Here is a 72,089-nt window from a genome sequence, read left to right as displayed (position 1 = left end):
ATATGAGATGAGTAATGCAAGATACAGTTGAAGTTGGAAGTTTCTATACACTTAGGTTGGAGTCATTAAAACTATTTTTTTAACCACTCCACAAATTTCTTGTTCACAAACTATAGTTTTGGTAAGTTGGTTAGGACATCTACTTTGTGCATGACACAAGTCATTTTTTTCAACAATTGTTTAAAGACAGATTATTTCACTTATAATTTACTATATCACAATTCCAGTGGGTCAGAAGTTTACATACACTAAGTTGACTATGCATTTAAACAGCTTGGAAAATTCCAGAAAATAATGTAATTGCTTTAGAAGCTTCTGATAGGCTAATTGACATAATTTGAGTCAATTGGAGGTGTACCTGTGGATGTATTTCAAGGCCTACCTTCAAACTCAGTGCCTATCGCTTGCCATCATGGGAAAATCGAAAGAAATCAGCCAAGACCTCAGAAAAAAATTGTAGACCTCCACAAGTCTGGTTTATCCTTGGAAGCAATTTCCAAACGCCTGAAGATACCACGGTCATCTGTACAAACAATAGTACGCAAGTATAAACACCATGGGACCACGCAGCCATCATACCGCTCAGGAAAGAGACGTGTTCTGTCTCCTAGAGATGAACGTACTTTGGTGCGAAAGGTGCAAATCAATCCCAGAACAACAGCAAAGGACCTTGTGAAGATGCTAGAGGAAGCAGGTACAAAAGTATCTATAGCCACAGTAAAACAAGTCCTATATCGACATAATCTGATAAGCCGCTCAGCAAGGAAGAAGCCACTGCTCCAAAACCACCATAAAAAAGCCAGACTGTGGTTTGCAACTGCACATGGGGATAGAGATTGTACTTTTGGAGAAATGTCCTCTGGTCTGATGAAACAGTAATAGAACTGTTTGGCCATAATGACCATCATTATGTGTGGGGAAAAAGGGGGAGGCTTGCAAGCCGAAGAACACCATCCCAACCGTAAAGCGCGGGGTGGCAGCATCATGTTGTGGGGTGCTTTGCTGCAGGAGGGACTGGGCACTTCACAAAATAGATGGCTTCACGAGGAAGGAAAATTAGGTGGCTATATTGAAGCAACATCTCAAGACATCAGAAGTTAAAGCTTAGTCGCAAATGGGTCTTCCGAATGGACAATGACCCCAAGCATACTTCCAAAGTTGTGGCAAATGGCTTAAGGACAACAAAGTCAAGTTATTGGAGTGGCCATCACAAAGCCCTGACCTCAATCCTATAGACAATATGTGGGCAGAACTGAAAAAGCGTGTGCGGGCAAGGAGGCCTACAAACCTGACTCAGTTACACCAGCTCTGTCAGGAGGAATGGGCCAAAATTCACCCAACTTATTGTGGGAAGCTTGTGAAAGGCTATCCGAAACGTTTGACCCATGTTAAACAATTTAAAGGCAATGCTAACAAATACAATCAATTAGTATGTAAACTTATGACCCACTGGGAATGTGATGAAAGAAATCAAATCTGAAATGAATCATTCTCGCTACTATTATTCTGACATTTCACATTCTTACAATAAAGTGGCGATCCTAACTGACCTAAGCCAAGGAATATTTACTAGGATTAAATGTCAGGATTTGTGAAAAACAGTTTAAATGTACTTGGCTAAGGTGTATGTAAACTTCCGACTTCAACTGTATGTAAACATTATTAAAGTGGCATTGTTTAAAGTGACTAGTGATCCATTTATTAAAATGGCCAATGATTTCAAGTCTGTATGTAGACAGCAGCGTTTCTGTGTTAGTGACGACTATTTAACTGTTTGATGGCCTTCAGATAGAAGCTGTTATTCAGTCTCGCTGTCCCAGCTTTGATGCACCTGTATTGACCTCGCCTTCTAGATGATAGCAGGGATGAACAGGCAGTGGCTCGGGTGGTTGTTGTTCTTGATGATCTTTTTGGCCTTCCTGTGACATCGGGTGCTGTAAATGTTCTAGAGGACAAGTACTGTGCCCCCGGTGTTGTGTTGTGCAGACCGCACCACCCTCTGGAGAGCCCTGCGGTTGTGGGCGGTGCAGTTGCCATACCAGGCAATGATACAGCCCGACAGGATGCTCTCAATTGTGCATCTGTAAAAGTTCGTGAGCGTTTTAGATGACAAGACACATTTCTTCAGCCTCCTGAGGTTGAAGAGGCGCTGTTGTGCCTTCTTCTCCACTCTGTCTGCGTGGGTGGACCCTTTCAGTTTGTCCGTGATGTGTACGCCGAGGAACTTAAAACTTTCCACCTTCTCCACTGCTGTCCCGTCGATATGGATGGGGGGGGTGCTCCCTCTGCTGTTTCCTGAAGTTCACGATAATCTCCTTTCTTTTGTTGACGTTGAGTGGGGAGGTTGTTTTGCTGACACAACACTCCGAGTGCCCTCGCCTCCTCCTCCTCTTGACGTTGTTGGTAATCAAGCCCACTTGTGGGGCCCCAGTGTTGAGGATCATCGAAGTGGAGATGTTGTTTCCTACCTTCACCACCTGGGGGTGGCCCGTCAGGAAGTCCAGGACCCAATTGCACAGGGCAGGGTTGAGACCCAGGGCCTCTAGCTTAATGATGAGCTTGTGTGAGTGTACTATGGTGTTGAAGGCTGAGCTGTAGTCAAAGAACAGCATTCTTACATAGGTATTCCTCTTGTCCAGATGGGATAGGGCAGTGTGATTGCGATTTATCGTCTGTGGACCTATTGAGGCGGTATTGAAATTGAAGTGGGTCTAGGGTGACAGGTAAGGGGGAGGTGATATGATCCTTGACTAGTCTCTCAAAGCACTTCATGATGACAGAAGTGAGTGCTACTAGTCAATTAGCTCAGTTACCTTTGCCTTCTTAGGTACAGGAACAATGGTGGCCATCTTGAAGCATGTGGGGACAGCAGACTGGGATAGGGAGAGATTGAATATGTCCATAAACAGACCAGCCAGCTGGTTTGCTCAGGCTCTGAAGACGCGGCTTGGGATGCCGTCTGGACCGGCAGCCTTGCGAGGGTTAACATGTTTAAATGTCTTACTGACGTGGCCACGAAGAAGGAGAGCTCACAGTTCTTGGAAGTGGGCCACGTCAGTGGCACTGTATTATCCTCAAAGTGGGCAAAGAAGGTGTTCAGTTTGTCTGGAAGCAGGACGTCGGTGTCCGTGACGTGGCTGGTTTTCTTTTTGTTGTCCGTGATTGTCTATAGACCCTTTCACATATGTCTCGTGTCTGTGCCTTTGAATTGCGACTCCACTTTGTCTCTATACTGACATTTCACTTGTTTGATTGCCTTGCCGAGGGAATAACTACACTGTTTGTATTCAGCCATAATCCCAGTCACCTTTCCATGGTTAAATGCAGTGGTTCGCACTTTCAGTTTTGCCCTGAATGCCGCCATCTATTCACGGTTTCTGGTTAGGGTAGGTTTTAATAGTCACAGTGGATACAACATCTCCTATACACTTCCTTATAAATTCACTCCTCGAGTCAGCGTATAGGTCGATGTTGTTCTCTGAGGCTGTCCGGAACATTTTCCAGTCCGTGTGATCAAAACAATCTTGAAGCGTGGCTTTCGATTGGTCAGACCAGCATTGAATAGTCCTTTACCATGGAAGTGATTGCACCACTCTACAAGGCAGCAATTGTGAGTGTACCCATGAGTTTACCAATTGCATGAGTTAGAGGTTCCAAGCCCATTCTATTAATTGTTTTCTACAACGCCTTGCTTGTTTCAACAAGGAGCAACAAAGTTGAATCACTTTGTTGAGTCCATGTTATCGCAGAAACAGACTCAACCATACGAATGACCGCCCGTCCCATCTTCAGTCAGCTGTTCGTTCCCAAAATAGTTATGATGGTTATTTTATTTCCATGTACTTCTCAACACTGGTACATCCTGTTTGATTTTCTGCCTATAGGAAGGGAGGAGCAAAATGGAGTCGTGGTCAGATTTGCCAATAGGACGGCGGGGGAGGGCCTTGTATGCATCGTGTAAGTTAGAGTAGCAGTGATCCTAATTCAATTGATTGGACATGATATGGAAGGGCGTTGGTCAGGGAGATGACCAAGAATGCGATGGTCACTCTGACAGAGCTCCAGAGTTCCTCTGTGCAGATGGGAGAACCGTCCAAAAGGACAACCATCTCTGCAGCTCCACCAATCAGGCTTTTATGGTAGAGTGGCCAGACGTAAGCCACTCCTCAGTAAAATGCACGACAGCCCGAAGTGAGTTTGCCAAAAGGCACCTAAAGACTCTCAGACCATGAAAAACAAGATTATCACTGTTATCATTTCTCTGAATATCTATGATAGTAAATAGCTATTCTATTAATAAGATGTGTAATAGGATTTTCCAGGTGAAAAAAAATGAAAGCATTTGCAAATATCTGTTTTTATTACAATTTGTAACAGAGAGATTCTACATAGAAGCAGAGAAATGTCTAGCTGTCCTCTTGGAGACATGCCCTTAATATCCTAATCAGACAGCACCAAGTGTTCCGTAAACACCAGTCTGAGAATCTTGCAGGATGTCTAAACCAAAAGGCAGTGACTTTGTCAGCTGCTACAGAATCACACAGTGTTCAACATAATGTCATCAATACAATACAACAGTGAATAATCAGCATGTCCTCAGTCCTTGTACCTCCAGTCTGGTGTCAATCACTATCAACAGATATGAGAACAATCCATAACATTCAAATCAAATGTATTTATATAGCCCTTCTTACATCAGCTGATATATCAAAGTGCTGTACAGAAACCCAGCCTAAAACCCCAAACAGCAAGCAATGTAGGTGTAGAAGCACGGTGGCTAGGAAAAACTCCCTAGAAAGGCCAAAACCTAGGATAAAACCTAGAGAGGGACCAGCCAGTCCTCTTCTGGCTGCCGGGTGGAGATTATAACAGAACATGGCCAAGATGTTCAAATGTTCATAAATGACCAGCATGGTCAAATAACAGTAATCACAGTGAACAGGTCAGGGTTCCATAGCCGCAGGCAGAACAGTTTAAACTGGAGCTGCAGCACGGCCAGGTGGACTGGGGACAGCAAGGAGTCATCATGTCAGGTAGTCCTGAGGCGTGGTCCTAGGGCGCAGGTCCTCCGAGAGAAAGAATGAAAGAGAGAAAGAGAGAATTAGAGAGAGCATACTTAAATTCACACAGGACACCGGATAAGACAGGAGAAATACTCCAGATATAACAGACTCACCCTAGCCCCCCGAGACACAAACTACTGCAGCATAAATACTGGAGGCTGAGACAGGAGAAATACTCCAGATATAACAGACTGACCCTAGCCCCCCGAGACACAAACTACTGCAGCATAAATACTGGAGGCTGAGACAGGAGAAATACTCCAGATATAACAGACTGACCCTAGCCCCCCGACACAAACTACTGCAGCATAAATACTGGAGGCTGAGACAGGAGAAATACTCCAGATATAACAGACTGACCCTAGCCCCCCGACACAAACTACTGCAGCATAAATACTGGAGGCTGAGACAGGAGAAATACTCCAGATATAACAGACTGACCCTAGCCCCCCGACACAAACTACTGCAGCTACTGCAACTATAAATCTAGTGACCATCAACCCCAGAACATGTATTACAGACACTCCAAATAAGCTAAACATTGTGTTGCTTATAAACGTAATGTTCCCACTGCTGTAAGTGATCCATATCCACTGTTTGGCATTCATAGAAATGTTCTAATCTCTTTCTCTGGGTCAGATGAACATGTGGCACATTTCCTTAGTTTTGCATATGGCTCCTTTAACCTAACTCCTCTCAGGCAGAACAAGGACATTGTCAACTTGCACAAACTACAGAGTGAAAGAATAGTTGTGCTTTGGTTTTTGAGGTGCCACACAGAGAACACCTTGGGCTTGTTTCTGCTTTTATGCCAATGGAACTGTTTTGGTCCCACACCCTCCTGAATGGTTATTTTGTCTCCGTACATGGCATCGCTCTGAGTAAATGTCATCCCACTCAAACTGGCCTTTCTCTTCCCCACCATCTGCATTTTTTTGATCTAAGGTTTGAGTATTGATTTCAAACCGAATCAAAGTTTATTTGTCACGTGCACCGAATACAACAGGTGTAGACCTTACAGTGAAATGCTTCCTTACAGGCTCTAACCAACAGGGCAAAAAAGGCATCAGGTGAACAATAGGTAGATAAAGAAATAAAACAACAGTAAAAAGACAGGCTATATACAGTAGAGAGGCTATATACAGTACAGAGGCTATATACAGTAGAGAGGCTATATACAGTAGGGAGGCTATATACAGTAGAGAGGCTATATACAGTAGAGAGGCTATATACAGTAGGGAGGCTATATACAGTAGGGAGGCTATATACAGTAGGGAGGCTATATACAGTAGAAAGGCTATATACAGTAGGGAGGCTATATACAGTAGAGAGGCTATATACAGTAGAGAGGCTATATACAGTACAGAGGCTATATACAGTAGAGAGGCTATATACAGTAGGGAGGCTATATACAGTAGGGAGGCTATATACAGTAGGGAGGCTATATACAGTAGGGAGGCTATATACAGTAGAGGCTATATACAGTAGAGGCTATATACAGTAGAGAGGCTATATACAGTAGAGAGGCTATATACAGTAGGGAGGCTATATACAGTAGGGAGGCTATATACAGTAGAAAGGCTATATACAGTAGGGAGGCTATATACAGTAGAGGCTATATACAGTAGAAAGGCTATATACAGTAGAGAGGCTATATACAGTAGAGGCTATATACAGTAGAGAGGTTATATACAGTAGAGAGGCTATATACAGTAGGGAGGCTATATACAGTAGAAAGGCTATATACAGTAGGGAGGCTATATACAGTAGGGAGGCTATATACAGTAGAGGCTATATACAGTAGAGAGGCTATATACAGTAGAGAGGCTATATACAGTAGAGAGGCTATATACAGTAGAGAGGCTACATACAGTAGAGAGGCTATATACAGTAGAGAGGCTATATACAGTAGAGAGGCTACATACAGACACTGGTTAGTCAGGTTGATTGACGTAGTATGTACATGTAGATATGGTTAAGGTGACTATGCATATATGATGAACAGAGAGTAGCAGTAGTGTAAAAGAGGGGGTTGGTTTCTGAGGGATGTTAGTGTGAAGTTGTGCATTCAATGCAAATGTTTGTTCATGAATGCAAATGGTTTGTAAAAGTTGTGTAGGTCTAGTATAAATGTAGATACTCCTGCAAGTAGAAGAATGTATTCTCAGCAAAAAAAGAAACGTCCCTTTTTCAGAACCCTGTCTTTCAAAGATAATTCATAAAAATCCAAATAACTTCACAGATCTTCATTGTAAAGGGTTTAAACACTGTTTCCCATGCTTGTTCAATGAACCATAAACAATTAATGAACATGCACCTGTGGAACGGTCGTTAAGACACTAACAGCTTACAGACGGTAGGCAATTAAGGTCACAGTTATGAAAACTTAGGACACTAAAGAGGCTTTTCTACTGACTCTGAAAAACACAAAAATAAAGATGCCCTGCTCATCTGCGTGAACGTGCCTTAGGCATGCTGCACGGAGGCATGAGGACTGCAGATGTGGCCAGGGCAATAAATTGCAATGTCCGTACTGTGAGACTCATAAAACAGCGCTACAGGGAGACAGGACGGACAGCTGATCGTCCTCGCAGTGGCAGACCACGTGTAACACCTGCACAGGATCGGTACATCCGAACACCACACCTGCGGGACAGGTATAGAATGGCAACAACAACTGCCCGAGTTACACCAGGAACGCACAATCCCTCCATCAGTGCTCAGACTGTCCGTAATAGGCTGAGAGAGGCTGGACTGAGGGCTTGTAGGCCTGTTGTAGGCAGGTCCTCGCAAGACACCAGACAGGAACATTAGTGTTCTACCATGGCCAGCGAAGAGCCCGGATCGCAATCCCATTGAGCACGTCTGGGACCTGTTGGATCGGAGGGTGAGGGCTAGGGCCATTCCCCCCCAGAAATGTCTGGGAACTTGCAGGTGCCTTGGTGGAAGAGTGGGGTAACATCTCACAGCAAGAACTGGCAAATCTGGTGCAGTCTATGAGGAGGAGATGCACTGCAGTACTTAATGCAGCTGGTGGCCACACCAGATACCGACTGTTACTTTTGATTTTGACCCCCCCTTTGTTCAGGGACACATTATTCCATTTCTGTTAGTCACATGTCTGTGGAACTTGTTCAGTGTATGTCTCCGTTGTTGAATCTTGTTATGTTCATACAAATATTTACACATGTTAAGTTTGCTGAAAATAAACGCAGTTGACAGTGAGGATGTTTCTTTTTCTTTTTTTTCTCTTAGTTTAGATACTCCTGCTAGTAGATTCATGTAGATACTCCTGCTAGTAGATTCATGTAGATACTCCTGCTAGTAGATTCATGTAGACCTCCACAAGTCTGGTTCATCCTTGGAAGCAATTTCCAAACGACTGCTATGCCCGGTCTCATATCCCTTAGTCTTGGCCTCCAGGCTTCACATCCCTGTACACACATTCCTGTTCTAGGAACCATGGGCTGTGGTGGGTGAGGAAGTTAATCTGTGTTAGCGTGAGGTCTGTGTTTCATATGATCATTAACTGGGTATTTTTCGCTTTTCTTCCTGTGGTTAAAATGGTGTGTTAGACCAACTTGATTTAGACAGTGCTTGATTTAGACAGTGCTGATACTGCAGTTTGGATAATGCCCAACATACACATGCATGCCTCATCTTTCTCAGGGACATGTGAGACACAAACAACAACACAGTTACACATGGGTTAAACTAACGAATAGTCAATTACATGGGATAAAAAAAACATAGTCAATTACACAATAGAAAAATCTATATAGGGTGTGTGCAAATGTAGTAAGATTAGGGAGGTAAGGCAATAAATAGGCCGTGGAGGCAAAGTAATTACAATTTAGGATTAACACTGGAGTGATAGATGTGCAAGTAGAAATACTGGTGTGCAAATGAGCAAAAAAAATACAAAATAACCATATGGGGATGAGGTAGTTGGGTTGGCTATTTACAGATTGGCTGTGTACAGGTCCAGTGATCGGTAAGCTGCTCTGACAGCTGATGCTTATAGTTAGTGAGGGAGATATAAGTCTCCAGTTTCAGTGATTTTTGCATTTCGTTCCAGTCATTGGCAGCAGAGAACTGGAAGGAAAGGTGGCCAAATAGGTGTTGGCTTTGGGGATGACCAGTGAAATATACCTGATGGAGCGTGTGCTACGGGTGGGTGTTGGTATGGTGACCTGAGATAAAGCGAGGCTTCACCTAGCGAAGACTTATAGATGACCTGGAGCCAGTGGGTTTGGCGATGAATATGTAGCGAGCGCCAGCCAACGAGAGCATACAGGTCGCAGTGTTGGGTAGTATATGGGGATTTGGTGACAAAACGGATGGCGCTGTGATAGACTACATCCAGTTTGCTGAGTAGAGTGTTGTAGGCTATTTTGTAAATGGCATCGGCAAAGTCAAGGATCGGTAGGATAGTCAGTTTTACGAGGGTATGTTTGGCAGCATGAGTGAAGGATGCTTTGTTGTGAAATAGGAAGCCAATTCTAGATTTAATTTTGGATTGGAGATGCTTAATGTGAATCTGGAAGGAGAGTTTACAGTCTAACCAAACACCTAGGTATTTGTAGTTGTCCACATATTCTAAGTCAGAACCGCCCAGAGTAGTGATGGGTGGGCGGGTGCAGGCAGCAAACGGTTGAAAAGCATGTATTTGGTTTTACTAGCATTTAAAAGCAGTTGGAGGCCACAGAAGGAGTGTTGTATGGCGTTGATGCTCGTTTGGAGGTTAGTTAACACAGTGTCCAAAGAAGGGCCAGATGTATACAGAACGGTGTCATCTGCGTAGAGCTGGATCAGAGAATCACCAGCAGCAAGAGCGACATCATTGATATACAGATAAAATAGTCTGCCCGAGAATTTAACCCTGTGGCACACACATAGAGACTGCCAGAGGCCTGGACAACAGGCCACCAGATTTGACACACTGAACTCTATCTGAGAAGTAGTTGGTGAACCAGGCAAGGCAGTCATTTGAGAAACCATGGCTATTGAGTCTGCCGATAAGAATGTGGTGATTGACAGAGTCGAATGCCTTGGCCCGGTCAATGAATACGGCTGCACAGTACTGTCTTTAATCGATGGCGGTTTTGATATTGTTTAGGACCTTGCGCGTGGTTGAGGTGCACCCATGACCAGCTCTGAAACCAGATTGCATAGTGGAGAAGGTACGGTGGGATTCAAAATGGTCGGTGATCTGTTTAACTTGGCTTTTGAAGATTTTAGAAAGGCAGGGCAGGATGGATAGACAGTTGAAGTCGAAAGTTTACATACACCTAGGCCAAATACATTTAAACTCAGTTCTTCACAATTCCTGACATTTAATCCTAGTAAAAATTCCCTGTTTTAGGCCAGTTAGGATCACCACTTTATTTTAAGAATGTGAAATGTCAGAATAATAGTAGAGAGAATGATTTATTTCAGCTTTTATTTCTTTCATCACATTCCCAGTGGGTCATAAGTTTACATACACTCAATTAATATTTGTTAGCATTGCCTTTAAATTGTTTAACTTGGGTCAAACGTTTCAGGTAGCCTTCCACAAGCTTCCCACAATAAGTTAGGTGAATTTTGACCCATTCCTCCTGACAGAGCTGGTGTAACTGAGTCAGGTTTGTAGGCCTCCTTGCTCACACACACTTTTTCAGTTTTGCCCACAATTTGTCTATGAGATTGAGGTCAGGGCTTTGTGATGACCACTCCAATACCTTGACTTTGTTGTCCTTAAGCCATTTTGCCACAACTTTGGAAGTATGCTTGGGGTCATTGTCCATTTGGAAGACCCATTTGCGACCAAGCTTTAACTTCCTGACTGATGTCTTGAGATCACCTAATTTTCCTTCATCATGACGCCATCTATTTTGTGAAGTGCACCAGTCCCTCCTGCAGAAAAGCACCCCACAGCATGATGCTGCCACCCCCATACTTCACGGTTAGGATGGGGTTCTTCAGCTTGCAAGCATCCCCCTTTTCCTCCAAACATAACGATGGTCATTATGGCCAAACAGTCATATTTTTGTTTCATCAGACCAGAGGACATTTCTCCAGAAAGTACGATCTTTGTCCCCATGTGCAGTTGCAAACCATAGTCTGGCTTTTTTATGTCGGTTTTGAGGCAGTGGCTTCTTCCTTGCTGGGCGGCAGGTTATGACGATATAGGACTAGTTTTACTGTGAATATAGATACTTTGTACCTGTTTCCTCCAGCATCTTCACAGGGTCCTTTGCTGTTGTTCTGGGATTTTTTATTTAACCGTTATTTAACCAGGCTCATTGAGATTAAAATCTCTTTTTCAAGAGCGCCCTGGCAAAGATAGGCAGCACTAAGTCATTACAAAAAAATTACAGACAGACAACATGAAAAACTAAAAGTAATATAGTAAAAACCATTGAATTCACAAGAGTATAAAACAAATTAAAAACATTGACAGGTCAGGGAATCAGCCTCAAAATCCTTCATCGGTGATTTAAAAACACCAATCGGGACAAATTCTTCCAGTTTAAAAGTATTTTGTAAGGTGTTCCAAGACGATGGCACAGAGGACATAAAAGCCCTTTTACCAAATTCAGTTGGGACATTTGAAACAGTTAGCAGGATAAAGTCCAGCGAATGAAGAGAGTACCCAACACATTTCTGAACAATAAAAATGCTCAAATAAAAAGTTAGTAAACCCAAAATGGCTTTATTGATAAAAGTATAGCAGTGCCTGAGCCTACGAGTGAGAAGGCCAGACAACCCTGGTATATAAAGTGCAGTGGTGAGTAAGGGTTTTGCAGTTTAAAATACATCTCAATGCTCCATGGTAAAGGGTGTCAATTGATCTCAAACACTGAGCGGAAGCATTCATACAGTATATAAAATATCCCCATAGTCTAGTAAAGGCATAAATGTAGCTGGTACTAGCCTCCTTCTGGCTTCAAAAGAAAAACAGGCCTTATTCCTAAAATAAAATCCCAATTTCAGCTCCAATTTTTTTTTTTGTAAATTGTTGAATATGCAATTTAAAAGAGAGACCGTCATCAATTAAAATTCCAAGTTATTTATATGAGGTTACAGTCTCAATCTCAATGCCCTGACAGGTAGTAACAGGTGAAAGGTTCAGAGGTCTATTTCTTGCATTAGAAAACACCATTAGTTTAGTTTTGTCAGCATTGAGGATAAGCTTCAATTGACACAAGGCATGTTGAACAGTATAAAAAGCAGTTTGCAAGTTCTGGAAAGCTTTTGTAAGAGACGAGGCACAACAGTAAATAACAGTATCAGCATAAAAATGAATTGTGATACAGTGAATTATAAGTTAAATAATCTGTCTGTAAACAATTATTGTAAAAATTACGTGTGTCATGCACAAAGTAGATGTCCTAACCGGCCAAAAATATGGTTGAAAAACCCGTTTTAATGACTCCAACCTGAGTGTATGTAAATGTACGACTTCAGCTGTAGGTCTATAATAGTTTGGGTCTAGATTGTCTCGCCATTTGAAGAGGGGGATGACCACGGCAGCTTTCCAATCTTTGGAGATCTCAGACGATACGAAGAGAGGTTGAACTGGCTAGTAATAGGGGTTGCAACAATTTCGGGTAGCCAGGTGGAAAGCATGGGCAGCCGTAGAAAAATGCTTATTGAAATTATCTATTATCGTAGATTTATCGGTGGTGATTGTTTCCTAGCCTCAGTGCAGTGGGCAGCTGGGAGGAGGTGCTCTTATTCTGGGACTTTAGTGTCCTAAAACCTTTTGGAACTAGTGCTACAGGATGCACATTTCTGTTTGAAAAAGCTGTCCTTAGCTTTCCTAACTGACTGTGTATTGGTTCCTGACTTCCCTGCAAAGTTGCATATCGCCGGGGCTATTCGATTCTAATGCAGTATGCCACAGGATGTTTTTGTGCTGGTCAAGGGCAGTCAAGTCTGGAGTTAACCCAGGGCTATATCTGTTCTTAGTTCTACATTTTTTGAATGGGGCATGCTTATTTAGGATGGTGAGGAAAGCACTTTTAAAGAGCTACCAGGCGTCCTCTACTGACGGGATGAGGTCTATATCCTTCCAGGATACCTGGGCCAGGTCAATTAGAAAGACCTGCTCGCAGAAGTGTCGGGAGTGTTTGACAGTGATGAGGGGTGGTCGTTTGACCGCGGACCCATTACGGACGTAGGCAATGAAACAGTGATCGCTGAGATCCTGGTTGAAGACAGCAGAGGTGTATTTAGAGGGCAAGTTGGTCAGGATGATATCTATGAGGGTGCCCATGGTTTTAGGGTTGTACCTGGTAGGTTCCTTGATAATTTGTGTGAGATTGAGGGCATCTAGCTTAGATTGTAGGATGGCCGGGGTGTTAAGCATATCCCAGTTTAGGTCACCTAACAGTACGAACTCTGAGGATAGATGGGGGGCAATCAGTTCACATTTGGTGTCCAGGGCACAGCTGGGGGCTGAGGGGGGTCTATAACAAGCGGCAACAGTGAGAATTATTTCTGGAAAGGTGGATATTTAAAAGTAGAAGCACAAATTGTTTGTGCACAGACTTGGAATGTATGACAGAACTCTGCAGGCTATCTCTGCAGTTCTATCTTGTCGGTTTTGGTGGCCTTCCTAAGGCTCGGCTAGGACATCAGAGTTGGCCGAGTGTGCTAAAGCAATGAATAAAACAAACTTAGGGAGGAGGCTTCTGATGTTAACATGCTTGAAACCAAGGCTTATACGGTTACGGAAGTCAACAAATGAGAGCGCCTGGGTAATAGGTGTAGTACTGGGGGCTACAGGGCCTGGGTTAACCTCTACATCACCAGAGGAACAGAGGAGGAGTAGAATACGGGTACGGCTAAAGGATATAAGAACTGGTTGTCTAGTGCGTTGGGGACAGAGAATAAAAGGAGCAGATTTCTGGGCGTGGTAGAATAGATTCAAGGCATAATGTACAGACAAGGGTATGGTAGGATGTGAGTACAGTGGAGGTAAACCTAGGCATTGAATGACGATGAGAGAGGTTGCGTCTCTGGAGGCACCAGATATGCCAGGTGAGGGCCGGGGCCAGCAGATGGGTCTTTTGTGATGTCGCAACGGGAAAAAGCCTGTTGAAACCACCTCGGACGATTACGTCGGCAGACCAGTCGTGATGGATCGGTGGGGCTCCGTGTCGGCAATAAAGGGTCCAGGCCAATTGGCAAAAGAGGTATTGTAGCCCAAGAATTAGCGAGCTGCGATGATCCGGTATAATGATCCAGAGCTTGCGGTAGGAATCCAGAGATGTGGTAGAGAAAAAGCTGTCCGATATGCTCCAGGTTGATATCGCGCTGTGCAGACTGGCAGGTATTAACCGAGCTGAGGCTGGTTGGTGTCCGAGTTAACGGTGAAGACCGCTAGCGGTGGCTAACTGACTACTAGCTAGTAGCTAGTTAGCTGGCTAGCTTCTGATGGGGGTTCCGGATCTAGTATAAAAAATATCAGATCCATACCACATTGGGTGAGGCGAGTTGCAGGAGAGTATATTCAGTCCGTAGATGGAAAGTGAGATTAAAATATATACGGAAAAAAACTAGGAAAACGATTATTTTCACGGGACAAGACAAAACACACGTCCGACTGCTACGCCATCTTGGATAATAGGATACGAGTTAGGGTTAGACTTTGATATCATTACAGTCCAAGGGAACAAAGGCATTGTAATATCATAATGATACATTATGATAACATTGTAATAGCATTGTAATAACATTGTAATAGCAGAATTGTAATCATATTGTGATAACATTGTAATAACATAGTAACTATGCTAACATTGATAACCTAATAATAACATTGTGATATTATAATAGCATTTAATAACCTCATAGTAACATTGTGATAACATTAAAATAACATTGTGATACCCTTATAATAATATTGTAATAATATGATAACGTTGTGATTACCTTATAATAACATTGCAATAACATAATAACATTGAATATAACCTTATAATAACCTTGTCATAACCTTAGCTGTCTTGTCAAGGAGTAGGGTAAAGTTGCCCCTAGATGCTGATCTTGAGTCAGTTTAGCATTTTCTCAACTAATGGTTAAAGGTGCAATATACAAGATTTTTGCATTGTAATTTCAGAAAAAGTCTAAGACACTGCATCTCAGTGCTAGAGGCGTCACTACAGACCCTGGTTCAGCGGTCTAAGGCACTGCATCTCAGTGCTAGAGGCGTCACTACAGACCCTGGTTCAGCGGTCTAAGGTACTGCATCTCAGTGCTAGAGGCGTCACTACAGACCCTGGTTCAGCGGTCTAAGACACTGCATCTCAGTGTTAGAGGCGTCTCTACAGACCCTGGTTCAGAGGTCTAAGACATCTCAGTGCTAGAGGCGTCGCTACAGACCCTGGTTCAGAGGTCTAAGACACTGCATCTCAGTGTTAGAGGCGTCTCAACAGACCCTGGTTCAGAGGTCTAAGACATCTCAGTGCTAGAGGCGTCACTACAGACCCTGGTTCAGAGGTCTAAGACACTGCACCTCAGTGTTAGAGGGGTCACTACAGACCCTGGTTCAGAGGTCTAAGACATCTCAGTGCTAGAGGCGTCTCTACAGACCCTGGTTCAGAGGTCTAAGACATCTCAGTGCTAGAGGCGTCACTACTGACCCTGGTTCAGAGGTCTAAGACACTGCATCTCAGTGCTAGAGGCGTCACTACAGACCCTGGTTCAGCGGTCTAAGGCACTGCATCTCAGTGCTAGAGGTGTCACTACAGACCCTGGTTCAGCGGTCTAAGGCACAGCATCTCGTGCTAGAGGCGTCACTACAGACCCTGGTTCAGAGGTCTAAGACACTGCATCTCAGTGCTAGAGGCGTCACTACAGACCCTGGTTCAGCGGTCTAAGGCACTGCATCTCAGTGCTAGAGGCGTCACTACAGACCCTGGTTCAGAGGTCTAAGACACTGCATCTCAGTGCTAGAGGCGTCGCTACAGACCCTGGTTCAGAGGTCTAAGACACTGCATCTCAGTGCTAGAGGCGTCACTACAGACCCTGGTTCAGAGGTCTAAGACACTGCATCTCAGTGCTAGAGGCGTCACTACAGACCCTGGTTCAGCGGTCTAAGGCACTGCATCTCAGTGCTAGAGGCGTCACTACAGACCCTGGTTCAGAGGTCTTAGACACTGCATCTCAGTGCTAGAGGCGTCACTACAGACCCTGGTTCAGAGGTCTAAGACACTGCATCTCAGTGCTAGAGGCGTCACTACTGACCCTGGTTCAGAGGTCTAAGACACTGCATCTCAGTGCTAGAGGCGTCACTACAGACCCTGGTTCAGAGGTCTAAGACACTGCATCTCAGTGCTAGAGGCGTCACTACAGACCCTGGTTCAGCGGTCTAAGGCACTGCATCTCAGTGCTAGAGGTGTCACTACAGACCCTGGTTCAGCGGTCTAAGGCACAGCATCTCGTGCTAGAGGCGTCACTACAGACCCTGGTTCAGAGGTCTAAGACACTGCATCTCAGTGCTAGAGGCGTCACTACAGACCCTGGTTCAGCGGTCTAAGGCACTGCATCTCAGTGCTAGAGGCGTCACTACAGACCCTGGTTCAGAGGTCTAAGACACTGCATCTCAGTGCTAGAGGCGTCGCTACAGACCCTGGTTCAGAGGTCTAAGACACTGCATCTCAGTGCTAGAGGCGTCACTACAGACCCTGGTTCAGAGGTCTAAGACACTGCATCTCAGTGCTAGAGGCGTCACTACAGACCCTGGTTCAGCGGTCTAAGGCACTGCATCTCAGTGCTAGAGGCGTCACTACAGACCCTGGTTCAGAGGTCTAAGACACTGCATCTCAGTGCTAGAGGCGTCACTACAGACCCTGGTTCAGCGGTCTAAGGCACTGCATCTCGGTGCTTGAGGCATCACTACAGACCCTGGTTCAGCGGTCTAAGGCACTGCATCTCGGTGCTAGAGGCGTCACTACTAGACCCCTGGTTCAGCGGTGTAAGACACTGCATCTCAGTGCTAGAGGCGTCACTACAGACCCTGGTTCAGCGGTCTAAGGCACTGTATCTCAGTGCTAGAAGCATCACTACAGACACCCTGGTTCAAATCCAGGCTGTGTCACAACCGGCCGTGACCAGGAGTCCCAGAGCACAATTAGCCCAGTGTCGTCCGGTGTAGGCCGTCATTGTAAATATAAATGTTTCTTAACCGACTTGCCTAATTTTTTATTTATCTGTTATCTGAGAACACGTTCTCATTTACAGCAACAACCTGGGGAATAGTTACAGGGATGAATGAGCCAATTGTAAACTGGGGATTAATAGGTGACCTTGATGGTTTGAGGGCTGGATTGGGAATTTAGCCAGGACACCAGGGTTAACACCCCTACTCTTACAATAAGTGCCATGGGATCTTTAATGACCTCAGAGAGTCAGGACACCCGTTTAACGTCCCATCCGAAAGATGGCACCCTACACAGGGCAGTGTCCCTAATCTCTGCCCTGGGGCATTGGGATATTTTTTTAGACCAGAGGAAAGAGTGCCTACTACTGGCCCTCCAACACCACTTCCTGCAGCATCTGGTCTCCCTTCCAGGGACTGACCAGGACCAACCCTGCTTAGCTTCAGAAGCAAGCCAGCAGTGGTATGCAGGGTGGTATGCAGGGTGGTATGCTGGGTGGTATGCTGGGTGGTATGCTGGGTGGTATGCTGGGTGGTATGCAGGGTGGTATGCTGGGTGGTATGCTGGGTGGTATGCAGGGTGGTATGCAGGGTGGTATGCAGGGTGGTATGCAGGGTGGTATGCAGGGTGGTATGCTGCTGGCCTAATTAAATAAAGGTTAAATAGAAAAAATTGCATGTCAATATCAGACAAGGTAGAATTTAAGTTTGAGGTCTCCCGCTATCTGCATAATATCTCATTGATATGTTAATTCAACCAACCAATAGGAATACATGAACATGAAATACATATTTTTACAGTGTCAAGTGGAAACATAACCAACCGTGTTACACTAGCTGGGCTGTTGACTGAGAAAGAGCTGTGATTGTTTGGTGTTGCTATGAGGTGAAGCATTGTTTGCCAGTTTCACGGCTACTTAATCATGACCTGAAGCCATGTCCTAGTCATCACGTTATAGACACCATTCAGACCCTATGACACTGTTCTAACACTGCTGGTTGCTATATAATTATATAATTGCCTACTTCTCACAGTAAGGTAGAGGGGAGTGACCGTTATTGTCTATTGTTGTAACCGTTGAGCTTGTCTATCAAACATTGAATATTTCAATTGATGTAGATTACTGTAAAGTACTTTGTGGTGGCAGGGTAGCCTAGGGGTTAAGGCGTTGGACTAGGAACCGTAGCTAGGAATCCCCCAGCTGACAAAGTACAAATCTGTCTTTCTGCCCCTGAACAAAGCAGTTAACATGCTGTTCCTAGGCCGTCATTGAAATTAAGAATTTGTCCTGAATTGACATGCCTAGTTAAATAAAGGTAAAATGTAAAAACTTTGTGTTCTTGTTGAGGGCTACATAAATCACATTTTATTGATAAAAGTATTGCTTGATTGACCAATCCTTGAGCTCCCAGCATGTGGCTGATGTTCTGTGTTCCACTGCCAGGGGCGGCTAATGAGAACGGTAAGGTTGCGGAGGACAGTGAGACCATCCCAGATCACACAGTGACCGTAGCAGCCACAGGAGGGGAGGCCCAGTCTGCTCCGGCTGCAGCCCAAGCCGAGGCTCCTGCAGACACCACAGACCCAGCCCCTGCAGCGGAGACCCCGGCCCAGAGTGAGACCCAGCCTGCAGCCGATGCTCCTGCAGCAGCCACTTCCCCCGAGCAGCCAGCCAGCTCTCCAGAGCCTCCCCCTGCAGCCCAGGACCCAGGTGCGTACTGTAGGCACAGACAGACAGTCAGAGGCTGTGTTTACACAGGCAGCCCAATTGTCATATTTTTCCACTAATTGGTATTTTGATCAACCTGATCAGCTCTTTTGCCAATAATTGGGCAAAATATCAGAATTGGACTGCTTCTGTAAACGCAGCCAAAGTGGCCTGTTCAAAACCAACATGATCATGTTCCTCTATCTCCAATGCAAATCACACCTTTCTGCTGGCCTCATATCTGCTCACGGCACACAGGAGGCCTGTTTCAGGATGGACATGGATCAGTTGTGAATGCGTGACAGTTTTGATAAGGATGTAATACCTGTTTGTTCAAGCAGCTGTAAAAACACATTAGGATAGTTTCACCAGACACAGATAAAGCCTAGTCCTTTACAACAAAAAAACACATGATCTCAGTTGAAATAGCTTTTTAGTCAGAGACTTTAGGCTTTAACCTGTCTGACTGGAAATACGTCCCTTACAGTATTAATCCAACAACAAGGTGTAATGACCCTCTCTATTGTCCCATTGACAAGACCAAGTACACAATGTTAATGTACTGCCAATGATCAACAGTAACCTGATAAGTGTTCCACTTAGCCTACTGTAATCCTCAGTGACCCCCTGAACACAGCTAGCTAGGAGCCCAGGTGAATATTCATCTATGTAGACTTTCCCCTGTTCGGCTGTCTCATTACCCTGACTGTTACCAGGGTTATGGATAGGTCTGTTACCAGGGTTATGGATAGGTCTGTTACCAGGGGTATGGATAGGTCTGTTACCAGGGTTATGGATAGATCTGTTACCAGGGTTAGGGATAGGTCTGTTACCAGGGTTAGGGATAGGTCTGTTACCAGGGTTATGGATAGGTCTGTTACCAGGGTTAAGGAATAGGTCTTTAGGGACGGCAGGGTAGCCTAGTGGTTAGAGCGTTGGACTAGTAACCAGAAGGTTGCAACCCCGAGCTGACAAATCTGTCGTTCTGCCCCCTGAACAAGGCAGTTAACCCACTGTTCCTAGGCCGTCATTGAAAATAAGAATTTGTTCTTAACTGACTTGCCTAGTTAAATAAAGGTAAAAAATAAAATAAAATATGTCTGTCACCTGGATGTTCCATGGTGATGGAAGTCATTACTAACATGATCCCTCACTGACCCTGGATGTTCCATGGTGATGGAAGTCATTACTAACATGATCCCTCACTGACCCTAGAGGTTCCATGGTGATGGAAGTCATTACTAACATGATCCCTCACTGACCCTGGATGGTGATGGAAGTCATTACTAATCTTGTCAATTTACTTAGTGAGTCCCAATGCAAATGACTGACAAGTCACATGTACTGCGCATTTCGATAGTGTATTTGTCTAATGCAAAGTACCAATAATATGACCGATAAAGGAAAAGTTGGATAGAACCAGTGGGTCTGTATATAGTTGAATAGAACCAGTGGGCCAGTATATAGTTGAATAGAACCAGTGGGTCTGTATATAGTTGAATAGAACCAGTGGGCCAGTATATAGTTGAATAGAACCAGTGGGCCTGTATATAGTTGAATAGAACCAGTGGGCCAGTATATAGTTGAATAGAACCAGTGGGCCAGTATATAGTTGAATAGAACCAGTGGGCCAGTATATAGTTGAATAGAACCAGTGGGCCAGTATATAGTTGAATAGAACCAGTGGGTCTGTATATAGTTGAATAGAACCAGTGGGCCAGTATATAGTTGAATAGAACCAGTGGGTCTGTATATAGTTGAATAGAACCAGTGGGCCAGTATATAGTTGAATAGAACCAGTGGGCCAGTATATAGTTGAATAGAACCAGTGGGCCTGTATATAGTTGAATAGAACCAGTGGGCCAGTATATAGTTGAATAGAACCAGTGGGCCAGTATATAGTTGAATAGAACCAGTGGGCCAGTATATAGTTGAATAGAACCAGTGGGCCAGTATGTAGTTGAATATAACCAGTGGGCCAGCAGACCTTATATAGTTGAATAGAACTCGTGGTTTTTCTTTATTTTGACTATTTTCTACATTGTAGAATAATAGTGAAGACATCAAAACTATTAACCTTTCTGATCTCCCCATCCCGGATCCGGGTTCCTGAATACAGACTCAAGCTCATTACCATAACGCAACGTTAACTATTCATGAAAATCGCAAATGAAATGAAATAAATATGCTAGCTCTCAAGCTTAGCCTTTTGTTAACAACACTGTCATCTCAGATTTTCAAAATATGCTTCTCAACCATTGCAAAACAAGCATTTGTGTAACAGTATTGATGGCTAACGTAGCATTTAGCATTAGCATTCAGCTGGCAACATTTACACAAAAAAACAGAAAAGCATTCAAAAAAATAATTTACCTTTGAAGAACTTCAGATGTTTTCAATGAGGAGACTCTCAGATAGCAAATGTTCAGTTTTTCCTGAAAGATTATTTGTTTAGGACAAATCGCTCCGTTTTCTGCGTCACGTTTAGCTATGAAAAAAACCCTGTATCCAGGATTGTGTAAATCTATCAGCAAGCTCATTAGCATAACACAACGTTAACTATTTATGAAAATCGCAAATGAAATGAAATAAATATGCCATCTCTCAAGCTTAGCCTTTTGTAAACAACACTGTCATCTCAGATTTTCAAAATATGCTTCTCAACCATAGGAAAACAATAATTTGTGTAAAAGTAGCTAGCTAGAGTTAGCATTTCGCGTTAGCATTTAGCGTTAGCATTAGCGTTAGCATCCAGCACGCAACATTAACAAAAACATAAAAGCCTTCAAATAAAATAATTTACCTTTGAAGAACTTCTGATGTTTTCAATGAGGATACTCTCAGTTAGATAGCAGATGCTCAGTTTTTCCAAAAAGATTCCTTGTGTATTAGAAATAGCTCCGTTTTATACATCACATTTGGCTACCAAAAAAAATCCATAAATTCAGTCCTCAAAACGCAAACTTTTTTCCAAATTAACTCCATAATATCGGCTGAAAACATGGCAAACGTTGTTTAGAATCAATCATCAAGGTGTTTTTCACATATCTCTTCATTGATACATCGTTCTTGGACACATGCTTTCTCCCCTGAATCAAATGGTAAAGTAGAAGCAGCTGGCAATTGCGCACCGAATTCGACGCAGGACACCAGGCGGACACTTGGAAAATGTAGTCTCTTATGGTCAATCTTCCAATGATATGCCTACAAATACGTCACAATGCTGCTAAGACCTTGGGCGAACGACAGAATATGCATAGTCGAGCATCTTTTCGTGACAAAATATCGCGCTTAAAACGGGAACGTTTTTTATCCAAAAATGAAATAGCGCCCCTAGAGCTCTAACTGGTTTTAAATAACACATATGGAATCATGTAGTAACCAAAAAGGTGTTAAACAAATCAAAATATATTTTAAATTTGAGATTCTTCAAAGTAGCCACCCTATGCCTTGATGACAGCATTTCACACTCTTGGCATTCTCTCAACCAGCTTCACCTGGAATGTTTTTCCAACAGTCTTGAAAGTGTTCCCACATATGCTGAGCACTTGTTGGCTGCTTTCTTTCACTCTGCAGTCCAACCCATCCCAAACCATCTCAATTGGAAATAAAATCCACAAATTAACTTTTATCAAAGCACACCCGTTAATTGAAATGCATTCCAGGTGACTACCTCGTGAAGTTTGTTTATCCCATGTGTAACTCTTTATCCCATGTGTTGTTTTTGTCGCACTGCTTTGCTTTATCTTGGCCAGGTCGCAGTTGTAAATGAGAACTTGTTCTCAACTGGCCTACCTGGTTAAATAAGGTGAAATTTAAAAAAAAAGCTGGTTGAGAAAATGCCAAGAGTGTGCAAAGCTGTCATCAAGGCAAAGGGTGGCTACTTTGAAGAATCTCAAATATAAAATATGTTTTGATTTGTTTAACACCTTTTTGGTTGCTACATGTTTCCATATGTGTTATTTCATAGTTTTGATGTCTTCACTGTTATTCTACAATGTAGAAAATAGTACAAATAAAGAAAAACCCTTGAATCAGTAGGTCAATCAATCAATCAATCAAATTTATTTTATATAGCCCTGATATATAGCTGATATCTCAAAGTGCTGTACAGAAACCCAGCCTAAAACCCCAAACAGCAAGCAATGCAGGTGAAGAAGCACGGTGGCTAGGAAAAACTCCCTAGAAAGGCCAAAACCTAGGAAGAAACCTAGAGAGGAACCAGGCTATGTGGGGTGGCCAGTCCTCTTCTGGCTGTGCCGGGTGGAGATTATAACAAAACATGGTCAAGATGTTCAAATGTTCATAAATGACCAGCATGGTCGAATAATAATAAGGCAGAATAGTTGAAACTGGAGCAGCAACCTAGGTGTGTCCAAATTATGTATATAGTTCAATTGAACCAGTGGTTCAGTATAGAATCACAGAAAGACACAGAGAGGGACACACAGAGAGGGACACACAGAGACACACAGGGACACAGAGAGACACACAGGGACACACAGGGACACAGAGAGAGAGACACAGAGAGGGACACACAGAGACACACAGGGACACAAGAGAGAGACACAGAGAGGGACACACAGACACACAGGGACACAGAGAGACGCACAGGGACACACACAGACACACAGAGAGACACAGAGAGACACACAGAGACACAGAGAGAGAGACACAGAGAGGGACACAGAGAGACACACAGGGACACAGAGAGAGACACAGAGAGAGAGAGAGACACAGAGAGAGACACAGAGAGGGATACACAGATATACACAGAGAGCGACACACAGAGAAACAGAGACACAGAAAGCAGGGCAGCCTCTCTGAGGTGCAGAATGATTCACGGCCTGCCAAACCAAACCTAGGGAGCCCTGGTCAGAAGTAGTGCCATACCAAACCTAGGGAGCCCTGGTCAGAAGTAGTGCCATACCAAACCTAGGAAGCCCTGGTCAGAAGTAGTGCCAAACCAAACCTAGGAAGCCCTGGTCAGAAGTAGTGCCAAACCAAACCTAGGGAGCCCTGGTCAGAAGTAGTGCCAAACCAAACCTAGGAAGCCCTGGTCAGAAGTAGTGCCATACCAAACCTAGGGAGCCCTGGTCAGAAGTAGTGCCAAACCAAACCTAGGAAGCCCTGGTCAGAAGTAGTGCCATACCAAACCTAGGAAGCCCTGGTCAGAAGTAGTGCCATACCAAACCTAGGGGGCCCTGGTCAGAAGTAGTGCCAAACTAAACCTAGGGAGCCCTGGTCAGAAGTAGTGCCATACCAAACCTAGGAAGCCCTGGTCAGAAGTAGTGCCAAACCAAACCTAGGAAGCCCTGGTCAGAAGTAGTGCCAAACCAAACCTAGGAAGCCCTGGTCAGAAGTAGTGCCATACCAAACCTAGGAAGCCCTGGTCAGAAGTAGTGCCAAACCAAACCTAGGAAGCCCTGGTCAGAAGTAGTGCCATACCAAACCTAGGGAGCCCTGGTCAGAAGTAGTGCCAAACCAAACCTAGGAAGCCCTGGTCAGAAGTAGTGCCAAACCAAACCTAGGAAGCCCTGGTCAGAAGTAGTGCCAAACCAAACCTAGGGAGCCCTGGTCAGAAGTAGTGCCAAACCAAACCTAGGAAGCCCTGGTCAGAAGTAGTGCCAAACCAAACCTAGGAAGCCCTGGTCAGAAGTAGTGCCAAACCAAACCTAGGGAGCCCTGGTCAGAAGTAGTGCCAAACTAAACCTAGGGAGCCCTGGTCAGAAGTAGTGCCATACCAAACCTAGGGAGCCCTGGTCAGAAGTAGTGCCATACCAAACCTAGGAAGCCCTGGTCAGAAGTAGTGCCAAACTAAACCTAGGGAGCCCTGGTCAGAAGTAGTGCCATACCAAACCTAGGGAGCCCTGGTCAGAAGTAGTGCCATACCAAACCTAGGAAGCCCTGGTCAGAAGTAGTGCACTACAAATAAGGTGCCCTACACTGACTTCAAACAGCAGAAAAGGGACATTGCAGCTTTTGTAGTTCAGGATGTATTTCAGGATTACCCTTCCAGGTCTCTTAACACTTTTTTCACAATACATAACGATTAGTGAATGTAGGTTGATGACTGTTTTGTGTTTGTTCTTGCTCCTGAAAAGCAGCTGAGGTCACAGCAGAGGCCGATACAACTGCAACGAGGTGAGAAGGGTTATTTACATGAAATGCAAAGTGAACTTGTTGCTTCATATTTCTTGAATGTCCACCCATTCTAATATGATTTCCCTCGCTTGCATTTTAGCCCCTAGTCAGGGAAAAGAAGCCGGTCTTCCCATTGTTGTGGATGGAGAATCTGCATGAATGTCCTAATTTGAAAGCGAGAGAGGATGACAATATATACACACCACTTGCCTGTTGCCAAGCTGCAGACCAGCTGATCTCTGTGACCAGGATCAATCGGTCATCACTGTGCCTTTTTCCTCTGTAAATACTCTACTTCCTGTGTATTTAGTTGTATTATTAGCATTGTTTATAAAACATTCATTAGATAATTGCTTCAAAGTAACTTATAAATGCTTATTAATATTTGCTTGAATCTAAAATCTACATTTCTGGTGACTAGAGTTCGTATTACAGCCTTGTAACGATGTGGGATCAAGTATGAGGGAAATCAAGTATGTGGGATCAAGTATGTCGGATTAAGCGACCAACACTAATTTGTCAGAATTATTCATTCAGGAACAACTTGAATCCATTTACTCACACATATTTGAGAAATGAAGCCAACAACTATTAGACATTTACATGATGTTTTTACAGCTGGCTTGGATTGTACAACCCATATTATGACCATGTTACGACCATGTTATAAGGGTATATAATATGACCATGTTATTAAGCTCTATGGCCATGTTAATTACGGTTTGAATAAAACAGTTACTGAACTCAAGACATTTACTGACGTTTTTTTAAATGACAAGTTGCTTGTTTCAGCAGCATCCTTTGCATGAGGAAAAGGACTTCTGTCAGACAGTATCTCATTCACACTGTTAGATTACATCATAGAGACGATGGAGCAGAGCCCATGAAGAGAAAAAGGTAGCAGAAAAGGTAGCAGAAAAAGGTACAGTAAATCTCTGTATTTTCTTGTAGTTGCAAGTCACATTTTGGTGCGTTTGACAGTTGACAAAAATAGAGAAATAAACCGACTAAAAACCAAGATCGGTAAGGCCTGTGTATGGCTTTGGGTAAGGCCTGTGTATGGCTTTGGGTAAGGCCTGTGTATGGTTTTGGGTAAGGCATGTGTATGGCTTTGGGTAAGGCATGTATATGGCTTTGGGTAAGGCCTGTGTATGGCTTTGGGTAAGGCCTGTGTATGGCTTTGGGTAAGGCATGTGTATGGCTTTGGGTAAGGCCTGTGTATGGCTTTGGGTAAGGCCTGTGTATGGCTTTGGGTAAGGCCTGTGTATGGCTTTGGGTAAGGCCTGTGTATGGCTTTGGGTAAGGCCTGTGTATGGCTTTGGGTAAGGCCTGTGTATGGCTTTGGGTAAGGCCTGTGTATGGCTTTGGGTAAGGCCTGTGTATGGCTTTGGGTAAGGCCTGTGTATGGCTTTGAGTAAGGCCTGTGTATGGCTTTGGGTAAGGCCTGTATATGGCTTTGGGTAAGGCCTGTGTATGGCTTATGGTAAGGCCTGTGTATGGCTTTGAGTAAGGCCTGTGTATGGCTTTGGGTAAGGCCTGTATATGGCTTTGGGTAAGGCCTGTGTATGGCTTTGGGTAAGGCCTGTGTATGGCTTTGGGTAAGGCCTGTGTATGGCTTTGGGTAAGGCCTGTGTATGGCTTTGGGTAAGGCCTGTGTATGGATTTTGAGAGAAATAAGCTTTTTTTTTTACATGGAACTTTTCTGGGATCTTTATTTCAGCTCATGAAACATGGGACCAACACTTTAGATGTTGCATTTATATTTTTGTTCAGTGTACAAACAGGAACATGTTATGACATTATATATCCTCTTCAAGGCCTTAGAATGTCTGAGCAGTGTAGTCTAAGTCTAAGAGTGGTTTGGGTTAATTTAATTAATATTTAAACTAGGACTATTTCAAGGTTGTTAAACGTTCACTTCCAGGTTAGTTAGTTTACAGCTTGTTGATGCTCTGGCCGGTTAGTCAGGACTCAGAGATGGGTCCCAGAACAGCCACAGCCTCGATCTCCACCAGACCATCCTGCAGACAGAGAGACGGAGAGAGACAGAGAGAGACAGAGAGAGACAGAGAGAGACAGAGAGAGACAGAGAGAGACAGAGAGAGACAGAGAGAGACAGAGACAGAGACAGAGACAGAGAGAGAGAGAGAGAGAGAGAGATTAGAATCACCATTTGGAAGAGTATTAAATCTTTAATATCAAGTAGATACATAATAAGTAGAGCTGTGTGGATATGGAGCTGTGTGGATATGGAGCTGACTCTGGGGAGGGTTAGAGCTGTGTGGATATGGAGCTGACTCTGGGGAGGGTTAGAGCTGTGTGGATATGGAGCTGTGTGGATATGGAGCTGACTCTGGGGAGGGTTAGAGCTGTGTGGATATGGAGCTGACTCTGGGGAGGGTTAGAGCTGTGTGGATATGGCACTGACTCTGGGGAGGGTTAGAGCTGTGTGGTTATGGAGCTGACTCTGGGGAGGGTTAGAGCTGTGTGGATATGGAGCTGACTCTGGTGAGGGTTAGAGCTGTGTGGTTATGAAGCTGTGTGGATATGGAGCTGACTCTGGGGAGGGTTAGAGCTGTGTGGATATGGAGCTGACTCTGGGGAGGGTTAGAGCTGTGTGGTTATGGAGCTGACTCTGGGGAGGGTTAGAGCTGTGTGGTTATGGAGCTGACTCTGGGGAGGGTTAGAGCTGTGTGGTTATGGAGCTGACTCTGGGGAAGGTTAGAGCTGTGTGGTTATGGAGCTGACTCTGGGGAGAGTTAGAGCTGTGTGGTTATGGAGCTGACTCTGGGGAGGGTTAGAGCTGTGTAGTTATGAAGCTGTGTGGATATGGAGCTGACTCTGGGGAGGGTTAGAGCTGTGTGGATATGGAGCTGACTCTGGGGAAGGTTAGAGCTGTGTGGTTATGGAGCTGACTCTGGGGAGGGTTAGAGCTGTGTGGTTATGGAGCTGACTCTGGGGAGGGTTAGAGCTGTGTGGATATGGAGCTGACTCTGGGGAGGGTTAGAGCTGTGTGGTTATGGAGCTGTGTGGATATGGAGCTGACTCTGGGGAGGGTTAGAGCTGTGTGGATATGGAGCTGACTCTGGGGAGGGTTAGAGCTGTGTGGTTATGGAGCTGTGTGGATATGGAGCTGACTCTGGTGAGGGTTAGAGCTGTGTGGATATGGTGCTGACTCTGGGGAGGGTTAGAGCTGTGTGGATATGGAGCTGACTCTGGTGAGGGTTAGAGCTGTGTGGTTATGAAGCTGTGTGGATATGGAGCTGACTCTGGGGAGGGTTAGAGCTGTGTGGATATGGAGCTGACTCTGGTGAGGGTTAGAGCTGTGTGGATATGGAGCTGACTCTGGGGAAGGTTAGAGCTGTGTGGTTATGGAGCTGTGTGGATATGGAGCTGACTCTGGGGAGGGTTAGAGCTGTGTGGATATGGAGCTGACTCTGGGGAGGGTTAGAGCTGTGTGGATATGGAGCTGACTCTGGGGAGGGTTAGAGCTGTGTGGATATGGAGCTGACTCTGGGGAGGGTTAGAGCTGTGTGGTTATGGAGCTGACTCTGGTGAGGGTTAGAGCTGTGTGGATATGGAGCTGACTCTGGTGAGGGTTAGAGCTGTGTGGATATGGAGCTGACTCTGGGGAGGGTTAGAGCTGTGTGGTTATGGAGCTGTGTGGATATGGTGCTGACTCTGGGGAGGGTTAGAGCTGTGTGGATATGGAGCTGACTCTGGGGAAGGTTAGAGCTGTGTGGTTATGGAGCTGACTCTGGGGAGGGTTAGAGCTGTGTGGTTATGGAGCTGACTCTGGGGAGGGTTAGAGCTGTGTGGATATGGAGCTGACTCTGGGGAGGGTTAGAGCTGTGTGGTTATGGAGCTGTGTGGATATGGAGCTGACTCTGGGGAGGGTTAGAGCTGTGTGGATATGGAGCTGACTCTGGGGAGGGTTAGAGCTGTGTGGTTATGGAGCTGTGTGGATATGGAGCTGACTCTGGTGAGGGTTAGAGCTGTGTGGATATGGTGCTGACTCTGGGGAGGGTTAGAGCTGTGTGGATATGGAGCTGACTCTGGTGAGGGTTAGAGCTGTGTGGTTATGAAGCTGTGTGGATATGGAGCTGACTCTGGGGAGGGTTAGAGCTGTGTGGATATGGAGCTGACTCTGGTGAGGGTTAGAGCTGTGTGGATATGGAGCTGACTCTGGGGAAGGTTAGAGCTGTGTGGTTATGGAGCTGTGTGGATATGGAGCTGACTCTGGGGAGGGTTAGAGCTGTGTGGATATGGAGCTGACTCTGGGGAGGGTTAGAGCTGTGTGGATATGGAGCTGACTCTGGGGAGGGTTAGAGCTGTGTGGATATGGAGCTGACTCTGGGGAGGGTTAGAGCTGTGTGGTTATGGAGCTGACTCTGGTGAGGGTTAGAGCTGTGTGGATATGGAGCTGACTCTGGTGAGGGTTAGAGCTGTGTGGATATGGAGCTGACTCTGGGGAGGGTTAGAGCTGTGTGGTTATGGAGCTGTGTGGATATGGTGCTGACTCTGGGGAGGGTTAGAGCTGTGTGGATATGGAGCTGTGTGGATATGGTGCTGACTCTGGGGAGGGTTAGAGCTGTGTGGTTATGGAGCTGTGTGGATATAGAGCTGACTCTGGGAAGGTTAGAGCTGTGTGGATATGGAGCTGACTCTGTGGAGGGTTAGAGCTGTGTGGATATGGAGCTGACTCTGGGGAGGGTTTAGAGCTGTGTAGTTATGGAGCTGTGTGGATATGGAGCTGACTCTGGTGGGGGTTAGAGCTGTGTGGATATGGAGCTGATTCTGGTGAGGGTTAGAGCTGTGTGGATATGGAGCTGACTCTGGGGAGGGTTAGAGCTGTGTGGATATGGAGCTGACTCTGGGGAGGGTTAGAGCTGTGTGGATATGGAGCTGACTCTGGGGAGGGTTAGAGCTGTGTGGATATGGAGCTGACTCTGGGGAGGGTTAGAGCTGTGTGGATATGGAGCTGACTCTGGGGAGGGTTAGAGCTGTGTGGTTATGGAGCTGACTCTGGTGAGGGTTAGAGCTGTGTGGATATGGAGCTGACTCTGGGGAGGGTTAGAGCTGTGTGGTTATGGAGCTGACTCTGGTGAGGGTTAGAGCTGTGTGGATATGGAGCTGACTCTGGGGAGGGTTAGAGCTGTGTGGATATGGAGCTGACTCTGGGGAGGGTTAGAGCTGTGTGGTTATACTGCTTACTCTGGGGAGGGCAACAACCTGGTAGGCAGCTCTGGCAGGGAAGTTTTTGCTGAAAACTGAAAGAAAAAAAAAAGTATATTGTACATTTCCCCAAATCATACTGAATTAAAGTAGGCCTAATTCCAAAAATGTGTATACTGAAATTACATTTCCAAAGAAACAGGAAGTTCTAGACTCTGAATGACAGGGAGTAGCAACAAATATACACCTGGCTGAAAACCTGGCTGAACACTGGTCTAGACTCTGAATTACAAATATACACAAATATACACAAATATACACAAATATACACCTGGCTGAAAAACTGACTGAATGCTGGTCTAAGATTCGGTCTCTTTTTACCCCACTGCTTGAGAGTACTCTTGGTAGTATTCACACTAAACTAAGGTAATGGACATGAGACGTATTCTCCAGATCATATATTAGACCTAGTACTGTGAACTTCATGGCTGATTACAGTCGTATTGGCTGTCTGGAACCGTATGGCTACAGGCTACAGACAGGACCCAGGGAGAGGGTTGGGTTTCACAGAGCTTCCTTGTATCCTCTTACACTCCGAGTCTGACACACACCAGGGTTCAGTTCCACTGTGTATCGTGATGGGACACACACCAGGGTCAGTTCCACTGTGTATCGTGATGGGACACACACCAGGGTCAGTTCCACTGTGTATCGTGATGGGACACACCAGGGTTCAGTTCCACTGTGTATCGTGATGGGACACACACCAGGGTCAGTTCCACTGTGTATCGTGATGGGACACACACCAGGGTCAGGTCCACTGTGTATCGTCATGGGACACACCAGGGTTCAGTTCCACTGTGTATCGTGATGGGACACACCAGGGTTCAGTTCCACTGTGTATCGTGATGGGACACACACCAGGGTCAGTTCCACTGTGTATCGTGATGGGACACACACCAGGGTTCAGTTCCACTGTGTATCGTGATGGGACACACCAGGGTCAGTTCCACTGTGTATCGTGATGGGACACACCAGGGTTCAGTTCCACTGTGTATCGTGATGGGACACACACCAGGGTCAGGTCCACTGTGTATCGTCATGGGACACACACCAGGGTCAGTTCCACTGTGTATCGTGATGGGACACACCAGGGTCAGTTTCACTGTGTATCGTGATGGGACACACCAGGGTTCAGTTCCACTGTGTATCGTGATGGGACACACACCAGGGTTCAGTTCCACTGTGTATCGTGATGGGACACACCAGGGTTCAGTTCCACTGTGTATCGTGATGGGACACACACCAGGGTCAGTTCCACTGTGTATCGTGATGGGACACACACCAGGGTCAGTTCCACTGTGTATCGTGATGGGACACACACAAGGGTCAGTTCCACTGTGTATCGTGATGGGACACACACCAGGGTCAGTTCCACTGTGTATCGTGATGGGATCAACACCAGGGTCAGTTCCACTGTGTATCGTGATGGGACACACCAGGGTTCAGTTCCACTGTGTATTGTGATGGGACACACACCAGGGTTCAGTTCCACTGTGTATTGTGATGGGACACACACCAGGGTCAGTTCCACTGTGTATCGTGATGGGACACACACCAGGGTTCAGTTCCACTGTGTATCGTGATGGGACACACACCAGGGTTCAGTTCCACTGTGTATTGTGATGGGACACACACCAGGGTTCAGTTCCACTGTGTATCGTGATGGGACACACACCAGGGTTCAGTTCCACTGTGTATCGTGATGGGACACACACCAGGGTTCAGTTCCACTGTGTATCGTGATGGGACACACACCAGGGTTCAGTTCCACTGTGTATCGTGATGGGACACACACCAGGGTTCAGTTCCACTGTGTATCGTGATGGGACACACACCAGGGTTCAGTCCCACTGTGTATCGTGATGGGACACACACCAGGGTTCAGTCCCACTGTGCATCGTGATGGGACACACACCAGGGTTCAGTCCCACTGTGCATCGTGATAATACCCATAGAGCTGGGGTCCCATTGTGAGTCCTTTGGACAAGGAACTATGGGAAACCTAACTTAGCAAGGCAAAGACAGACAAGAGTTTAATTATAAAGGGCAGAGGTACAGCTATGCATCAATTTGAACTATAGCAATGGATGGCCCATATGTAACTGATTACCACACGTTGTACATGCAGGACACGTTGGAAGTGTGCATATATTTAGCTGTTGTCCTTTCAGACATATATGAATGTGCTACTGAAGAATGCTGGGTCTAAAGTCAGTATTCAATATTAGGCAGTTGGCACACCGAACAAGTGGCCAACAGATCCTGAGAGAAGTGCTGTTATTCAGGGAAGAGGGCGCCATCGTGTGGACAGTTGTGGACATGCAGGACAGTCTGAAGAGGTGGATAAACTCAAACGTTCGACGCGGACGATAATCTCAATTGATTTCCTTGTGTGTTTTCAGCAGGAGGCGAGAGGACGTGAAGAAACAAATAAATATAATTGAGATTATCCCATAATTTGACCCTTAGCCCCTCACATTGTCAGGTCAAGCACTTACATGTCTTATAAACATCGTTGACGTTGACAAAGTCATTAATGTCTGCCAACAGCACGGTTGTCTTGACGACTGGAAGATACAAAAGTAAGGAAGTCTGTCAGATACACATTTCGGATCTCAGGTGGTATTAATCTAATCCTTTTTGTCTTTTACAGTTAATAAACATACATTAATTATTGTTGATCTGATGATATATATTAAAAAGAGGGAGGTTTACCATTGTCATAACCACATCCAGCTGCTTTCAGGATCTCTCCCATATTGACCAGAGCCTGGGAGGGGGCCGGGGGGGGGGGGGGGAGCATGATATAAGAATTCCTGACTAACATGATAAGTATATAATAGTGACAAGTATATAATAGTACTATATTTTTTTACCTCTCCCCTCCACCACCATCTCTCCCCTTCTCTCTCCACCATCTCTCTACCCTCCTCCACCATCTCTCCCTCCCCTCCACCATCTCTCCCTCCCCTCCACCATCTCTCACCTGTCTGACCTGACCTCCCCTCCCTCCATCTCTCACCTGTCTGGCCTGAGCCTGTACCCCTCCCTCCACCATCTCTCACCTGTCTGGCCTGAGCCTGTACCCCTCCCTCCACCATCTCTCACCTGTCTGACCTGACCCCCCGTCCCTCCACCATCTCTCACCTGTCTGGCCTGAGCCTGTACCCCTCCCTCCACCATCTCTCACCTGTCTGACCTGAGCCTGTACCCCTCCCTCCACCATCTCTCACCTGTCTGGCCTGAGCCTGTACCCCTCCCTCCACCAGCTTCCCTGAGGCCACGTCTAGCCCCAGTTGGCCGGAGATGTACATGGTCCGATCCACCACCACCGCCTGGCTGGAGCACAAACAATTGGACATAAGTCACTCTACTAGGAAGTCCACTATGTGCAACTCAACCTGTGCTAAAGTGCTAAAAAAATAGCCCACGTTAACATATGTAACTTAAGAAACAAGGTTCATGAAATCAATAATTTGCTAGTGTCATGACGTGGCCCTCTTTGGGTATAGCGAGTGCCTTCCCTCTCTCTCCCTCCTACACCCAGGTTCTGTTATCTCAGGTCGTAAATTCCTGGAGGAGACTCTCTCCCTCATCCGGTATAGAGAGAGGGTTCACAGTAGAACAAAGGAACTTATTCTATGTCACAGAACTTGAGAACTGAACAATATCCATGTTTTGGAGAATGTGTAAACGGTCGGTGGAGAATCCAGCTACGACCGGTCCATTTTGTTTAGTGTTTGTGACCTCATGAGAGACAATACAGCCACATTACCATAACTCTGTTTTTAAAAGAGAGCCTCCGTTATGAGATTTGCATCTAATTATTGTATAAAATGAAACTATTTGTGTTTTAATTTTACATTTATTTTACATTTATTTTACTAGGCAAGTCAGTTAAGAACAAATTCTTATTTTCAATGACAGCCTAGGAACAGTGTTAACAGGTTAACTGCCTGTTCAGGGGCAGAACGACAGATTTGTACCTTGTCAGCTCGGAGATTCGAACTTGCAACCTTCCGGTTACTAGTCCAACGCTCTAACCACTAGGCTACTCTGCCGCCCCAGTAATTATGTAATGTGATTTTAAACTGTTTAAGGGAAGAGAATCCAATTTCTTTTGGAGTTTAACTAAGTCATTGGCCCGCCCCATGAGCACAGACATCGATCTGGCATCATGGGACAGCCTTTTCTGCTGTTCCGAATATAAACCCCACCTGGAGAAGCCCACTTCAGACCAATCCTACCTCGGTCAGCTGAGGGAGCTAAGGTTTGAATAGAGATCAAGTCCACACCCCACAAGACATGCCATCAGAGGTCTTCACAGTCCCCAAGTCCAGAACAGACTATGGTAGGCGCACAGTACTACATAGAGCCATGACTAAATGGAACTCTATTCCACAACTCTCTACTCCTATAACCTCTCTACTTCTATAACCTCTACTCCTATAACCACTCTACTTCTATAACCTCTCTACTCCTATAACCCCTCTACTCCTATAACCCCTCTACTCCTATAACCACAACTCTCTACTCCTATAACCTCTCTACTCTCTACTTCTATTACCTCTACTCCTATAACCCCTCTACTCCTATAACCCCTCTACTCCTATAACCCCTCTACTCCTATAACCACAACTCTCTACTCCTATTACCTCTACTCCTATAACCACTCTACTCCTATAACCACTCTACTCCTATAACCTCTACTCCTATAACCTCTCTACTCCTATAACCTCTCTACTCTTTACTCCTATAACCCTATATTCTCTACTTCTATAACCTCTCTACTCCTATAACCCCTCTACTCCTATAACCCCTCTACTCCTATAACCACTCTACTCCTATAACCACAACTCTCTACTCCTATAACCTCTCTACTCTCTACTTCTATTACCTCTACTCCTATAACCACTCTACTCCTATAACCTCTACTCCTATAACCTCTCTACTCCTATAACCTCTCTACTCCTATAACCTCTCTACTCCTATAACCTCTCTACTCCTATAACCTCTCTACTCTTTACTCCTATAACCCTATATTCTCTACTTCTATAACCTCTCTACTCCTATAACCACTCTACTCCTATAACCTCTCTACTCTTTACTCCTATAACCCTCTACTCTCTACTCCTATAACCCCTCTACTCCTATAACCCCTCTACTCCTATAACCCCTCTACTCCTATAACCCCTCTACTCCTATAACCCCTCTACTCCTATAACCTCTCTACTCCTATAACCTCTCTACTCCTATAACCTCTCTACTCCTATAACCTCTCTACTCCTATAACCCTCTACTCTTTACTCCTATAACCCTCTATTCTCTACTTCTATAACCTCTCTACTCCTATAACTTATCTAATCCTATAACCCTCTACTCTCTACTCCTATAACCTCTCTACTCCTATAACCCCTCTACTCCTATAACCCCTCTACTCCTATAACCCTCTATTCTCTACTTCTATAACCTCTCTACTCCTATAACCTCTCTACTCTCTACTTCTATTACCTCTACTCCTATAACCACTCTACTCCTATAACCTCTACTCCTATAACCACTCTACTCCTATAACCTCTCTACTCTTTACTCCTATAACCCTCTATTCTCTACTTCTATAATCTCTACTCCTATAACCTCTCTACTTCTATTACCTCTACTCCTATAACCACTCTACTCCTATAACCACTCTACTCCTATAACCCTCTACTCTTTACTCCTATAACCCTCTACTCTTTACTCCTATAACCCTATATTCTCTACTTCTATAACCTCTCTACTCCTATAACCTATCTAATCCTATAACCCTCTACTCCTATAACCCCTCTACTCCTATAACCCCTCTACTCCTATAACCCCTCTACTCCTATAACCCCTCTACTCCTATAATCTCTTTACTCCTATAACCCTCTATTCTCTACTTCTATAACCTCTCTACTCCTATAACCTATCTAATCCTATAACCCTCTACTCCTATAACCCCTCTACTCCTATAACCCCTCTACTCCTATAACCTCTCTACTCCTATAACCTCTCTACACCTATAACCTCTCTACTCCTATAACCTCTCTACTCCTATAACCCTCTACTCTTTACTCCTATAACCCTCTATTCTCTACTTCTATAACCTCTCTACTCCTATAACTTATCTAATCCTATAACCCTCTACTCTCTACTCCTATAACCTCTCTACTCCTATAACCCCTCTACTCCTATAACCCCTCTACTCCTATAACCCTCTATTCTCTACTTCTATAACCTCTCTACTCCTATAACCTCTCTACTCTCTACTTCTATTACCTCTACTCCTATAACCACTCTACTCCTATAACCTCTACTCCTATAACCACTCTACTCCTATAACCTCTCTACTCTTTACTCCTATAACCCTCTATTCTCTACTTCTATAATCTCTACTCCTATAACCTCTCTACTTCTATTACCTCTACTCCTATAACCACTCTACTCCTATAACCACTCTACTCCTATAACCCTCTACTCTTTACTCCTATAACCCTCTACTCTTTACTCCTATAACCCTATATTCTCTACTTCTATAACCTCTCTACTCCTATAACCTATCTAATCCTATAACCCTCTACTCCTATAACCCCTCTACTCCTATAACCCCTCTACTCCTATAACCCCTCTACTCCTATAACCCCTCTACTCCTATAACCCCTCTACTCCTATAATCCCTCTACTCCTATAACCCTCTATTCTCTACTTCTATAACCTCTCTACTCCTATAACCTATCTAATCCTATAACCCTCTACTCCTATAACCCCTCTACTCCTATAACCCCTCTACTCCTATAACCCCTCTACTCCTATAACCCTCTATTCTCTACTTCTATAACCTCTTTACACCTATAACCTCTCTACTCTCTACTTCTATTACCTCTACACCTATAACCACTCTACTCCTATAACCTCTCTACTCCTATAACCTCTCTACTCTTTACTCCTATAACCCTATATTCTCTACTTCTATAACCTCTCTACTCCTATAACCTATCTAATCATATAACCCTCTACTCTCTACTCCTATAACCCCTCTACTCCTATAACCCCTCTACTCCTATAACCCCTCTACTTCTATAACCTCTCTACTTCTATAACCTCTCTACTCCTATAACCCCTCTACTCCTATAACCCCTCTACTCCTATAACCCCTCTACTCTCTAATCCTGTAATCTCTCTACTCTCGACAACCTCTCGTCTCTATAACCTCTAGTCCCAGCCAGCCAAGATAGTATAGAGGCAGCCAGCCAAGACAGTTTGGAGCCAGCCAGCCAAGCCAGCCAGCCAAGACACTCTACTCCTATAACCTCTCTACTCCTATAACCTCTCTACAACCTCTCCACTCCTATAACCACTACTCTCTACTCCCGTAACCACTCCACTCCCGTAACCACTCAACTCCCGTAACCACTCCACTCCCGTAACCACTCTACTCCCGTAACCTCTCCACTCCTATATCCTCTCCACTCCTATATCCTCTCCACTCCTATATCCTCTCCACTCCTATAACCTCTACTCCTATAACCTCTATATAACTTCTCCTTTAGCCTGTTGTTAGGTCAACACCAAGTCACCAAATAACACATTGAACATGTTATTGTATTTCCTTTGAAGTATTATGGCTGCCCTGCATAGTTTCTGTAACAGACAACCTTAACCATTAGTTAGTGGGGTGGACCTTGATCCTCTTTTTACTATCTCTGATCATGGTAACAAACTCCTCCCCCTCCTCCTTTTATTGGCTCCTGACCACAGTTGCCAACTTTTAGCTAGCCTTTTAGTAAACAACTTTTAACTAGCCTTTTAGTAAACAACTTTTAACTAGCCTTTTAGTAAACAACTTTTACACTAGCCTTTTAGTAAACAACTTTTACACTAGCCTTTTAGTAAACTTTTAACTAGCCTTTTAGTAAACAACTTTTACACTAGCCTTTTAGTAAACAACTTTTAGCTAGCCTTTTAGTAAACAACTTTTACACTAGCCTTTTAGTAAACAACTTTTAGCTAGCCTTTTAGTAAACAACTTTTACACTAGCCTTTTAGTAAACAACTTTTACACTAGCCTTTTAGTAAACAACTTTTAGCTAGCCTTTTAGGTAACAACTTTTACACTAGCCTTTAGTAACCTTAACTAGCTTTTAGGTAACAACTTTTTGCTATTTTCTTATTCTCTTATGCTGTCATGATTATGTAATTTGTTGTGTAATTGTGAAATGCAGCACTCCTATGCAAAACAACCTTGGGCTCAATGGGACTCCCTGTTAAAATGAAGGGTCAAAACATAACATTGTTTCTAACCTACTCTATATAGTCATATCAGGTGTTTGATCTACTTATTCATGAGTTTATGAAACACAGTCCATAGCGATGTAGATAAGCCATGCACTAAGTTGCATTCTAAAGATTCACCACAAAACACATTGATGAATTATTAGTAAAATATAGGTGAGGCCTACCTGTAAATCCCCTGTCTTATAGGTGCTTTAGGAGTATAAGGATATAGTTTCTGAACAGCAGCCATCGTGTCCAGAGTAAACTACAGTCACAGACCTCAGCTTGGGACAAAGTGAAGTGAACCGCTGTTCAGGAAAACCTTTGTCTCGACAAACACTGCTGGGGCAAAGTATCTGCTGTGGCTGGCATCACGCTAGCGGTGCTACAAGCTAGGGGCGGAGGAGGCCATTTCCCTTTATACAAGGTCAAGTGCTTTGGCTGGTGGAAAAGTGCAAGAGAAATCCAAATCACTAGTGCAGGATGACTTCTATGCCTTATTGGGGCTTTTGGGTGGTCTCAAAACTTGAGACATCTGTGGCATTGTGTTGTGACAAAACAGCACATTTTAGTGGCCAAAAAATCCCCAGCACAAGGTGCACCTGTGTAATGATCATGCTGTTAAATCATCTTCTTGATATGCCACACCTGTCAGGTGGATGGATTATCTTGGCAAAGGAGAAATGCTCACTAACAGGGATGTAAACACATTTGTGTATAACATTTTAGAGAAATAAGATTTGTGTGCGTATAGAACATTTCTGCGATTTTTTATTTAAACTCATGAAACATGGAACCAAAACTTTACATGTTGTGTTTATATTTTTGTTCAGCTTAGTTCCTATTGGGAGAAAACAGTCTGTCCATTCAGGTCACATCACCTCCATTAGGTTTTCAGATCTAGTTCCTAGAAAAGGAGTCTGTCCACTCAGATCATATGAATTCATTGCTCTTTCGTTCTCATTAAGACAGTCTTTGGTCGTGGACAAAGCGCCACAGCTTTCCGTAACTGGGTTATATAGAGTATTACATCCTGATAATATCAAACAAACACCACGGGGTTCCCGTCGATCCCCTCCTCTACCGTCCCCCAGGCTGGTTGCCTCTACCATAGTGGAGTGTTCCAACAGCTATTTCCCTGGAGCATTGTGGTAAGACTATTTTACTTTCCATTTCATCCACCAACTAGCTGTAAAAACTATATTTTTTGCTATTAAAAATATATATTCACAGCAATTTAGATGGTACAATGATGTTCTCACATAAACAGGAATAGAGGAAAGAGTGTAGAACTGTGGTAACCAGGAAAGAGTGTAGAACTGTGGTAACCAGGAAAGAGTGTAGAACTGTAGGAACCAGGAAAGAGTGTAGAACTGTGGTAACCAGGAAAGAGTGTAGAACTGTGGTAACCAGGAAAGAGTGTAGAACTGTGGTAACCAGGAAAGAGTGTAGAACTGTGGTAACCAGGAAAGAGTGTAGAACTGTGGTAACCAGGAAAGAGTGTAGAACTGTGGTAACCAGGAAAGTGTAGAACTGTAGTAACCAGGAAAGAGTGTAGAACTGTAGTAACCAGGAAAGAGTGTAGAACTATAGTAACCAGGAAAGAGTGTAGAACTGTAGTAACCAGGAAAGAGTGATTGGGCGCTTTACCCAATCTGCCATTGTTGGTTGTGCTCGAGGAGATGACCACGCCTCTTAGTGACGCCGATGGGAGACGGGGAGGGTGCAGTTTTCCCATCTTGACAACAGAAGCCAGTCTGGCTGTTGTTGTCAATCAGACATTGTTTTGGTTGTGTAAAACACCATCATTCCACTATTACTGCAGATATATTCTGGACATTATCTGAAATTACAATGCAGAAAGTCTACAAGTAACTTTAATATTATTTTCCATAACTGCTGGTTAATTTCCCCAAGAGCCTGATAACAGTAGCAGAGCTAGGAGAAACCCAGCTAGTATTTATAAAGGGGAGAAACGTCTTTAGGAAAATTATACTTTGGGATATGAGGCTACCTACAGGTTCATAATTAACAGAGAGATGTGAGGCTACCTACAGGTTCATAATTAACAGAGATGTGAGGCTACCTACAGGTTCATAATTAACAGAGATGTGAGGCTACCTACAGGTTCATCATTAACAGAGAGATGTGAGGCTACCTACAGGTTCATAATTAACAGAGATGTGAGGCTACCTACAGGTTCATAATTAACAGAGAGATGTGAGGCTACCTACAGGTTCATAATTAACAGAGAGATGTGAGGCTACCTACAGGTTCATAATTAACAGAGATGTGAGGCTACCTACAGGTTCATCATTAACAGAGATGTGAGGCTACCTACAGGTTCATAATTAACAGAGAGATGTGAGGCTACCTACAGGTTCATAATTAACAGATGGGAGGCTACCTACAGGTTCATAATTAACAGATGTGAGGCTACCTACAGGTTCATCATTAACAGAGAGATGTGAGGCTACCTACAGGTTCATAATTAACAGAGATGTGAGGCTACCTACAGGTTCATCATTAACAGAGATGTGAGGCTACCTACAGGTTCATCATTAACAGATGGGGAGGCTAAGAATTGTTACATTAGTCCAGAGCGCTTGGGGAAATAGTGTGGACTGGAGTCATCCTGATTACTGGGGTGGTGATGAGAAAATGGACATTTAGGAGCACAGGTTGAATTCAATTCCAGAGAGCTGTCAGGTCTCTCCTCTCCCTTGGTCAGGTCTTAACAGAAAGCACCATGCCTTCTCTAAGGTCCTCAGCAGTTCTGCTGCCAGAGTGCTGATCTAGCATCAGTTCTGCCTTTTAGATCATAAGGAATAAGATTACATGGAAAGTGGACCTTAGCCTAGATCAGCACTCTGGAATGTGAGACGCTGTATGAACACAGGCCCAGGTCAGAATGTGTTCCTCAGGTCAGGCTCTTCAGAAGTTCTGCTGTCTGCGTTTCTTGGCGTCCATTGCGTCGAGGATGGGTTGTCTCTTGGCGGTGTAGCGCTGGCGCAGCTCCTCGATCTCTCTCTCCATCATGGGGTCCAGAGCCGTCAGACGCAGCTGCAGCTCCTCAAAGTCAAGGTTCTTCAGCTGCTTAGACAGAGAACACGCAGGGACACACACACACACACACACACACACACACACACACACACACACACACACACACACAGAGACACAGACACAGACAACACACACACACACACACACACAGAGAAGCAACTTTAGAACACGGCAAAGCCTAAACCACTGTGTCAGAGAGGAAGTAAAGACCAAGGGACGGAAAGAGATGCGGTCACATGACTATTACATGACTACTGATCCCAGAGATGCTATTAAATTACTATAGTGATTATAGATGTAATTCCACGGACGGTTCTACAGTCTTGGCCAAAAGTTTTGAGAATGACACAAATATTAATTTTCAAAGTCTGCTGCCTCAGTTTGTATGATGGCAGTTTGCATATACTCCAGAATGTTATGAAGAGTCCCTCTTTGCCATGCAAAGAACATATGTAGTCCAAAAAACATATGTAGTTCTATATCTAGTTCTATGGATGGTTCTATATGTAGTTCTATATCTAGTTCTATGGATGGTTCTATATGTAGTTCTATATCTAGTTCTATGGATGGTTCTATATGTAGTTCTATATCTAGTTCTATGGATGGTTCTATATGTAGTTCTATATCTAGTTCTATGGATGGTTCTATATGTAGTTATATATCTAGTTCTATGGATGGTTCTATATGTAGTTATATATCTAGTTCTATGGATGGTTCTATATGAAGTTATATATCTAGTTCTATGGATGGTTCTATATGTAGTTATATATCTAATTCTATGGATGGTTCTATATGTAGTTATATATCTAGTTCTATGGATGGTTCTATATGTAGTTATATATCTAGTTCTATGGATGGTTCTATATGTAGTTCTATATCCAGTTCTATGGATGGTTCTATATGTAGTTATATATCTAGTTCTATGGATGGTTCTATATGTAGTTCTATATCCAGTTCTATGGATGGTTCTATATGTAGTTATATATCTAGTTCTATGGATGGTTCTATATGTAGTTATATATCTAGTTCTATGGATGGTTCTATATGTAGTTATATATCTAGTTCTATGGATGGTTCTATATGTAGTTATATATCTAGTTCTATGGATGGTTCTATATGTAGTTATATATCTAGTTCTATGGATGGTTCTATATGTAGTTCTATATCTAGTTCTATGGATGGTTCTATATGTAGTTCTATATCTAGTTCTATGGATGGTTCTATATGTAGTTCTATATCTAGTTCTATGGATGGTTCTATATGTAGTTATATATCTAGTTCTATGGATGGTTCTATATGTAGTTATATATCTAGTTCTATGGATGGTTCTATATGTAGTTCTATATCCAGTTCTATGGATGGTTCTATATGTAGTTATATATCTAGTTCTATGGATGGTTCTATATGTAGTTCTATGGATGGTTCTATATGTAGTTCTATATGTAGTTCTATATCTAGTTCCATGGATGGTTCTATATGTAGTTCTATATCTAGTTCTATGGATGGTTCTATATGTAGTTATATATCTAGTTCTATGGATGGTTCTATATGTAGTTCTATATCTAGTTCTATGGATGGTTCTATATGTAGTTATATATCTAGTTCTATGGATGGTTCTATATGTAGTTCTATATGTAGTTCTATGGATGGTTCTATATGTAGTTATATATCTAGTTCTATGGATGGTTCTATATGTAGTTCTATGGATGGTTCTATATGTAGTTCTATATGTAGTTCCATGGATGGTTCTATATGTAGTTCTATTTGTAGTTCTATGGATGGTTCTATATGTAGTTCTATATGTAGTTCTATGGATGGTTCTATATGTAGTTATATATCTAGTTCTATGGATGGTTCTATATGTAGTTCTATATCTAGTTCTATGGATGGTTCTATATGTAGTTCTATATCTAGTTCTATGGATGGTTCTATATGTAGTTCTATATCTAGTTCTATATGTAGTTCTATATCTAGTTCTATGGATGGTTCTATATGTAGTTCTATATCTAGTTCTATGGATGGTTCTATATGTAGTTCTATATCTAGTTCTATGGATGGTTCTATATGTAGTTCTATATCTAGTTCTATGGATGGTTCTATATGTAGTTCTATATCTAGTTCTATGGATGGTTCTATATGTAGTTATATATCTAGTTCTATGGATGGTTCTACATGTAGTTCTATATCTAGTTCTATGGATGGTTCTATATGTAGTTATATATCTAGTTCTATGGATGGTTCTATATGTAGTTATATATCTAGTTCTATGGATGGTTCTATATGTAGTTCTATATCTAGTTCTATGGATGGTTCTATATGTAGTTATATATCTAGTTCTATGGATGGTTATATATGTAGTTCTATATCTAGTTCTATGGATGGTTCTATATGTAGTTATATATCTAGTTCTATGGATGGTTCTATATGTAGTTATATATCTAGTTCTATGGATGGTTCTATATGTAGTTCTATATCTAGTTCTATGGATGGTTCTATATGTAGTTATATATCTAGTTCTATGGATGGTTCTATATGTAGTTATATATCTAGTTCTATGGATGGTTCTATATGTAGTTCTATATCTAGTTCTATGGATGGTTCTATATGTAGTTATATATCTAGTTCTATGGATGGTTCTATATCTAGTTCCATGGATGGTTATATATGTAGTTATATATCTAGTTCCATGGATGGTTCTATATGTAGTTCTACATCTAGTTCCATGGATGGTTCTATATGTAGTTATATATCTAGTTCTATGGATGGTTCTATATCTAGTTCTATGGATGGTTCTATATGTAGTTATATATCTAGTTCCATGGATGGTTCTATATGTAGTTATACATCTAGTTCCATGGATGGTTCTATATGTAGTTCTACATCTAGTTCTATGGATGGTTCTATATGTAGTTCTACATCTAGTTCTATGGGTGGTTCTATATGTAGTTCCATGGATGGTTCTATATGTAGTTCTATATCTAGTTCCATGGATGGTTCTATATGTAGTTCTATATCTAGTTCTATGGATGGTTCTATATGTAGTTATATATCTAGTTCTATGGATGGTTCTATATGTAGTTCTATATGTAGTTCTATGGATGGTTCTATATGTAGTTCTATATGTAGTTCCATGGATGGTTCTATATGTAGTTCTATATGTAGTTCTATGGATGGTTCTATATGTAGTTATATATCTAGTTCTATGGATGGTTCTATATGTAGTTCTATGGATGGTTCTATATGTAGTTATATATCTAGTTCTATGGATGGTTCTATATGTAGTTCTATATGTAGTTCTATGGATGGTTCTATATGTAGTTCTATATGTAGTTCCATGGATGGTTCTATATGTAGTTCTATTTGTAGTTCTATGGATGGTTCTATATGTAGTTCTATATGTAGTTCTATGGATGGTTCTATATGTAGTTATATATCTAGTTCTATGGATGGTTCTATATGTAGTTATATATCTAGTTCTATGGATGGTTCTATATGTAGTTCTATATCTAGTTCTATGGATGGTTCTATATGTAGTTCTATATCTAGTTCTATGGATGGTTCTATATGTAGTTCTATATCTAGTTCTATGGATGGTTCTATATGTAGTTATATATCTAGTTCTATGGATGGTTCTATATGTAGTTATATATCTAGTTCTATGGATGGTTCTATATGTAGTTATATATCTAGTTCTATGGATGGTTCTATATGTAGTTATATATCTAGTTCCATGGATGGTTCTATATGTAGTTCTATATCTAGTTCTATGGATGGTTCTATATGTAGTTATATATCTAGTTCTATGGATGGTTCTATATGTAGTTATATATCTAGTTCTATGGATGGTTCTATATGTAGTTATATATCTAGTTCTATGGCTGGTTCTATATGTAGTTCTACATCTAGTTATATGTAGTTCTATGGATGGTTCTATATATAGTTCTATATCTAGTTCTATGGATGGTTCTATATGTAGTTATATATCTAGTTCTATGGATGGTTCTATATGTAGTTATATATCTAGTTCTATGGATGGTTCTATATGTAGTTCTATATGTAGTTCTATGGATGGTTCTATATGTAGTTATATATCTAGTTCTATGGATGGTTCTATATGTAGTTCTATATGTAGTTCTATGGATGGTTCTATGGATGGTTCTATATGTAGTTCTATATGTAGTTCTATATCTAGTTCCATGGATGGTTCTATATGTAGTTCTATGGATGGTTCTATATGTAGTTCTATATGTAGTTCTATATCTAGTTCCATGGATGGTTCTATATGTAGTTCTATATCTAGTTCTATGGATGGTTCTATATGTAGTTATATATCTAGTTCTATGGATGGTTCTATATGTAGTTCTATATCTAGTTCTATGGATGGTTCTATATGTAGTTATATATCTAGTTCTATGGATGGTTCTATATGTAGTTCTATATGTAGTTCTATGGATGGTTCTATATGTAGTTATATATCTAGTTCTATGGATGGTTCTATATGTAGTTCTATATGTAGTTCTATGGATGGTTCTATATGTAGTTCTATATGTAGTTCCATGGATGGTTCTATATGTAGTTCTATTTGTAGTTCTATGGATGGTTCTATATGTAGTTCTATATGTAGTTCTATGGATGGTTCTATATGTAGTTCTATGGATGGTTCTATATGTAGTTCTATATGTAGTTCTATATCTAGTTCCATGGATGGTTCTATATGTAGTTCTATATCTAGTTCTATGGATGGTTCTATATGTAGTTATATATCTAGTTCTATGGATGGTTCTATATGTAGTTCTATATCTAGTTCTATGGATGGTTCTATATGTAGTTCTATATCTAGTTCTATGGATGGTTCTATATGTAGTTCTATATCTAGTTCTATGGATGGTTCTATATGTAGTTCTATATCTAGTTCTATGGATGGTTCTATATGTAGTTCTATATCTAGTTCTATGGATGGTTCTATATGTAGTTCTATATCTAGTTCTATGGATGGTTCTATATGTAGTTCTATATCTAGTTCTATGGATGGTTCTATATGTAGTTCTATATCTAGTTCTATATGTAGTTATATATCTAGTTCTATGGATGGTTCTATATGTAGTTCTACATCTAGTTATATGTAGTTCTATGGATGGTTCTATATATAGTTCTATATCTAGTTCTATGGATGGCTCTATATGTAGTTATATATCTAGTTCTATGGATGGTTCTATATGTAGTTATATATCTAGTTCTATGGATGGTTCTATATGTAGTTATATATCTAGTTCTATGGATGGTTCTATATGTAGTTCTACATCTAGTTCGATGGATGGTTCTATATGTAGTTATATATCTAGTTCTATGGATGGTTCTATATGTAGTTCTACATCTAGTTATATGTAGTTCTATGGATGGTTCTATATATAGTTCCATGGATGGTTCTATATGTAGTTCCATGGATGGTTCTATTTGTAGTTCCATGGATGGTTCTATATGCAGTTCCATGGATGGTTCTATATGTAGTTCCATGGATGGTTCTATAATGTAGTTCCATGGATGGTTCTATATGTAGTTCTATGGATGGTTCTATATGTAGTTCTATGGATGGTTCTATATGTAGTTCCATGGATGGTTCTATATGTAGTTCCATGGATGGTTCTATATGTAGTTATATATCTAGTTCTATGGATGGTTCTATATGTAGTTATATATCTAGTTCTATGGATGGTTCTATATGTAGTTCTATATCTAGTTCTATGGATGGTTCTATATGTAGTTATATATCTAGTTCTATGGATGGTTCTATATGTAGTTATATATCTAGTTCTATGGATGGTTATATATGTAGTTCTATATCTAGTTCTATGGATGGTTCTATATGTAGTTATATATCTAGTTCTATGGATGGTTCTATATGTAGTTATATATCTAGTTCTATGGATGGTTCTACATGTAGTTCTATATCTAGTTCTATGGATGGTTCTATATGTAGTTATATATCTAGTTCTATGGATGGTTCTATATGTAGTTATATATCTAGTTCTATGGATGGTTCTATATGTAGTTCTATATCTAGTTCTATGGATGGTTCTATATGTAGTTATATATCTAGTTCTATGGATGGTTATATATGTAGTTCTATATCTAGTTCTATGGATGGTTCTATATGTAGTTATATATCTAGTTCTATGGATGGTTCTATATGTAGTTATATATCTAGTTCTATGGATGGTTCTATATGTAGTTCTATATCTAGTTCTATGGATGGTTCTATATGTAGTTATATATCTAGTTCTATGGATGGTTCTATATGTAGTTATATATCTAGTTCTATGGATGGTTCTATATGTAGTTCTATATCTAGTTCTATGGATGGTTCTATATGTAGTTATATATCTAGTTCTATGGATGGTTCTATATCTAGTTCCATGGATGGTTATATATGTAGTTATATATCTAGTTCCATGGATGGTTCTATATGTAGTTCTACATCTAGTTCCATGGATGGTTCTATATGTAGTTATATATCTAGTTCTATGGATGGTTCTATATCTAGTTCCATGGATGGTTCTATATGTAGTTATATATCTAGTTCTATGGATGGTTCTATATGTAGTTATATATCTAGTTCTATGGATGGTTCTACATCTAGTTCCATGGATGGTTCTATATGTAGTTATATATCTAGTTCTATGGATGGTTCTATATCTAGTTCTATGGATGGTTCTATATGTAGTTATATATCTAGTTCCATGGATGGTTCTATATGTAGTTATACATCTAGTTCCATGGATGGTTCTATATGTAGTTCTACATCTAGTTCTATGGATGGTTCTATATGTAGTTCTACATCTAGTTCTATGGGTGGTTCTATATGTAGTTCCATGGATGGTTCTATATGTAGTTCTATATCTAGTTCCATGGATGGTTCTATATGTAGTTCTATATCTAGTTCTATGGATGGTTCTATATGTAGTTATATATCTAGTTCTATGGATGGTTCTATATGTAGTTCTATATGTAGTTCTATGGATGGTTCTATATGTAGTTCTATATGTAGTTCCATGGATGGTTCTATATGTAGTTCTATATGTAGTTCTATGGATGGTTCTATATGTAGTTATATATCTAGTTCTATGGATGGTTCTATATGTAGTTCTATGGATGGTTCTATATGTAGTTCTATATCTAGTTCCATGGATGGTTCTATATGTAGTTCTATATCTAGTTCTATGGATGGTTCTATATGTAGTTATATATCTAGTTCTATGGATGGTTCTATATGTAGTTATATATCTAGTTCTATGGATGGTTCTATATGTAGTTATATATCTAGTTCTATGGCTGGTTCTATATGTAGTTCTACATCTAGTTATATGTAGTTCTATGGATGGTTCTATATATAGTTCTATATCTAGTTCTATGGATGGTTCTATATGTAGTTATATATCTAGTTCTATGGATGGTTCTATATGTAGTTATATATCTAGTTCTATGGATGGTTCTATATGTAGTTATATATCTAGTTCTATGGATGGTTCTATATGTAGTTCTATATGTAGTTCTATGGATGGTTCTATATGTAGTTATATATCTAGTTCTATGGATGGTTCTATATGTAGTTCTATATGTAGTTCTATGGATGGTTCTATATGTAGTTCTATATGTAGTTCCATGGATGGTTCTATATGTAGTTCTATATGTAGTTCTATGGATGGTTCTATATGTAGTTCTATATGTAGTTCTATGGATGGTTCTATATGTAGTTCTATGGATGGTTCTATATGTAGTTCTATATGTAGTTCTATATCTAGTTCCATGGATGGTTCTATATGTAGTTCTATATCTAGTTCTATGGATGGTTCTATATGTAGTTATATATCTAGTTCTATGGATGGTTCTATATGTAGTTCTATATCTAGTTCTATGGATGGTTCTATATGTAGTTATATATCTAGTTCTATGGATGGTTCTATATGTAGTTCTATATGTAGTTCTATGGATGGTTCTATATGTAGTTATATATCTAGTTCTATGGATGGTTCTATATGTAGTTCTATATGTAGTTCTATGGATGGTTCTATATGTAGTTCTATATGTAGTTCCATGGATGGTTCTATATGTAGTTCTATTTGTAGTTCTATGGATGGTTCTATATGTAGTTCTATATGTAGTTCTATGGATGGTTCTATATGTAGTTCTATGGATGGTTCTATATGTAGTTCTATATGTAGTTCTATATCTAGTTCCATGGATGGTTCTATATGTAGTTCTATATCTAGTTCTATGGATGGTTCTATATGTAGTTATATATCTAGTTCTATGGATGGTTCTACATGTAGTTCTATATCTAGTTCTATGGATGGTTCTATATGTAGTTATATATCTAGTTCTATGGATGGTTCTATATGTAGTTCTATATCTAGTTCTATGGATGGTTCTATATGTAGTTCTATATCTAGTTCTATGGATGGTTCTATATGTAGTTCTATATCTAGTTCTATGGATGGTTCTATATGTAGTTCTATATCTAGTTCTATGGATGGTTCTATATGTAGTTCTATATCTAGTTCTATGGATGGTTCTATATGTAGTTCTATATCTAGTTCTATGGATGGTTCTATATGTAGTTATATATCTAGTTCTATGGATGGTTCTATATGTAGTTCTACATCTAGTTATATGTAGTTCTATGGATGGTTCTATATATAGTTCTATATCTAGTTCTATGGATGGCTCTATATGTAGTTATATATCTAGTTCTATGGATGGTTCTATATGTAGTTATATATCTAGTTCTATGGATGGTTCTATATGTAGTTATATATCTAGTTCTATGGATGGTTCTATATGTAGTTCTACATCTAGTTCGATGGATGGTTCTATATGTAGTTATATATCTAGTTCTATGGATGGTTCTATATGTAGTTCTACATCTAGTTATATGTAGTTCTATGGATGGTTCTATATATAGTTCCATGGATGGTTCTATATGTAGTTCCATGGATGGTTCTATTTGTAGTTCCATGGATGGTTCTATATGTAGTTCCATGGATGGTTCTATATGTAGTTCCATGGATGGTTCTATATGTAGTTCCATGGATGGTTCTATAATGTAGTTCCATGGATGGTTCTATATGTAGTTCTATGGATGGTTCTATATGTAGTTCTATGGATGGTTCTATATGTAGTTCCATGGATGGTTCTATATGTAGTTCCATGGATGGTTCTATATGTAGTTATATATCTAGTTCTATGGATGGTTCTATATGTAGTTCTACATCTAGTTATATGTAGTTCCATGGATGGTTCTATATGTAGTTCCATGGATGGTTCTATATGTAGTTCCATGGATGGTTCTATATGTAGTTCCATGGATGGTTCTATATGTAGTTCCATGGATGGTTCTATATGTAGTTCCATGGATGGTTCTATATGTAGTTCCATGGATGGTTCTATATGTAGTTCCATGGATGGTTCTATATGTAGTTCTATGGATGGTTCTATATGTAGTTCTATAGGTGGTTCTATATGTAGTTCCATGGATGGTTCTATATATAGTTCCATATGTAGTTCTATGGATGGTTCTATATGTAGTTCTATGGATGGTTCTATATGTTGTTCCATGGAAGGTGTAACTCACAAAGTCAAAGTCTCCGTCCTGAGGAACCTTCCAGTTGTCAGGGAAGACGTTCTTAGCCTGGCTGATGTGATAGCCTGGTTCCTGCTGCCGGTTATGGTTATAGCTCTCCTGTTGGACCTTAGAGTCCTGCTTGTCAAAGTAGTCCATGAAGGAGGGTCTCAGGGCCTGCTGGGAGGTGGGGTGTCCTGGGCAGAGAAGAAACATCATCTACTTTACTATATAAAGTATTCACACATGTTGTTACCGCCTGAATTCCAAAAGGAATACATTGATTTCCCCCACCCACCTACACAAAGTTATTGAAAATGAAAAACAGTCCTGTTTCATGTACATAAGTATTCACACCCCCTAGTCAATACTTTGTAGAAGCACCTTTGATTGAACTCAAAGCTGTAATCTCCACCAATCAAATGTAAAAAGGGCTTTATAAATACATCAGCTGATATCTCAAAGTGCTGTACAGAAACCCAGCCAAAAACCCCAAACAGCAAGCAATGCAGGCGTAGAAGCACGGTGGCTAGGAAAAACTCCCTAGAAAGATAGTTCATGGGTGTGTGAATTTATTCCGATTTTTTTTCTCCCATTCTTCCTTGCCCATTTCCTCAAGCCATCTTCAAGTCTTTCCACATATTTTCAATGGGATTCAAGTCTGGGTTTTGGCTGGGCCAAGACATTCCAGTGTTGCTTTGGCTGTATGCTTGGGGTCACTGTCCTGTTGGAATGTTCATCTTCGCCCCGGTCTTCGGTCGTTTGCATTCTGAAGCAAGATTCTCATCAAGGATCCGCCTGTATTTGGCTCCATGCTTTGTTCCCTCGTTCCTTACAAGTCTCCCAGCCCCTGCTGCTGAAAAGCATTCCCATAGCATGATGCTTCAACCACCATGCTTCACGGTAGGAATGGTGTTAGACAGGTGATGAGCTGTGCCTGGTTTGCTCCAGACATCGTGCTTTGCATTCAGGCCAAAGAGTTCAATTTTTATCTCATCAGACAGACCACAGAATCTTTTGCGTCGTCTTTCACCTGACTTGATGCAAACTCCTGGCGTCATGTAACATTTTCCCAGGAGTGGCCTGGCCACTGTCCCATAAAGACCAGATGGGTGAAGCGCTGTAGCGACAGTTGTCCTTCTGGCAGGCAGAGTACTGGAGGCTGGGCCCCAGGGCAGAGTCCTAGAGGCTGGGCCCCAGGGCAGAGTCCTGGAGGCTGGGCCCCAGGGCAGAGTCCTGGAGGCTGGGCCCCAGGGCAGAGTCCTGGAGGCTGGGCCCCAGGGCAGAGTCCTGGAGGCTGGGCCCCAGGGCAGAGTCCTGGAGGCTGGGCCCCAGGGCAGAGTCCTGGGGGCTGGGCCCCAGGGCAGAGTCCTAGGGGCTGGGCCCCAGGGCAGAGTCCTGGAGGCTGGGCCCCAGGGCAGAGTCCTGGAGGCTGGGCCCCAGGGCAGAGTCCTGGAGGCTGGGCCCCAGGGCAGAGTCCTGGAGGCTGGGCCCCAGGGCAGAGTCCTGGAGGCTGGGCCCCAGGGCAGAGTCCTGGAGGCTGGGCCCCAGGGCAGAGTCCTGGAGGCTGGGCCCCAGGGCAGAGTCCTGGAGGCTGGGCCCCAGGGCAGAGTCCTGGAGGCTGGGCCCCAGGGCAGAGTCCTGGAGGCTGGGCCCCAGGGCAGAGTCCTGGAGGCTGGGCCCCAGGGCAGAGTCCTGGAGGCTGGGCCCCAGGGCAGAGTCCTGGAGGCTGGGCCCCAGGGCAGAGTCCTGGAGGCTGGGCCCCAGGGCAGAGTCCTGGAGGCTGGGCCCCAGGGCAGAGTCCTGGAGGCTGGGCCCCTGGGCCTCAGGGCAGAGTCCTAGAGGCTGGGCCCCAGGGCAGAGTCCTGGAGGCTGGGCCCCAGGGCAGAGTCCTAGAGGCTGGGCCCCAGGGCAGAGTCCGGGTAGTTTTATATTGTCTCCACTTCCCAGTGATTGAGACCACTGCGCTCTTTTAATTGTGTTGAAAGTTTCCATCTCGGAGATCTACAGACAGTTCCTTGGACTGTCAACTGTGGGATCTTATAGACAGGTGTGTGCCTTTCCAAATCATGTCCAATCAATTGAATTTACCACAGGTGGACTCCAATCAAGTTGTAGAAATATCTCAGGGATGATCAATGGAAACAGGATGCACCTGAGCTCAATTTTGAGTCTCATAGCAAAAGGTCAGAATATTATGTACATTAGATATAAGTTTACCTGTTGAAGTCTGTCCATGTTATATCATGTGTCAGAGCCTACGGTCCTGTACTGAACAGCTCATTATAATCAATTAAATGATCATGTTAGTGACAGCCTACGGTACTATCCTGACAAGCTCTACTCACTCCTCATTGAGCCTTCATCGTTGTCCTCCTCCTCCTCATCACTGTTGATGACCATGGTTCCCAGGTCTGCCTCTAACATGGTACTGCCGTGCTCGATCATGGTCTGAGCTCCGTCACTCATGGTGCTGGTAGCTCTCATGGTGCCAGCCCCCTCTGACCCAGACTTCACCATGGTGTGGGAGTCCACTTCCACCTCCTCTTCCTGGACAGAGAGAGAGGATGGTCAGGTCAATCAAACTATCTTATAAAGCTCTTTTTAGCAGTTGGACAGTAAGGTTACTGACTTCATTCATACAGGGCCTTCAGAAAGTATTCACACCCCTCAACCTTTTTCCACATTTTGTTGCGTTACAGACAGAATTTAAAATTGATAAAATTGAGATTTTGTTTCACTGGCCTACACACCCCCGTAATGTCAAAGTGGAATTGTGTTTTTAGAAAATGTTCCTAATTAATAAAAAATGAAAAGCTGAAAGGTCTTGAGTCAACAAGTATTCAACCTCTTTGTTATAGCAAAATAAGTTCAGGAGTAAACATTTGTTGAACAAGTCACATCAGTCTGTGTGCAATAATAGTGATTAATATGATTTTTGAATGACTACCTCATCTATGTACCCAACACATACACAATTATCTGTAAGGCCCCTCTGTTGAGCAGTGAATTTCAAACATAGATTAAACCACAACGACCAGGGAGGTTTTACAATGTCTCACAAAGGGCACCTATTGGTAGATGGGTACAAATTAAAAACAAACATTGAATATCCCTTTGAGCATGGTGAAGTTACTAATTACACTTTGGATGGTGTATCAATACACCCAGTCACTACAAAGATACAGGCGTCCTTCCTAACTCAGTTGTCGGAGAGGAAGGAAACCGCTCAGGGATTTCACCATGAGGCCAACGGTGACTTTAAAACAGTTACAGAGTTTAATAGCTGTGATAGGAGAAAACTGAGGATGGATCAACAACATTGTAGTTACTCCACAATACTAACCTAAATGACAGAGTGAAAAGAAGGAAGCCTGTACAGAATAAAAATATTCCAAAACATGCATCTTGTTTGCAAACAAGGCACTAAAGTAATACTGCAATTCACTTTGTCAGATTTGCCCCAAACATCACTGAGTACCACTCCCATATTTTCAAGCATGGTGGTGGCTGCATCATGGCAAAACTTGAAAATAGTTGTCTAGCAATGGTCAATAACCAACTTAACAGCATTTGAATAATTTTTAAAACAATCAATCCAGGTGTGGACCGCTCTTTGCGACTTGCCCCGAAGGATTCACAGCTGTATTCGCTGCCAAAGGTGTTTCTACAAAGTTGACTTCAGTGGTGTGAATACTTAGTGCATTCGGAAAGTATTCAGACCCCTTGACTTTTCACATTACAGTCTTATTCTAAAATGGATTCGATAGATTTTTTTCCCTCATCAATACCCCATAATGACAAAGCAAAAACAACATGAAACACCGCTCATCCCCACAGCATGATGCTGCCACACCATGCTTCACTGTAGGGATGGTATTGGTCAGGTGATGAGCGGTGCCTGGTTTCCTCCAGACGTGACGCTTGGCATTCAGGCCAAAGAGTTCAATCTTGGTTTCATCAGACCAGAGAATCTTGTTTCTCAAGGTCAGAATCATTCAGGTGCCTTTTAGTGAAGAGTGAATTCTGTCTGACCACTCTACCATAAAGACCTGGTTGGTGGAGTGTTGCAGAGATGGTTGTCCTTCTGGAAGGTTCTCCCATCTCCACAGAGGAACTCTAGAGCTCAGTCAGAGTGACCATCAGGTTATTGTTCACCTCCCTGACCAAGGCCCTTCTTGCCAAACTGAGCAATCGGGGGAGTTCTAGGAAGAGAACATATTTCATTTAAGAATGATGGAGGCCACTGTGTTCATGGGAAGTTGTTGGTACCCTTCCCCAGATCTGTGCCTTGACATAATCCTGTCTAGGAGCTCTACGGACAATTCCTTCGACCTCATTGCTTGGTTGTTGCTCCGACAGGCACTGTCAACTGTGGGACAGGTGTGCCTTTCCAAATCATGTCCAATCAATTGAATTTACCACAGGTGGACTCCAATCAAGTTGTAGAAACATCAAGGATGATTAATGGAAGCAGGATGCACCTGAGCTCAATCTGGAGCTTTTTTCCCCCTTGCTCAAAATTTTTCATTCAACTTTTTCACTCCGGAAGCTTTATCTGGACGTGGTTCTACAGGACCTCCACCAGCCAACCAGTAGTAACATTAACATGATGCTTTCTCTGGACGTGGTTCTACAGGACCTCCACCAGCCAACCAGTAGTAACATTAACATGATGCTTTCTCTGGACGTGGTTCTACAGGACCTCCACCAGCCAACCAGTAGTAACATTAACATGATGCTTTCTCTGGACGTGGTTCTACAGGACCTCCACCAGCCAACCAGTAGTAACATTAACATGATGCTTTATCTGGACGTGGTTCTACAGGACGTCCACCAACCAACCAGTAGTAACATTAACATGATGCCTTATCTGGACGTGGTTCGTCAGGACCTCCACCAGCCGAATATTAGTAGTAATATTAACACGATGCCTTCTAATTGCAGTCGCTGTACTCATAATATACAGGAGAACGAACGCCATACGGCGAGGATAGCTGTGCTGCAATCCCAGATTCAGACCCAATCGTTAGGCAAGGGTAATTTCAGTGTGTGAAAGGATGAAACAGTGTCTGTGCCACCAGTAAGTACAGATAGTATAAATGCCCTCGCACAGTCCCCGCAGCCGGACAGCTTTCTCATGGCTCAGCTATCCCCACTGAGACCGTGCCTGTACCTCGATCTAGGTTGGGCAAAATCAAATCAAATGTTATTGGTCACATACAGATAGCTAACAGACGTTTACAGACAGTTAGCAGATGTTAATGCGAGTGTAGCGAAATGCTTCTGCTTCTAGTTCCGACAGGTTGTCCCTAGAACAGCTGGAGGCAGGGCTTTCTCCTATAGAGCTCAATTTCTATGGAATGGTCTGCCTACCCATGTAAGAGACGCAAACTCGGTCTCAACCTTTAAGTCTTTACTGAAGACTCATCTCTTCAGTGGATCATATGATTGAGTGTAGTCTGGCCCAGGAGTGTGAAGGTGAACGGAAAGGCACTGGAAAAACGAACCGCCGTTGCTGTCTCTGCCTGGCCGGTTCCCCTCTTTCCACTGGGATTCTCTGCCTCTAACCCCATTACACGGGCTGAGTCGCTGGCTTACTGGTGCTCTTTCATGCCGTCCCTAGGAGGTGTGCGTCACTTGAGTGGGTTGAGTCACTGAAGTGATCTTCCTGTCTGGGTTGGCGCCCCCCCTTGGGTTGTGCCGTGGCGGAGAACTTTGTGGGCTATACTCGGCCTTTTCTCAGGATGGTAAGTTGGTGGTTGAAGATATCCCTCTAGTGGTGTGGGGGCTGTGCTTTGGCAAAGTGGGTGGGGTTATATCCTTCCTGTTTGGCCCTGTCCGGGGGTGTCATCGGATGGGGCCACAGTGTCTCCTGACCCCTCCCGTCTCAGCCTCCAGTATTTATGCTGCAGTAGTTTGTGTCGGGGGGCTAGGGTGAGTCTGTTATATCTGGAGTACTTCTCCTGTCTCAGCCTCCAGTATTTATGCTGCAGTAGTTTGTGTCGGGGGGCTAGGGTGAGTCTGTTATATCTGGAGTATTTCTCCTGTCTCAGCCTCCAGTATTTATGCTGCAATAGTTTGTGTCGGGGGGCTAGGGTGAGTCTGTTATATCTGGAGTATTTCTCCTGTCTTATCCGGTGTCCTGTGTGAATTTAAGTATGCTCTCTCTAATTCTGTCTTTCTCTCTCAGAGGACCTGAGCCCTAGGACCACGCCTCAGGACTACCTGGCATGATGACTCCTTGCTGTCCCCAGGCCACCTGGCCGTGCTGCTGCTCCAGTTTCAACTGTTCTGCCTGCGGCTATGGAACCCTGACCTGTTCACCGGATGTGCTACCTGTCCCAGACCTGCTGTTTTCAACTCTCTAGAGACAGCAGGAGTTGTAGAGATACTCTTAATGATCGGCTATGAAAAGCCAACTGACATTTACTCCTGAGGTGCTGACTTGCTGCCCCCTCTATATCCACTGTGATTACTATTTGACCATGCTGGTCATTTATGAACATTTGAACATCTTGGCCATGTTCTGTTATAATCTCCACCCGGCACAGCCAGAAGAAGACTGGCCACCCCACATAGCCTGGTTCCTCTCTAGGTTTCTTCCTAGGTTTTGGCCTTTCAAGGGAGTTTTTCCTAGCCACCGTGCTTCTACACCTGCATTGCTTGCTGTTTGGGGTTTTAGGCTGGGTTTCCGTACAGCACTTTGAGATATCAGCTGATGTAAGGGTTTTATTAATACATTTGATTGATTGATAGACTATACTTACAGAGTCGTCCTCCTCCTCCAGCTCTCTCTGCTGCTCCTGTTGTCGCTTAGCCTTCATCTCCATGGACTCAGTGATCAGGTCTCTCAGGATGGTGACTGGCTTGGCTGCCGTGATGAACGGATGCTACAGGAGAGAGAGCGAGGAAGGCAGTAAGTTGACCAAGCTCTGACTAACAGTGTGTCTAATATGTTCATAGACGAAGGGGGCAGCACAGACAGGCAAATGTCCAGGTGTTACTCTGATGAGCTGAAGATGACAGAGTACGTTTTGTATGAGCACGCAGTCTGTGTGTGTCTCACCTGCAGTAGCTGTGTGTGTGTGTCTCTCCTGCAGTAGCTGTGTGTGTGTGTGTGTGTGTGTGTGTCTCTCCTGCAGTAGCTGTGTGTGTGTGTGTGTCTCTCCTGCAGTAGCTGTGTGTGTGTGTGTGTGTGTGTGTGTGTGTGTCTCTCCTGCAGTAGCTGTGTGTGTGTGTGTGTGTGTGTCTCTCCTGCAGTAGCTGTGTGTGTGTGTGTGTGTCTCTCCTGCAGTAGCAGTGTGTGTGTGTCTCACCTGCAGTATCTGTTTGTGTGTGTCTCACCTGTAGTAGCTGTGTGTGTGTGTCTCACCTGTAGTAGTTGCGTGGCTGTAGCTCTCTGTTCTGGGTTCTTCACCAGACATTTCTTTACAAAGTGTGTGAAGTCGTCTGTCCACAGCTCAGGCTTCCTGAACGTAGGTGGAGGGTTGGTTGGGATCATGAAAATAGCCTGACAGTAATACAGAGGAAGAAGAGACAGAAAACACCTAGTTAATCAGGTAGTATAAAAGCCTCAATGTAAACCCTAATGAATGTCTATAGACCAGTTGGTACAGAACCTCTCTGTAAACCCTAATGAATGTCTATAGACCGCTTGGTACGGCAACCGCAAGGCCCCCGACCGTAAGGTGCTACAGAGGGAAGTGCGTACAGCCCAGTACATCACTGGGGACGAGCTCCCTGCCATCCAGGACCTATATACCAGGCAGTGTCAGAGGGAAGTGCACACAGCCCAGTACATCACTGGGGACGAGCTCCCTGCCATCCAGGACCTATATACCAGGCGGTGTCAGAGGGAAGTGCACACAGCCCAGTACATCACTGGGGACGAGCTCCCTGCCATCCAGGACCTATATACCAGGCGGTGTCAGAGGGAAGTGCACACAGCCCAGTACATCACTGGGGACGAGCTCCCTGCCATCCAGGACCTATATACCAGGCGGTGTCAGAGAGAAGTGCACACAGCCCAGTACATAGCTGGGGACGAGCTCCCTGCCATCCAGGACCTATATATCAGGCGGTGTCAGAGGGAAGTGCACACAGCCCAGTACATCACTGGGGACGAGCTCCCTGCCATCCAGGACCTCTATACCAGGCGGTGTCAGAGGAAAGCCTAAAGAATTGTTAAAGACTCCAGTCACCCAAATCATAGACTGTTCTCTCTGCTACCGCACGGCAAGGGGTACCGATGCACCAAGTCTGGAACCAACAGGACCCTGAACAGCATCTAACCCCAAGCCGTAAGACTGCTAAACAAGACTGATAAATAGCTAATCAAATAGCTATTACCTGGTACTCCCTGTATATAGTCATGTTATTACCTCCCTGTATATAACCCTGTTATTACCTGGTACTCCCTGTATATAGCCATGTTATTACCTGGTACTCCCTGTATATAGCCATGTTATTACCTGGTACTCCCTGTATATAGCCATGTTATTACCTGGTACTTCCTGTATACAGCCATGTTATTACCTGGTACTCCCTGTATATAGCCATGTTATTACCTGGTACTACCTGTATATAGCCATGATATTACCTGGTACTCCCTGTATATAGCCATGTTATTACCTGGTACTCCCTGTATATAGCCATGTTATTACCTGGTACTCCCTGTATATAGCCATGTTATTACCTGGTACTTCCTGTATATAGCCATGTTATTACCTCCCTGTATATAGCCATGTTATTACCTGGTACTCCCTGTATATAGCCATGTTATTACCTGGTACTCCCTGTATATAACCATGTTATTACCTGGTACTTCCTGTATATAGCCATGTTATTACCTGGTACTCCCTGTATATAACCATGTTATTACCTGGTACTCCCTGTATATAGCCATGTTATTACCTGGTACTCCCTGTATATAACCATGTTATTACCTGGTACTTCCTGTATATAGCCATGTTATTACCTGGTACTCCCTGTATATAACCATGTTATTACCTGGTACTTCCTGTATATAGCCATGTTATTACCTGGTACTCCCTGTATATAACCATGTTATTACCTGGTACTCCCTGTATATAACCATGTTATTACCTCCCTGTATATAGCCATGATATTACCTGGTACTCCCTGTATATAGCCATGTTATTACCTGGTACTCCCTGTATATAGCCATGTTATTACCTGGTACTCCCTGTATATAGCCATGTTATTACCTGGTACTTCCTGTATATAGCCATGTTATTACCTCCCTGTATATAGCCATGTTATTACCTGGTACTCCCTGTATATAGCCATGTTATTACCTGGTACTCCCTGTATATAACCATGTTATTACCTGGTACTTCCTGTATATAGCCATGTTATTACCTGGTACTCCCTGTATATAACCATGTTATTACCTGGTACTCCCTGTATATAGCCATGTTATTACCTGGTACTCCCTGTATATAACCATGTTATTACCTGGTACTTCCTGTATATAGCCATGTTATTACCTGGTACTCCCTGTATATAACCATGTTATTACCTGGTACTTCCTGTATATAGCCATGTTATTACCTGGTACTCCCTGTATATAACCATGTTATTACCTGGTACTCCCTGTATATAACCATGTTATTACCTGGTACTTCCTGTATATAGCCATGTTATTACCTGGTACTCCCTGTATATAACCATGTTATTACCTGGTACTCCCTGTATATAACCATGTTATTACCTGGTACTCCCTGTATATAACCATGTTATTACCTGGTACTTCCTGTATATAGCCATGTTATTACCTCCCTGTATATAGCCATGTTATTACCTGGTACTCCCTGTATATAGCCATGTTATTACCTGGTACTCCCTGTATATAACCATGTTATTACCTGGTACTTCCTGTATATAGCCATGTTATTACCTGGTACTCCCTGTATATAACCATGTTATTACCTGGTACTCCCTGTATATAGATAGCCATGTTATTACCTGGTACTCCCTGTATATAACCATGTTATTACCTGGTACTTCCTGTATATAGCCATGATATTACCTGTTATTGTAATTCACTGTATTTATTCCTCGTGTCCCTATATTTATCTTTAACTCTGCTTAGTGTGAAAAGGACCCGGAAGCATTTCACTGTTTGTCTACATCTGTTGTTTATCAAGCATGTGACAAATCACATTTTTGGGAGGGGATTTGATCAACATCTGGATCTCTCAGATTCAAAGTTGTCTGGAGTATTCCAGATTCCTTATTTTTCAGCTATAGCCGCCAACGAGTCATTAGCTAGGACGTGGATTCAGGAAGGCCACCCCCCACCTCTCTGATTCAGAGGGGTTAAATGCAGAAGACACATTTCAGTTGAATGCATTCAGTTGTGCAACTGACTAGGTATCCCCCTTTCCCAATTAAGAGCATCAACATGCAGCCAAACCGCACTATATCTCCAACCACACAGGTTTGCCCTCAGCCATCTCTATAAAGGTGATTCCCAGGGTTAGAGGTTAGACTCACCCTCATGGGATGTATATCAGCGTAGGGAGGTTTGCCCTCAGCCATCTCTATAAAGGTGATGCCCAGGGTTAGAGGTTAGACTCACCCTCATGGGATGTATATCAGCGTAGGGAGGTTTGCCCTCAACCATCTCTATAAAGGTGATGCCCAGGGTTAGAGGTTAGACTCACCCTCATGGGATGTATATCAGCGTAGGGAGGTTTTCCCTCAGCCATCTCTATAGAGGTGATGCCCAGGGTTAGAGGTTAGACTCACCCTCATGGGATGTATATCAGCGTAGGGAGGTTTGCCCTCAGCCATCTCTATAGAGGTGATGCCCAGGGACCAGATGTCTGCCACACAGTTATATCCTATCTCCTGGATGACCTCTGGAGCCATCCAGAACGGAGTCCCGATCACTGTGTTCCGCTTTGCCATCGTGTCCTAGACAGGGACAGAATAATACGAGCATTAGTCTCATCTATATATAAACTTCTGTGATTCACTGCTACATTCACTACAATAAAGTCAAGATAATCTATATATAGACTTCTGTGATTTACTGCTACAATCACTACAATAAAATCAAGGATAATAAGAACGCCTGATAAAACTGACACCAGATTACATTGTTAGACATAGTCAGAATTTACTTCAGCGAGACGGAGAGAGTTGAAGACAGACATGCAGACACAGACAGGCAGACACAGACAGGCAGACACAGACAGGCAGACACAGACAGGCAGACAGACAGACACAGACAGGCAGACACAGACAGGCAGACACAGACAGGCAGACACAGACAGGCAGACAGGCAGACACAGACAGGCAGACACAGACAGGCAGACACAGACAGGCAGACAGGCAGACACAGACAGGCAGACACAGACAGGCAGACAGACACAGACAGGCAGACACAGACAGGCAGACAGACACAGACAGGCAGACACAGACAGGCAGACAGGCAGACACAGACAGGCAGACACAGACAGGCAGACACAGACAGGCAGACACAGACAGGCAGACACAGACAGGCAGACACAGACAGGCAGACACAGACAGGCAGACACAGACAGGCAGACACAGACAGGCAGACACAGACAGGCAGACAGGCAGACACAGACAGGCAGGCAGACACAGACAGGCAGACAGACACAGACAGGCAGACACAGACAGGCAGACACAGACAGGCAGACACAGACAGGCAGACAGGCAGACACAGACAGGCAGACACAGACAGGCAGACACAGACAGGCAGACAGACTCAGACAGGCAGACTCAGACAGGCAGACTCAGACAGGCAGACACAGACAGGCAGACACAGACAGGCAGACACAGACAGGTAGACACAGACAGGTAGACACAGACAGGCAGACACAGACAGGCAGACACAGACAGGTAGACAGACAGGTAGACAGACAGGTAGACAGACAGGTAGACAGACAGGCAGACAGACAGGCAGACAGGCAGACAGACAGGCAGACAGACAGGTAGACAGACAGACAGGCAGACAGACAGGCAGACAGACAGGTAGACACAGACAGGCAGACAGACTCAGACAGGCAGACTCAGACAGGCAGACTCAGACAGGCAGACTCAGACAGGCAGACACAGACAGGTAGACTCAGACAGGCAGACACAGACAGGTAGACAGACAGGTAGACAGACAGGCAGACAGACAGGCAGACAGACAGGTAGACAGACAGGTAGACAGACAGGTAGACAGACAGGTAGACAGACAGGCAGACAGACAGGTAGACAGACAGGTAGACAGACAGGCAGACAGACAGGCACACAGACAGGTAGACAGACAGGTAGACAGACAGGTAGACAGACAGGCAGACAGACAGGCAGACAGACAGGTAGACAGACAGGTAGACAGACAGGTAGACAGACAGGCAGACAGACAGGCAGACAGACAGGTAGACAGACAGGCAGACAGACAGGCAGACAGACAGGCAGACAGACAGGTAGACAGACAGGCAGACAGACAGGTAGACAGACAGGTAGACAGACAGGCAGACAGACAGGCAGACAGGTAGACAGACAGGTAGACAGACAGGCAGACAGACAGGCAGACAGACAGACAGGCAGACAGACAGGCAGACAGACAGGCAGACAGACAGGTAGACAGACAGGTAGACAGACAGGTAGACAGACAGGTAGACAGACAGGCAGACAGACAGGTAGACAGACAGGCAGACAGACAGGTAGACAGACAGGCAGACAGACAGGCAGACAGACAGGCAGACAGACAGGCAGACAGACAGGCAGACAGACAGGTAGACAGACAGGCAGACAGACAGGCACACAGACAGGTAGACAGACAGGTAGACAGACAGGTAGACAGACAGGCAGACAGACAGGTAGACAGACAGGCACACAGACAGGCAGACAGACAGGTAGACAGACAGGTAGACAGACAGGCAGACAGACAGGCAGACAGACAGGCACACAGACAGGTAGACAGACAGGTAGACAGACAGGCAGACAGACAGGTAGACAGACAGGTAGACAGACAGGCAGACAGACAGGTAGACAGACAGGCAGACAGACAGGTAGACAGACAGGCAGACAGACAGGCAGACAGACAGGCAGACAGACAGGTAGACAGACAGGTAGACAGACAGGTAGACAGACAGGCAGACAGACAGGTAGACAGACAGGCAGACAGACAGGTAGACAGACAGGCAGACAGACAGGTAGACAGACAGGTAGACAGACAGGCAGACAGACAGGTAGACAGACAGGTAGACAGACAGGCAGACAGACAGGCAGACAGACAGGTAGACAGGCAGACAGACAGGTAGACAGACCGTGAGTTGTCCCGCTACTCCAAAGTCAGCCAGTTTGGCATGGCAGACAGGTAGACAGACAGGTAGACAGACAGGTAGACAGACAGGCAGACAGACAGGCAGACAGACCGTGAGTTGTCCCGCTACTCCAAAGTCAGCCAGTTTGGCATGGCCCTCTGTGTTGAGGACAGGTAGACAGACAGGTAGACAGACAGGTAGACAGACAGGTAGACAGACAGGCAGGCAGACAGGTAGACAGACAGGTAGACAGACAGGTAGACAGACAGGTAGACAGACAGGCAGACAGACAGGCAGACAGACAGGTAGACAGACAGGCAGACAGACAGGCAGACAGACAGGCAGACAGACAGGCACACAGACAGGCAGACAGACAGGTAGACAGACAGGCAGACAGACAGGTAGACAGACAGGTAGACAGACAGGCAGACAGACAGGCAGACAGACAGGTAGACAGGTAGACAGACAGGCAGACAGACAGGCAGACAGACAGGCAGACAGACAGGCAGACAGACAGGCAGACAGACAGGCAGACAGACAGGTAGACAGACAGGTAGACAGACAGGTAGACAGACAGGCAGACAGACAGGTAGACAGACAGGCAGACAGACAGGCAGACAGACAGGCAGACAGACAGGCAGACAGACAGGCAGACAGACAGGTAGACAGACAGGCAGACAGACAGGCACACAGACAGGTAGACAGACAGGTAGACAGACAGGTAGACAGACAGGCAGACAGACAGGCAGACAGACAGGCACACAGACAGGTAGACAGACAGGTAGACAGACAGGCAGACAGACAGGTAGACAGACAGGTAGACAGACAGGCAGACAGACAGACAGGCAGACAGACAGGTAGACAGACAGGCAGACAGACAGGCAGACAGACAGGCAGACAGACAGGTAGACAGACAGGTAGACAGACAGGTAGACAGACAGGCAGACAGACAGGTAGACAGACAGGCAGACAGACAGGTAGACAGACAGGCAGACAGACAGGTAGACAGACAGGTAGACAGACAGGTAGACAGACAGGCAGACAGACAGGTAGACAGACAGGTAGACAGACAGGCAGACAGACAGGCAGACAGACAGGTAGACAGGCAGACAGACAGGTAGACAGACCGTGAGTTGTCCCGCTACTCCAAAGTCAGCCAGTTTGGCATGGCAGACAGGTAGACAGACAGGTAGACAGACAGGTAGACAGACAGGCAGACAGACAGGCAGACAGACCGTGAGTTGTCCCGCTACTCCAAAGTCAGCCAGTTTGGCATGGCCCTCTGTGTTGAGGACAGGTAGACAGACAGGTAGACAGACAGGTAGACAGACAGGTAGACAGACAGGCAGGCAGACAGGTAGACAGACAGGCAGACAGACAGGTAGACAGACAGGTAGACAGACAGGTAGACAGACAGGCAGACAGACAGGCAGACAGACAGACCGTGAGTTGTCCCGCTACTCCAAAGTCAGCCAGTTTGGCATGGCCCTCTGTGTTGAGGAGAATGTTGCCTGCCTTGATGTCTCTGTGGATCTTCCTCATGAAATGCAGATACTCCAGACCTTTCAATGTGGACTTGAGGATGGTGGCTATCTCATCCTCTGTGAGCTTTACAAGAGGAGATGGTATAAATGATTCGTTCTGATAATTCAGTAGTCTATGAATACACATTAAAATCACGACCAATTAATGTAAAAGGTTACCGAAGCACCAAAGGTCATCTTCATTGTCAAACGTCGTAAATATACTGACCGTCTTATTGCGTAGTCTGATGATGTCTGAAACAGAGCCGGCTCCACAGTACTCCATCACTATCCACAGGTCTGTGTTCTTAAAGTAGCTGCCATAGTACTTCACCACATAGGGACTGGACAGGAGGAGAGACAGAACAAACAATTATTGATGAAAGGTGAGCAAACAGAGTGTGTGGTACTGGTTATAGTAACAGAGTGTGGGGTACTGGTTATAGTAACAGAGTGTGGGGTACTGGTTATAGTAACAGAGTGTGGGGTACTGGTTATAGTAACAGAGTGTGGGGTACTGGTTATAGTAACAGAGTGTGGGGTACTGGTTATAGTAACAGAGTGTGGGGTACTGGTTATAGTAACAGAGTGTGGGGTACTGGTTATTGTAACAGAGTGTGGGTACTGGTTATAGTAAGAGTGTGGGGTACTGGGTATAGTAACAGAGTGTGGGGTAGTGTGTGTGGTACTGGTTATATGAATATGGAGGAGGAGACCATTCTCCTCTCACTAGCCTCTGGAGCCATGCTAGCTCTGCCTGATGAAAGTCTGGTTATAGTAACAGAGTGTGGGGTACTGGTTATAGTAACAGAGTGTGGGGTACTGGTTATAGTAACAGAGTGTGGGGTACTGGTTATAGTAACAGAGTGTGGGGTACTGGTTATAGTAACAGAGTGTGGGGTACTGGTTATAGTAACAGAGTGTGGAGTACTGGTTATAGTAACAGAGTGTGGAGTACTGGTTATAGTAACAGAGTGTGGGTACTGGTTATAGTAAGAGTGTGGGGTACTGGGTATAGTAACAGAGTGTGGGGTACTGGTTATAGTAACAGAGTGTGGGGTACTGGTTATAGTAACAGAGTGTGGGGTACTGGTTATAGTAACAGAGTGTGGGGTAGTGTGTGGGGTACTGGTTATAGTAACAGAGTGTGGGGTACTGGTTATAGTAACAGAGTGTGGGGTACTGGTTATAGTAACAGAGTGTGGGGTACTGGTTATAGTAACAGAGTGTGGGGTACTGGTTATAGTAACAGAGTGTGGAGTACTGGTTATAGTAACAGAGTGTGGGGTACTGGTTATAGTAACAGAGTGTGGGGTACTGGTTATAGTAACAGAGTGTGGGGTACTGGTTATAGTAACAGAGTGTGGGGTACTGGTTATAGTAACAGAGTGTGGGGTACTGGTTATAGTAACAGAGTGTGGGGTACTGGTTATAGTAACAGAGTGTGGGGTACTGGTTATAGTAACAGAGTGTGGGGTACTGGTTATAGTAACAGAGTGTGGGGTAGTGTGTGTGGTACTGGTTATGTGATTGTGAAGTAGGAGACTGTTCTCCTCTCACTAGTCTCTGGAGCCATGCTAGCTCTGCCTGATGAAAGTCTGGGCCAGAGAGTCTTTCCTCTCTTACATACAGAATACCTGTCACACTGCTGCATGATGGATATCTCCTTGATGATCTCCTGGAGGTCTGACTCAACAGGCACCTGTTTGATAGCCACCACCTGGCCTGACTCCTTATGGATGGCTTTAAACACACTGCCATAGGACCTGGAGGAGATGAATCAAGACAGTGGAAATGATGCAGAAAGTACCAAAGACCAGGATCCTGTATAACATATTAGTGGTTCCATCAGCCATTTCATAAATCTAGTCATTATCATAATGTCAATGTACACAAACATCTCTTTTCATTAGAAATGTTATTCAGGTTATAATCATGTAAAAAAAATGTATGATGAATTAATATTCTCACCCTTCACCAAGTTTTTCCAGAACATCAAAGACCTCCTCTGGTTGTTTTGTTAGACTGTCTTCACTCAGTTTCTTCAGCTTGCTGTGGAGGAAGAGAATCAACCACAGAAATAAATAGAACGGGAATCCCCACTCAAGTCAATGATGGGATAATGGTTGGGCTGCCAGCCATTTTGAGTGTACCCATGGCAGGAAGTAAAAGCAGGAAGTGTACCCTTCAATCTGTGCTGTGATTTGTTGAGTCAACTCAACTTACATTAGACAAAAAAATACATTCCATCACATGAGCTACATCAGCTGACATTTGAATGAACATTCTACATTACCATGGAAATCCAGCATCAGTTGATAGGCCAATTCAAATGACCATGGAAATGGCATCACAATAACAGGCAGTCATTGCGAGTGTATCCTTGAGTTTACCAGTGAACTTCCCAGGGTTCAAGCAAAGATGTTTATATCTAACCCAAGACAGACCACAGCTTGTTGTTACCAATCGGAGCAAATTAATCACAGTAGGCAGAACAAGAAAGGGGGTATTAACTTATTTTCGATATAAACACCTACTCTGTGAAGTGTGAGTGTGCAATAACTAAATTCACTCTTGCACTACTAAACAACACACTTTTTTGAAAGTTTGGCAAAGGTTAAAGACTACATTTTTTTGTTTTTTTAAACTTAGTCCACTCTGTTTTTCGAAACAGAAAACTATATTGGTCAACTCTTTCCTCAATGAGAAAATTAGTAGTATGTTGTCCAAAATCCATCTCCTACCACGGCCGGACATTGGGCTTCCACTCACCACCATTATTATTTGCTAGTGAGTGGAAATGTCAACCGGATGCTTCACACTTATACATCCGGTAAAAATATATGTCATTGTTCCCTCTGTGGCTAGAGGTTCCAAGTCTGTTCTATTCATTCTATTTCTATGGCATCAACAACACGACAAGAATTGTGGAACTGGGTCCACGGGGAGTTTTATATAACTTATGCTGAAGTAACTAGCTATCTTTTTAGGCAAAAAAGTTAACATTACAAGAACACACAAATCAGCTAATATTAAACAGATGCTGTCAAGCTAAACAACTAGCTAACGGTAGCCAGCTAGCATTTAGTTAAATGAAGTTAAACATCTACTGTTAACTAGCTAGATAACTAACGTTACAAGTCAAAGTGGTGAAGCTAACGTTATCTTATAAGAAATTACAAATATTGTTAACAAACTTGCTAACGTGGCTAGCCGGTTACCCACAGCCACAGATTGAAAAATATTTGATATAACGTTAGCTGTTGAGGCTAATTTAGCGAGCTAACTAACATACATAACTTGTACTTTTCCAAGCGAATCAAACGTACACATACCTTTTGGGCGCTGTCGGCTCCATGGTGTAAAACTAAAGACAATCTCCTTTGAATTTACAAACGCTGAAATATAACCAAATCAAAATAATATTTTCATTCTTTGCTGTCGTTGTTTCAGGCAGCTGTGCGATGTGTCATGGCGCCTACCTTTTTCTTCTTCGAAGAGATTTAACCGCGGTTGGCATCCAGTGAATGTTGCATTACCGCCCCCTAGTACTCTGGAGTATAACACCCTTATACTTTAAAAAAACAATTATAATCAAAAAACAACAAAAAAGAACAACAAAATACCCTACCATTTAACACTACACTCACAAAGGAATAATAAATACCCTACTCCACAATTTAAATCTATTTAGTCCTACTTCAGGCCAACAGCCTGAAAGGATGGGACGCCATCACTAATCACACCCTGGAGCACTGCAAATCAACCATTTCAGTGTTTTACTTGCTATATTGTATTTACTTCGCCACCATGGCATTTTTTTGCCTTTACCTCCCTTATCACACCTCACTTGCTCACATTGTATATAGACTTATTTTTCTACTGTATGATTGACTGTATGTTTGTTTTACTCCATGTGTAGAACTCTGTGTTGTTGTCTGTGTCTAACTGCTTTGCTTTATCTTTGGCCAGGTCGCAATTGTAAATGCCTACCTGGTTAAATAAAGGTGAAATAATTAAAAAATAAAAATAATAATTAATAAACCCCCACTGCCTTCCATTCTATTAGCTAACATGCAATCATTGGAAAATAAAATCGACGACCTTCGAGGAAGATTAAACTACCAATGGGACATTAAAAACCTTACTATCTTATCTTGTGGCTGAACGACGACATTATCAACATACAGTTGGCTGGCTATATGCTGTATCGGCAGGACAGAACAGCAGCGTCTGGTAAGACAAGGGGGGCCGACTATATATTGTAAACAGCTGGTGCACTATATCTAAGGAAGTCTCAAGGTTTTGCACGCCTAAGGTAGAGTATCTCATGATAAGTTGTAGACCACACTATCTACCTAGAGAGTTTGCATCTGTATTTTTCTTAGCTGTCTACATACCATAACAAGCCGATGCTGGCACTATAACCGCACTCAATGAGCTGCATACCGCCATAAGCAAACAGGAAAAAGCTCACCCAGAGGCGGCGCTCCTAGTGGCCGGGGACTTTAATACAGGGAAACAAATCAGTTTTACCAAATTACTCAGCATGTTAAATGTGCAACCAGAGGGAAAAATACTCTAGACCACCTTTACTCCCACTCAGAGACACATACTGTACAAAGCTTTCCCTCGCCCTCCATTTGGCAAATCTGACCATAATTCTATCCTCCTCATTCCTGTTTACAAGCAAATATTAAAGCAGTGACTCGGTCAATAAAAAAGTGGTCAGATGAAGTAGATGCTAAGCTACAGGACTGTTTTGCTAGCACAGATTGGAATATGTTCTGGGATTCTTCCGATGGCATTGAGGAGTACACCACATCAGTCATTTGCTTCATCAATAAGCGCATCGATGACGTCGTCCCCACAGTGACCGTACGTACATACCCCAACCAGAAGCCATAGATTACAGGCAACATCCTCACTGAGCTAAAGGCTAGAGCTGCCACTTTCAAGGAGCAAGACTCTAACCCGGAAGCTTTTAAGAAATCCCACTATGCCCTCTGACAAACCATCAAACAGGAAAAGAAAAGATTTGGCATGGGTCCTCAGTTCCTCAAAAGTTTCTACAGCTGCACCATCGAGAGCATCGTGACCGGTTGCGTCAACTGCCTGGTATGGCAACTGCTCGGACTCCGACCGCAAGGCATTACAGAGGGTAGTGCATACGGCCCAGTACATCACCAGGGCCAAGCTTCCTGCCATCCAGGACCTCTATACCAAGTGGTGTCAGAGGAAGGCCCTAAAAATTGTCAAAGACTTCAGCCACCCTAGTCATGGACGGTTCTCTCTGCAACCACACGGCAAGCGGTACCGGAGCGCCAAGTCTACGTCCGAGAGGCTTCTAAACAGCTTCTACCCCAAAGCCATAAGACTCCTGAACATCTAATCCAAGACAAGGCTCTATCCTGACTGTTTGCATTTCCCACCCCCTCTTTTACGCCACTGCTACTCTCTGTTATTATCTATGCATAGTCACTTTAATAACTCAACCAACATGTACATATTACCTCAATTACCTTGACTAACCATTGCCCCTGCACATTGACCCAATAATTCAAATAAAGCAGCAATAGCCAAGCAGGATGGAAGGTTAGTGCTATCCGGAATCCTTGGGACGTCCCTACCCTAAACAAATGCTCTGTATGGTCAATCCGTCATCTGCAGTGGCCATACAGCATTTTCTGTGATACGGCCTCTGCAGAAGTTAGGGCATTCATACTTCTTGAGCTTTGCGGAGCGGCGCTGTTGTCAAGGAAGTGAGTTTGTGTCTATACAGGACCTCCCACCCCCACCTACCGTCAACCAATTATGTCAATGTGGAGCTATACGGAGCCCTCCTCATTGTTACAAATTTGGGAGGCGCACGGCGATGCGTTACGGAGCTCAATTTGGCCTCTGCAAGTCTACAGAGGCGCTGCAAGTCTACAGAGGCGCTGCAATTGCGTCACTGTCATGCCCTGACCTT

General features: G+C 43.5%; 3 protein-coding genes across 10 annotated transcripts in view; 1 reads left to right on the top strand and 2 right to left on the bottom strand.

The window, feature by feature from the left end:
• The window catches only part of si:dkey-284p5.3 (uncharacterized), a 27,229-nt gene extending 1,414 nt beyond the window's left edge, over window positions 1-25,815 (top strand). Inside the window, exons 2-4 of the mRNA XM_036970857.2 lie at window positions 18,660-18,926; window positions 25,031-25,067; window positions 25,168-25,815. Of these exons, the coding sequence (XP_036826752.1) occupies window positions 18,660-18,926; window positions 25,031-25,067; window positions 25,168-25,174 (311 nt within the window). The 3' untranslated portion in view covers window positions 25,175-25,815. The remainder of the gene's footprint in view (window positions 1-18,659; window positions 18,927-25,030; window positions 25,068-25,167) is intronic.
• Window positions 25,816-26,810: 995 nt separating this feature from the next.
• On the bottom strand, window positions 26,811-39,024 carry LOC110489350 (2-iminobutanoate/2-iminopropanoate deaminase). Of its 3 annotated transcripts, XM_090228517.1 has the most exons (6): window positions 38,786-39,024; window positions 33,539-33,644; window positions 33,021-33,075; window positions 32,804-32,872; window positions 30,282-30,337; window positions 26,811-27,088 (listed from the first exon to the last, which is right to left on the bottom strand). In XM_090228517.1, the coding sequence occupies exons 1-6, from the start codon at window positions 38,848-38,850 to the stop codon at window positions 27,032-27,034; spliced, it is 408 nt and encodes a 135-aa protein (XP_090084643.1). In that variant the 5' UTR covers window positions 38,851-39,024; the 3' UTR covers window positions 26,811-27,031. The 3 variants fall into 3 exon arrangements, with proteins under 3 accessions (XP_090084643.1, XP_090084645.1, XP_090084644.1); XM_090228519.1 differs by lacking the exons at window positions 33,539-33,644; window positions 38,786-39,024 and adding an exon at window positions 33,328-33,380; XM_090228518.1 differs by lacking the exons at window positions 32,804-32,872; window positions 33,021-33,075 and having other exon boundaries at window positions 38,786-38,994.
• Window positions 39,025-39,351: 327 nt separating this feature from the next.
• stk3 (serine/threonine kinase 3 (STE20 homolog, yeast)) lies at window positions 39,352-69,633 on the bottom strand. Of its 6 annotated transcripts, none has more exons than XM_090228513.1 (12): window positions 69,454-69,612; window positions 68,415-68,549; window positions 68,090-68,170; window positions 67,756-67,884; window positions 66,348-66,462; window positions 66,039-66,203; window positions 62,059-62,226; window positions 58,658-58,795; window positions 58,053-58,175; window positions 53,631-53,832; window positions 51,295-51,479; window positions 39,352-41,696 (listed from the first exon to the last, which is right to left on the bottom strand). In XM_090228513.1, exons 4-12 carry the CDS (start codon window positions 67,770-67,772, stop codon window positions 41,535-41,537), a joined length of 1,275 nt encoding a protein of 424 aa, XP_090084639.1. In that variant the 5' UTR covers window positions 67,773-67,884; window positions 68,090-68,170; window positions 68,415-68,549; window positions 69,454-69,612; the 3' UTR covers window positions 39,352-41,534. The 6 variants fall into 6 exon arrangements, with proteins under 6 accessions (XP_090084639.1, XP_090084640.1, XP_090084637.1 ...); XM_090228514.1 differs by having other exon boundaries at window positions 39,352-41,693; XM_090228511.1 differs by lacking the exon at window positions 68,415-68,549 and having other exon boundaries at window positions 69,454-69,633.
• Between the last annotated feature and the right edge of the window lie 2,456 nt (window positions 69,634-72,089).

Source organism: Oncorhynchus mykiss, chromosome 30, assembly GCF_057628025.1.
Source record: "Oncorhynchus mykiss isolate SJ-2025 chromosome 30, ASM5762802v1, whole genome shotgun sequence".
NCBI classification, from domain to species: Eukaryota; Metazoa; Chordata; class Actinopteri; order Salmoniformes; family Salmonidae; genus Oncorhynchus; species Oncorhynchus mykiss.
The sequence above is the reverse complement of the archived record's forward strand: the minus strand, read 5'-3'. Positions and strand labels throughout refer to the sequence as shown.

Excerpts from the sequence above, each read along its gene's own strand:
- LOC110489350 (XM_090228517.1), bottom strand. The coding sequence starts at position 38,850 with ATGGCTGCTGTTCAGAAACTATATCCTTATACTCCTAAAGCACCTATA. Across the intron at positions 33,076-33,538 it reads TACAGGCTCAGGCCAGACAG|GCTCTGGTCAATATGGGAGA; the intron begins GTGAGAGATGGT and ends GCCCCCTCCCAG. Across the intron at positions 32,873-33,020 it reads TGGATGTGGTTATGACAATG|TCGTCAAGACAACCGTGCTG; the intron begins GTAAACCTCCCT and ends TGTATCTTCCAG.
- stk3 (XM_090228511.1), bottom strand. The coding sequence starts at position 69,476 with ATGGAGCCGACAGCGCCCAAAAG. Across the intron at positions 62,227-66,038 it reads GAGTAGCGGGACAACTCACG|GACACGATGGCAAAGCGGAA; the intron begins GTCTGTCTGTCT and ends GTCCCTGTCTAG. Across the intron at positions 41,697-51,294 it reads AGGACGGAGACTTTGACTTT|CAGCTGAAGAACCTTGACTT; the intron begins GTGAGTTACACC and ends TCTCTGTCTAAG.